The sequence below is a fragment of the Populus alba genome, chromosome 7 (genome assembly GCF_005239225.2).
Source record: "Populus alba chromosome 7, ASM523922v2, whole genome shotgun sequence".
In the NCBI taxonomy this organism is placed as follows: Eukaryota; Viridiplantae; Streptophyta; class Magnoliopsida; order Malpighiales; family Salicaceae; genus Populus; species Populus alba.
Window position 1 is genome coordinate 7,456,276 of NC_133290.1, and position 72,089 is coordinate 7,528,364.

The 72,089-nt window shown below is 34.2% G+C and overlaps 1 protein-coding gene and 1 pseudogene across 1 annotated transcript; both read right to left on the minus strand.

Annotated features, from left to right (window-relative positions):
- Window positions 1–14,323: 14,323 nt before the first annotated feature.
- LOC118030556 (LOB domain-containing protein 37) lies at window positions 14,324–15,717 on the minus strand. The gene is made up of 2 exons (XM_035034710.2): window positions 15,317–15,717; window positions 14,324–15,214 (listed from the first exon to the last, which is right to left on the minus strand). Exons 1-2 carry the CDS (start codon window positions 15,498–15,500, stop codon window positions 14,682–14,684), a joined length of 717 nt encoding a protein of 238 aa, XP_034890601.1. The 5' UTR covers window positions 15,501–15,717; the 3' UTR covers window positions 14,324–14,681.
- A 17,000-nt stretch (window positions 15,718–32,717) lies between these two features.
- Window positions 32,718–42,430, minus strand: LOC140955814 (uncharacterized; annotated as a pseudogene).
- Window positions 42,431–72,089: the final 29,659 nt, after the last annotated feature.

Below are 72,089 nucleotides of genomic sequence, written 5' to 3' on the forward strand. Positions count from 1 at the left end.
TTTATTTGTTACCAACTTTTAAATACAAGTTTGTCCTCCAAACCAATTTTCATTAATATTGGAGCTGACTCTAAGGCCTTTTGTTATCTTTGGAATTCCCCACTTTTCGTTGGTCTTCATCTCTTGTTGAAGACATGTACAACATTTTTCTTCCTTTTTAGAAACACACAATGGCCTCCATACAAAAACAACAACACAATGGTTTTCTAGTAATTTGAAACAACACAACGATTTCCATAGAATCGGAAGCAATAGTACAAGGGTTTCCAGGAAATTGAAAACAACAACATAATGGTTTTCTTCCATTTGGAAACAACAACATAATTGTTCCCACGTAATTGGAACAACAACAAAATGAATCTTCATTCACTAATGAAGACCACCACAACAATTTCCATTCATTGAGAAATAATAATCATAAAATAATCTTCATCACTCATAATTTAATTCAAATAAATTTGTCAACTTAAATAAGAGTGTAGGGAAAAGGAAACCTACATGCTCTTCCAACGGCGTGATCTCCTCCAACCGATGATTCGGTCCCTAGTGTCTCTCTGGTTCACAAGGAGAACATATGTCAACTGACACGACCAAAAAATTAATGTCTTCTCCCAAATGTAAGAGTGTCAAAGTAATAAATAACCTGGCAAGGCTGGGGTCAAACCACATGGAGATTAATTGTTAATAGACAACAATAATACAACAACAACAACAATAACAACAATAATAATAATAAAGAAGAAGAAGAAGTTGATGAGAACTTTGAGATGGAAGATTAATGTAAGGATTAAACAATGATAAAAACAAATGTCAAGGTTAGAAAATCCACCAATGACATTTCAAATAAGTATAGTATAAACTATTATTATTTAATTGGAAACCACACACAAAGGAGGTTCCAATCGGATGATTTGTCATTAATAGCTCGTTATAAAATGTTAACATGATCATATTAATTATCTTATTTAAATAACACCAAACTTTTAAATATTGTCAGGAATTTATGATGCTAACTTATGTTAACAACAAATCAAGTTCCTTTCATAACACAGGTGTAGGTAATACCATACGGTTGGGCTATGAGAGTGCCAAGTATTTGTTGTACCAAGTGTTATACAACACAAATCTAGATTAACCATTTAACAAGTAAGGTATTAAGAATTAGTAAGATAAAAATATAAGACATGTTAATATTAAACATTAAGGTCCATCTCGAGTTTACACTATACTTATTCTTACACCATTAATGTAACCTTTTCACCTTGACATAATAAACTTAGCTAAACATAATGAAGAAGAGAAACATAAATAAACAAAATAAGAACATAAATAAGATACAAGTTAACTAAGTATAGGAAAGGAAATGAAAAGTAAAACAATATATTAATGAAAGCAAAACTTAAGAATTACAATATATATATATATATATATATATATATAGAGAGAGAGAGAGAGAGCAAGAGCAAGTTCTTGATCTGAACAACAAAGCTCTCAAATTCATTGCAAATGCCTCCTTTTATAAGCCAAAATTTGAAACTATTGATTTGATGACAAATTGTTGAGTAGGTGGCCAACTCTTGACTTGGTGAAAACTCTTATCTTCTTGTTTAAACAAAACATCATTACTAATATCAGAACTAGAACCAAATATACCATGACAGTTATAGGAAATTATCTTATCTTTCAAGGAAAAAAAAATTAAGGTCATTTGGACTTCTAGAACTCGAGATATAGGCTAAACACTAAACAGTGTCTAGGCTGCATAACAGATTCGGACTTCTCTGTTGTTGCTATAATTTGAACTTGAAAACAGCCTTTTTAAATCTTGGACTCCACATGAAAGTTGGAAGCCTATGTCTTACCTTTCCATCCATATAAAGAAGACCTAAATCCAAGATCTACAGCTCCAGATATGACATAATTACCAAACAGTGTTCCGGTTTGAACTGCACCAACATCTCTTTTCTAAGTTTGGCCCTCTCTTTGTCCTTTCAATTTCAGTACTTAAACTCATCAATCAATCCTTTTATTTATGTGATAAGCCTGCATTTAAGATGAACATTTACCATAAATTAAAGGTTCTTATATTATTAGATATGTTATTATAAAACATGCTTTAGTTAACGAGTTATTAATACTTCAAGTGCAAAATAATGATATAAAAACCTTGATAAAAATACACTTTTAAATACTGATCATCAACACATCATTTAGAACCATTTTTATGATATATTCATGTTTGTACCAAAGCATATAATAATACATTTTCATCAACCATTCATTTATACCAATTTGTACTTGTTGAAATATTTTCCCTCCATATTTTCCCATTTGGATGAAATAAACACACATTCATCCTTCTAGGTATTTTCTTAAAAATTTTCATGCATTCATGTTGGTATGATACCTACCATAATACTTTATTTACTATGTTATTTTTCAACTCTCTTTATATTCACCATTCTCTAAATGAACTTGACTCATCCATTAATGTTCACTTTTTCCTAACTATATGCACGTGTAACATTTAATACATCATGAAAGGTTATTTTTCCCACCATCTTCTTGATTGGCCGAATTATATGCCATGTTTTCTAGGTATCCATTTCAACATTTTTCAAACAAGTACGCACAAATCCACATCTTCATATTACTACACATTATTCAACTTGATTATGTACAAGTAAAATCTATGCTTTTCAAGTGATGATTTCTAAGATTAAAACCCATATTCATAAATGATAGTCTAAATTACACACATGTGTTTTAGTTCTACTATTGTGAAGAGTATCTTCCTCACCGATATGCATCATAATTTTGATATTCTGTTTTGTACTTGTAATTGTGTTTATAATAATATGAATATCATTTACTTGTATTTCTTTGTTAATTTTATGAACCAACATTGAAATCTATATTAATTAAGATAAAATTCTATAGAAGCGCATGTTCTAAATTTTAAAGTTTCTTTGAATTGTTAAACTAAGCATGCTATGTAACTATGTAAATCTTGAGTTAATTATTTCTTGTCTGCATTGTTTATATTTAATGGAAATAAATATATGTCATTCTTGTGTTGTGTTGATGTGAGAAAAGTTCAAGGATGGACCATGATTGTGGTATTGATGTGTGATATGAATGAAGACGTCGATAACTTGGTACAATCCAAGTATAAGGGAAACTCTATTGAAAATTCAGTAAAGTGTATATTAAAAAAAATTACCTTGGTTTTTGCATTACCCTAAAATGCAATATTGTGGAATTGTATCCTAACAATTAGGGTTGTTACAAGTGTTATTAAGCTTCTTAGTTTGTTCATATTGAATAAATTTCAGTATTTTCCATAGAATGTTTTGTAAATAAAAATCAAGTGAATAAATTAAAAAATATTGTACGCACACAAAAGTGTCATAGAGTTGTGTATCATTGTATTTATTAATGAAGTTGTTAGATTTTGAGTTTAAGGTAGTTCTTATGGTTTGTGTGTGTGTGTATAAATACCCCTAAATTTCATGTACAAGATAATTAGAAAGATGATAATTATATAAAAGGTTTGGGGTGTTGATATAAGAGCTTATTGTTATGATTCAGTAGACTATATAAACATGAAGGGTATGACTAATGCATAATATATATCTTATGATAGTATGAACTAGAAGTTAAAAGTAGACTGGCCCACTCTAAATAATAAATTTTAGGAAATTGTTTAATGATATGCCAAATGGTAGTAGAGGTTCATGAAAAGAAATAATTTTTTAATATTAAAAAACATTGATAGAACATAAGTATTGGATGTCTAAATAAGATTGGGTGAGATGAAAATATATATGGATTGGAATTGAAATTGTTTTTATGTTTAATGCCTTGACATATCTATGCCAAGTTGGTAGTTTAGGGCCGTACACAGAAGGTTTTTAATCAAATGGTAGTATAAAAGGTGTTGTATCTTAGAATACAATGATTTATATTATGATACAAAATACAATTAATAATAAAGGTTTGATACTTGTATTATAGTTATGGGGGTAAGGGTTTGGAATTGATTGTGTAATAAACGATTATTCTACCTTCTGAAGCATCTAACTTAGAATCAAGAAATTAGAGATCAGGCCCATGATTATCTTCTTAGATGTGGAATTCACTTTGAAAGAATAAATGGTTAACTTATAAACATGTATATAAAGTATGATGATTCGATAATATATGTTATGAGATGGCATAGGCTACAGGTGAAATACAAATTTACCTATTTTTAAATAGTAAATGTTAAGAAATTATCAATGAAGTACTATTTTGGAAGATAGATTAAGAGAATAAGTGATTCCTATTCATTGAACAAATAAAAATATTATAGAAGTATGTGGTATAATACATGTAATAGGTTGAAGGAAATAAAGATGATTTGAATGTATATTTTTGTGTATAATCCTTTTTAGGATTGAATTATGATGTATGGAATCATTAAGAGTGTGTATTGCAGGGTTAAGTATATATGAGTAAATGAATTGAATATGTAAATTTGAGTAGGATCATTGTAAGATTGATGTAGGATATATGGAACCCTTATGGATGTGTTTTGGAATATTGAGCATGTGAAATTAGAGTTGAAATTATATGGCGGAATTTGTATAAATTATGTGATGTGATGATGAAATTAATATGTAATTTTCACTATAAAGTGATTCATGATGTGAGGGATCATTGTTATGTTTTGAGAGAATACACACACACACCTTAATTAAGGATAGTTTAAAAGTCAAATGCATACATCATAAGTTGAATTATGATGGTTGAACCATTGTTGTTATGTCTTAGAAAGTTGAAAATGCAAAATCTCTAAGTAAAGAATGGTTAAATGCAAATTGTATACGTGGTGTTGAAAATACTTGGAAGAGATTAATTAATTAGAGGTTAAGGTATTAATAAAAGGATTTAATCAATGATTATATATAGTATATGGATTAGTAACCAAAGCGACTTAATGATGGATTGGCAACCAAAATGACTTGATGAAAGCTAGAGTAAGAATATTATAAAAATGAGTTGAAATTGATTTGAAAGGTCGAGAATGGGTTGCCTTGATTTTTTACTTGTATGGCTAAAACAATTATATTTGGAAGATGGAGGAAATGAAATATTTGGGTTGATGGTATAATTTTCCTGAAAATAGATGGTATGTGAGAGTAACGTATTAAGACTGGGATGAAATTAGAGTTATTATACCATTGGATAGTTGTAGCAAGAACAGAGAATTAAGGATTAAATCCATGCTTATCTATTTAGGCAAGAAGAAATTGTGAAATAAATGTTTCTCTCTAGTAAGAATGATAAGGGAAAATTTCAATATTGAGAAAGAAATATGAAAAAGAGTGTTTAATGTTTCTTTCATACCTAAGTACGAATCTAAATTTTGATGATGAAATTTTATAAAGATGAGAGAATATAAACCCCTAGTCTAAAACTAATAAATTAATGCTAGATATGGAAAATTTCAATTGAGAAATGATAATTAAAAAGGAAATTTTGTATAGTTGGGAATAATTTTTCTAGTAATTTAACTTAAATTTCAGATGAAATAAAGTTATAAAATTGATATGTGAAATATTAATTAATGATAAATCATGTAAACTTCTCGATTGGGTAAGATAATTATTTTAAAGGAAGAATTTTTATAAATTTGGAGTGAAAGTATTTAGAGAAAAGATATAAGGGAATTCCAAATAAATTAATGTATGACTTTACACACAAATAACATTATTCACCGGTATAAGTCTCATGTACAATCACATCGTTTTTAACTGAAAGAGGAGAAAAACTAGAAGGAAATTTTTTTATTGTTAATAGGGAAGAAAGTCCTCAATTAATTAGTTTGAAAATCTTGATTATTTGAGTAAATAAAATAGTACACAAAAATTCAGATTTTAGTGTTATTGACTGTCTAGTTTTATGGTATTAAGCATATCTTTCAATCCAACTATTGAATCAAGCTAACATTTTATGAAAAGTCTCATAACATATTTTTCTATCTTATGTTAAAAGCTTTAGGTCAATAAGAGTTCAATAAGGCCTTATAAAGGTACTAGTGGTCAAACAAAAATATAGACAATGACACATGGACTAAGTAGTGATATTTTTGTAAATAAATGCAAACATCTCTTTATGATCCGGCTGAATATACAGTAGATGGAAAAGAGACAAAGAGGGGGGGCTCAAAACTTCTTTCATGCTTCTTCCTCCTCCTTCTTCTACCTAAACATAGATTAGAGTTTGTGTTAGAAACACAAAAAGTGAAGTTTTGTAGAGGAATGTACACTAAAAAGGAGTAAGATGGGAAGAGCAATGGGGGATTAGAACCTAGAAAGAGAAACAAGAACTAATTGAGGGGGGAAAAAGACTTGAGGGAAAAATTACAAAGTAACTCACAAATTGAGTTCAAAATTCATGGACAAGTTGATTTATATGTTGTATTGTCTTGTTTTTCTTGTGTTATAGATGGGAGGATGAAAGTCCCCAATATGCATGTCTAGAGCTCATGTAAAAATTTTAGAGGAGTGATTGTTTTTATGCATTTTTAGTTTATCTGCATGATAATGGTTATGATAACAATAAATAGAAGGAACAAAATTAGATGGAAACTATGAATTGTTGATGGTATAGACTTGACCATATAAGAAAATGGTGGGAGATGAAAATTTAATTTAATTTGTTAAGGAAAAATTATGTCATTTGAACATTGAAATTTGTTGATGAAAAGTTAAGTCATTTAAATATTGAAATTCATTAATGAAAAAATAAGTTATTTGGACATTAAAGTTCGCTAACAAAAAACTAAGTATTTGGACATTAAGATGACTTACAAAAATAAATAACAAAACATTCATATATTAAGTGTTATGGTAAAGAAATGAGATGATATAAAGGAATATGTGTGTTTGAGCATTGGATAAAAATTGTGGAAAAATATAAAATCCTATGTTAAAACCCTAAACTAATATTGTAAACAATAATTATTGGGTTGTGATGTATTAAATCTTAAATTGCAATTCAGAAATATAAAAGTTTTAAGTGAGAATTTAACTTAATGGCATGAATATTGACTTAGGGATTGTAATTTTAATTGATGTTTGAAATATGGTTGGATATTAATTGGAATGCTGAAATAAATAGAAATTTTTATGGTTGAATTTTTTATTGGTGGTGTTAACATTTATAAATACATTAATTATGAGCATGTGATGATCAAACGAGGCATTGGATTTATACTATTAAGGTGTGTAGAAAATACAACTAGAAAAGGACATGTTGTGGTAAGAGATGTGCATTAAGAGTTTCATGTAAGAGTTGCCCAGTTGTTTCTTTAATTGTTTAATATTTTTTTTTTAATTTTAGAATGCAATAGAAATTATATGTATTATGTTCAACTATGTATCATGAGATAATATTGTCTATGGATATGAGAAATATTGTTATGTGAATATTATCTACTGGCAGGAGAAATATTATTATTATATGAATGTTGCCTACAGGTAGGAAAATAATTTTTATGTGAATATGCCTACAAGAGTGGAAACCAGTTTATATATATATGATTTGTGATCAAGCACAATAATAGAAATCCATATGCAAATTAAAATTGACTGTGTGTGTGTGTAACACTCATAATGATGATAGTTAATATATCAATTGTAATCGACCTTAATGGTGGATCATAAAGATAATAAATTTATTAATCAGCTGCAATATCAAAAACTAGAAAGTTAATTGACACTTAGTCGATTGTGTTGACGGGATTAAGGTTATGAAATTGATACTTGCCAACCGCGTTGATAGGACTAAGGTTATGGAATTGATACTTAGTCAATTTGATAAAAGGTGACTAATGTAGTTGATATGATGCTTGATCAACCGGGTGAACAATAACTAAGGTGATTGAAATGTTATTTAAATGTTTGTTTGGACAAAGACTATAAAACCCGAGATAAAATTAAGAATAATATAATAGAAATTATAGTGTAATAAAATGAAACAAGAAAATGAATAAAATAAATGGGGAAATAAAAGTTAAGAAAAAGAAAGGTTTATGATTGAATATGTACATTTTAACAAAAGCATAAACGGTCTCGCAATTTTGAGAAATAACTAAACCACTTTAAGAAAAATGGTTAGATTGTTTTGACTACTGTCTCTGTTATAACTTGATGGTGTAGTAAAAGAGAAAAGAACATTTTGTTTCTTCATCCTTCCTTTCACTTTGTAGGGCTAGAGAGTAAGGTTTTGGAGTGAAAAGAGAGAATTTTAAGAGAAAGAAACACATCTATACTAGAAATTAGAAAGATTAAAGAGAGGGAAGATTGAATTAGAGAGAAAAGGTGAAGAAATATAAGGAAGAAAGATAAGCCTTGGAAAATTTTAACTGGTTGATTTTCAAAATATATTTTGTAACCAGGTAAGATGTTTGGAACCCTTTTATGTCAATTTGAACAAGAGTTAGTTGATTTGAGAAAATCTTAACAAAATCAAATTAGGGTTCTTAATATGCAAGTTGGGAGAAAAATAAATTTCTTAGAAATTAGTTTCTAAGACTTTTGTAAGTAGTTATGGGAGTGTAATCATGGAAGAATAATGAAGAAAATTGATAGGTAAGAAGGGACTATAGGGCTAGCCATAAAGAGAACATAAAAGAAAAATTATGCATTTATGATACTAAATATTAATTGTGTTATAAATGAGTGTAGGATCATGCGAATAATGATTTAATTGAGTTGAATTAATGAAATAATAAAATATTGAGTAATTAAATGGTTGGGCCTAGAAGGAAGAAATTGTAAATTGTATGGAATTGTACAAAATTGAATATAAATAGAATGATGAGCTATTTTATTATGTTTGATTTATGTTAAGTAACATCTTAGATAAATGGGTAACATTTGGATTAATTGAAGAACTGAGAATTAAATTGCTTGAAATAAGATGACTATAATTGAATCTAAAAAATATGATTGGTAATGATGACACAGACAAGGCCACAGGAGGTGTGTACGTAGTAGGGACTATTGCGCGCCAAAGAGTAGCAGGTAGGTGCCCTACTCCTTGACTTTTCATTTGTGCATTTTCATTCAATTTATGAATTCCATAAATATAAAAGTACATGGTAATACCATTGAACATATGTAAGATGAAAGGTTTTGATTAAATGATGAACTAAGATTTCTTAAGAGAATGTCATAGTTGATTTGGTATCATGATGAATGAATTTGTCATGTGGTGTGGAATTCTGTTGAAGGAATTGTCGTGTAACGTGGAATTTTGTTGAAGGAATGGTTGTATCGTGTGAAATTTCATTGAAGGAATTGTTGTGTACTGTGGAATTTCTTTGAAGGAATTATCATAATGAATAGCTTCTAATAAGGAAAGAAAAATTGTAGGTCCTCCAATATGGATTGGCAAATTTAAATCGAAAATACTAGATGGTTGGCATATTGTAACATGAAAATGGAGTATGAATCACATGTAAATGATATTATATTTGATAATTACATTTATTTGATGTAGTACCAAAATTAAGTTACTTAGATTAAATGGCGGAAATTAATTATGAAGTATTCATAATTATTTTCGTGTGGGTATTTAAGGTAAATCTCAAGATCTGCACAGTTAGTTACTTTCATACCTTTGTGTTGATCTATATTCTATACTAGAGACCCATTTATATGATGTATTTTGGTGATTTATGTAATTTTGTTATTTATGTAAGTGACAAATTCATAGACTATTAAAATATATAATCGTAACTAATATCGAATAATTTTAAAGTATGAACATTTTGTAAACATGCATGATATGATATTTATGGGTAATCTCTCCATAAATATTATGTAATGCACATATAAACTTCATGTTATTATAATGTATAAATTAAGTTGTAGTCATAAACTCTTAGTCATTGTGACAAGTATTATAATTGTTCATTTTTTTTATTGAAAATATGATAAAGTATTATTGTTAATGACTATTGTGGAAATGATCCAGTTGAAGGGATCTTGAATGGATTGAACAATGATTGAGACATGATGTTTTGATAGAGATAATAAAAAAAATTTCTTCAACCATGACATAATATTAGACTTGGTATTGTTTGAAAATTTAGGGATGTTATAGTTGGTACGAGAGCTTTGGTTGAGATTAAGTGGAATTGAGAAGGATAATAAATGATGAATGGATGTTTATTTGATTTTAGGATGGTTCGTACAAGACAAAATACAAGGACAAACCCTTCTTATGATAGGAGGGGGCTACATATTGTGAGCAAGAGTGAGACTTGTAGATGGTAACGAGATAGGATCTAGGGTAGGGTCTATCACATGACCTCAAAAGAAATCAAGGCCAATCCAAAGATGGTAGCAGGTAAAAATATAAAAAAAATCGAGTCTTATTTGATTTACACCAAAAATACTTCTAGTATTATTAAAAACCCATATGCAATTCTAGTGTTTGTAACATTCATATTAACATGATAAAATGAATGATGGCAGGAGAAACTATTTGATAAATGAGCTCCTTTAAGAACGAATTCCAAATATATTTTAATGAGTAATCCTGCAATTTAAATAATTTATGAATTTACAAAATTTTCAAACATAAAGTAAATTTTGATCAAAAAAATTTCCATAAATGTTAATTTTACAAATTGATACCATCACAAAGAGGATTTTGTGATTTTTTCCAATGTTAGTGATTAAAATTTGGTTATAAAATATATTTGGGTGCTCAGCCACCGTACTATAGAGACTTGGTGCCTCACAAGGCGAAACAAGCAAAGCCCCACAACAAGTTGAAGGATGGTAGAGTGGGGAGTGGGAGAACCTAAAATTGAAGTGGAGGAGAAGGTTCCGTGGGGTCCAATCCCAAATGCGGCGAGACGCAGCATTGGAGAAAGCCAAATTTTTCTCCACTATAATACACACTAATTCCTGTCTTTTATATTTCTTTTTTTATTTTTAGTTTTTTTATGTGCTGACGTGGATCCCACCACTTCCCAAGATAGGAGGAGATAATGGCCTCAAGTGGAGGAATGAAAAAGAAAAGAAAAGAAAAGGAAGAAAAAAAAAAAAATCTGAAACCGTTCGGACAAAGAGAAAGAAAGTAAAGGAAGGACAGCCATACCCGAAGCTGACATGGCCCGTACTACCTGCTCCCCTTTGGCCAAGGAAAAGACGTAGAAAATACATCTCCTGTAGACGTAACTCTAGCAAACTAATAAGTCGGGGTTGTGTTTCGAGTTAATTTTTTAACATAAAAAATACACAGGTGTTGTTACATCGCCATGAGAAATTTAAATTGAAAATTGAGAAATTAATGTTGCATTTAATAGAATAAATATAAAATTATATAAACCAATAAAGTATAGAAAGAATTGTTAACACAGACAAAACTAAAATTAAAAGCTAAAAACATTAATGCGAATAAAGATATATAATCTCATATTTACATGACAATAAAAATGAGTTTTTCATTAAAAAAAGTAATAATTTCAATTTTCTAGAAAAAATATATTTTCTTAATATAAATGCTCTTTTCTCTAATTAATGTATTTTTTATAAATAAATATATTTATTTAGCTAAGTTGTTTATTGCTTAAAAACAATCTATATCCAATTTAATGATTTTAAATAAGGATAGAAAAAGAATCTCTTTAATCAAACCCCTTTCCCTTATTAATGCATTTTTTTATAAATTATTTTTATGAAAAATATTATTTTTATATAAAAACTTATCATAATTATAAAATTAAATTTTAATAAAAAAACAAAATTGATAATTTTGACGCCAATATATTAAGAGAATATAAGAGTAATAAATTTGAGAAAAAAGTATATAAATTTGCATAATAAAAAAAATAAAAAAATAGATGTTGTGCATTGAATATTTAAGAAACCAATTGTTAATATTTCCATAAAAAGCTAATATTATTTAAAAAGAATCTAATTATAAAATGTACAAAATAAAAAAAGCCTATATGATTGAGTGTTTTTTTCCTTGACTTTTTGTTTCTTTACAACCTTTTTGGTCACCAAAAATAGCTTTGATGATAAAAAAAAATTAAAGGCTCATAAATTCAAATTTCAACTATTTTTCACATAAAAACACATCTAATAAAATTATAATTTTTTTTACAACAAAACATATTTTAATTAGTCTAAAAATTCAAAATCAAATCACATTAAAAGATTTCTTGAAATCTAATCTTATTTTTTCAGTATAAATAAAGGTGAAAACCACATCCACTAGTTTTCTCTAACAAAAGAATCAAATTTAAAAAAGTTCAAAATGGAGAATTAAAGTGTAGTTTCTATGTACCTCTTGAATCATATACATTGGAAAAAGATAGTTTTGATCTTAAAAACTTATTTTCAAATTCATTTAATACATTAAAAGAAAATAAATTAATATTTTGGAATAAATTAATAGGTTCATCTAATGCATTTATGAGGCAAACTTTTTGAGTAAAGAAGAAAGATACAAAAACTAGTTACCATTCTTGAAACGCTATCCGAGCGAGTCCTTGATGCCTTCTCCATTTCTATACGCCTCTTTCGTTCTCCAAAAGCCGCCTCTCTCTCACTCAGAAAATCTCTATTATAAGATATAGCTTAGCTGTATAAAAGCCGAAAAGGGCCTCCAAACTACACACACAATTACTACCACAGCGCATAAGGGAACACCAGGTGACCCCAACTGCTTGTCAAATATTTTAAAAATACTTGTGGATAACTATTGAGAAAAAAAACTGAAACATTGTTAGGTGGTCAATGTTTTAACACAAACCCATGATCTCTGCATACATTTGTATAACATTCTATTTGTTTTTTATTTTAAAAATATTTTAAAAAAGAATTTAATTTTTTTGTTCAAATTAATATTTTTTTTTGTTTTTAGATCATTTTGATGCGCTGATATAAAAAATTAATTTAAAAAAACAAAAAAAAAACATTATTTTAATACATTTCTAAATAAAAAGTACTTCACCGAATCATATTCTAGAATAGACTTCAAAATAAAAAAGAATTATTAAAATAAAGTATGACAAAAACTTTGCCTAAAAAAAGTTATTAAAAAACATTGAAACTCTGAAGACAGTTTTGCCCCAAATTCAAGCACACAGCAACCCCCTGATAAACAAACACCAGCCTCCCTTGTCTCCTTCTCTACCAAGTCGACCGACCACTCAATTACCCCAGCCACACCAAATCCAATCCGGCAGCCACCACCCCCTCAACTTCGAGCTAATGGAATTGATGCTGCAGAGTTCGCCACGCCGAGACGACCAAGAACAGACGAAATTCTCATGTTGTCAATGATTTTAGAATTGATGCAAGGATTAATGCTATGGAAGCTGGTTTTGACGGAACTGCTTATCAAACATTTTAAAAATCGTTGTGGATATCTACTGAGACAACAAAACTGAAACACTGTTAGGTCCATTACCAGCCAATGCTATTATTTTCTCCGCTAGCTCAAACATTGCATTTTTTTATGCATCTTACCCTCTTTGCCACGTATTGGTTACGTCATTGTTTGAACACAAACCCATGATCTATACATACAATTACCTATGTTTATGTTGTGTCCTTTTCAACCGCAAAGAATAGTGTCATGTAAGCTAATAATAAGTCAATAATTAAATTCAAGAGTTCATTTCATAATAATTTAATATATTCAAGAAAAATTTAATTAATTATTTGGGTAATGTCTCTAAGGTTTTAACAAAAAAAAAATACAAACAATCTTCGGCTCTTCGCCATCAAGCCAACCACTTCCATTCTATTTCAAGTCCGTTATAATAATTACTGCACATTAGTAATTATTTATCCATTATTAAAGTTGTTTCTGGTGTGCCAGGATTTCAGCTAATTCGCTGATCTGCAGAGCGTGGGAGTTCCATGCTTCTAGAGTGAATGAAACCATTCTCACTGTTGTTGCTGCTGTTAAAGAAAAAGGACTCGATTGAACATCAGCAGATTCGACCAAAGCAGAAACCATGAAAGTGTCTCATCAATTACCCGCACGTTATCCTATCTTTTAAGGGCTACAGTCTAGTGTGATCTAGCTACCCTCTTGATTCTCAAAAGAAAAATGAGAAAAATTGACGACTACTGCTAAAGAAAGATCAAATTATGATGGGCTTTGGTTGCCGTGCATGTTTAACAAGTGGATCATGCTTTAGGTCAAGAAATTACGTCCAACCACTTCTCAACCTACAAAATTCTCTGCATTTACAGATGCTTGCTCAAAGATTCATTCAGAAACACAAAAGGCAAGAAAAGAAAAGGAAAATACTAAATTGGTTTTATTCATAGTCACAGTACAGTCATTGATTGGTAGACACAAAACAAAAAAAAAAAGAAAACAGATCACCGGCAAATTCATTTTTTTGCTCTTGAATCACAGAGAGAAAATCCTCAGCCGATAATTTACAAAATGCTCTCAGGAATCCAATTCCGTGGAAAAGAAAAATAAAAAGGGAACCTTCATCAAAACTAACCCAGAAGAAGAAGAAATAAGGATTACACCAAATTATATCTTCTCTTCTGTTCTCTTCTCCCATCAAGTGAACTTATGATTCACAAAATTAAACAGAACGGAGACCTTACCCACCACCTCCTCCCCCTCTCTCTACAAATCTAAAGAAACAAGTTCAATAACTTTGTTTCTCCTCCTTCATCTCCCAATCCAGCACTATCAAAGCAAGCTGTATTTGTAGTCACCGACTCCGCCGAATTCATTGAAGGGGTTCCCGGTCGACGGATTTCCTGCTTATAAGCAAACCCTTTTAGAGAAAAGCTTGGGGTTAACCCAAGATCAAGATCGTTATGCTGCACCTTCACTGCCACCGGCTCTTCAGTTCTTTTTCTTTTCGGGGAGAGTCTAGATCTCGAAATCGAGAATCTAGGATGGTGATTTGGATTCGGATCCTGTAGCTTCCATATGTCCGTACAGGCTACTTCAACCTCCGATGCTTCGTCTGATGAAGGAGATGGAGATCCTCCGCCGCCAGTAACTAACTCAGGCATCGGCAGTAAAGCACCTCCTCGCAGGACTGTTTCCACTGCAGCTTGGCAGACGTGCCAATTTCCAGTCCATAAAAGGCCGGCAGCACCATTTACTGGATTCACCGTTCGACCACAAGCCTCGAATAACAAAGATTGAAACAAAGCTGAAACAAACATACGAGAAGACAAATTAAAAAAAAAAAAACATCAGAAAACCTGGAACAAATTATAAGAATAGAAACAAAACAAATCGGTAGATTACTAACAAGGACGTTGGTTTTCAGGGACAGCAGAAATGAAGGACATAAGACCAGCACGGCCAAAAAACTTGGCAACGAAAACAGTAGCATGGCCTTGAGCTTCAGGGCTTTCAATCCACTGTAAACACGGACGTAAAATACAGTTCTCACTGCATCCCTTTCGAAGAACTCTGCACCCGTTGCAACTCATCCTTGTTCTTGGTTATTAATCATGTAGGTGTACATAAACCCAATACCAAAATTATAATTGCGAAAGATTCAAACACCTCACAAGTTAGTTAGTTGCTTTGAATGCAATAAAAGAATTGTCTTGGAGATCGAGAAGGGGAGGAATAATAGAGAAGAAAAGGGAGAAATTAAGGTTGCGAGAGGATGAAGAAGGGTGTATATATATAATGGTGAAGATTGGAGAAGGGAGTTTGGGCTTAAAGAGGTTTTAATTTTAACTAGGGTTGAGGTTGAGTTAGCTTGATAGTTGGGTAAAATGTCTTGTAGGGGCTTGGTTAGATTAGATTCCAAATACTTGGGCGCGAGCGGCTCCGTGTTTCCGCGGATGCTTCTACCTGCACCGTCGGATTCTCGTTTTCTTTTGGGTAGTGGTGATCACAGTGGATATTGATGGGCTTTCCTTTTCATCATCATTTTTTTTTTGTTAATTATATAGATAAAGTTTTAAATATACGTTAAGTATTTTTAGGTGATTACATTTTATTATTTTATGGAATAAAAATAAGAAGATACAGGATCCATATAACCATCACTTGACAAAAAAAAAAAAACACTTAAAATTTGCATTGATTGTCCAATTTTTTAAAATTTAAAAACATATTTAAATATTTAAGCACTACATTGTAAAATAGCTCAAATTTGAGACATTGATTATATAATTTTTTTTATTCAAAAGACTTAATTATACTTTATAAATTCTTACAATCAAATGTGTCTAAATTTATTATCTTTATATTAATGCGTGAGATCTTTTGTAATAATCATGCGGAATTTGAATGTTTATTAATAAAGACTTGATGTAATAATTAAATGATGACATGATAGTAATGATATAGTTTATTTGAACTTGTAATATTAGAGTTGACACGTAACATCACTGAAGGAAATTTCCTCTATTTGTTTAATTGTAAAAAAACATTACTACATTAAATAATTAATAGAGTATTTTAGGAAATACCCAAGTTATTAAAAATTGTGTTTACAATATCAATATTTGAACAACTTAACCCTAGCCTATTGAGTTGTTAAATAAAACAAAAACACATTTTCTAATTATTTAGATCCACCACCACCAAGATACAAGATGTAAACCATTAAAACTCATGACAGAATAAGCATAACTTATTTTCCTTGCAAACTTTTCCCCTTGCTTTAACTCATCCTCTAGCTTAATACTTAAAAAAAGTATATTAAACAAGATTAGTGAGCAATTTAAACAAATTAGATGTACAAGAAAAATATAGTGTTTATGCATTTTGAAACTACAAGCAAGTTTAGATTATATATTTAGTTTATCACAATATAAGTATTATAAATAAATTAAATATTCAAGTTAAAACTAGATAGAAAAACATGCAAAACATACCTATATTATGTCAAACTTGCAAATAAACATAAAACATATAAAGATCTTAGCATGCACACTAAGTATAAATTCAAAGAAGCATAAAAGATCCATGCATACTAATATATTTGATTAAACAAATCCATGAAAGGTACTTACTTATTGAAGCATTTTAAAGTTGATGAAATTTTATTGTTGTCAAGAATTAATTATTTATTTTTAAAACTTTATTGCTCCTCACTTAGCGTAGATGATTGTTTGCAGTAAGCCTACCAATATTTCAACAATACCATCTTGTTTAGATGCACTTTTAAATAAGATCAACGAACAAATAAAATATGAGTCAAATATCCCTCAACAACATTGAATCTAAGCTCTAGATTTAATAGGAAAATGAGTCTCAAAACAAAAGATAAAACACTAAAAATAAAAATTAAGGTTGAGGAATAGTATAAAAACTTGAAAAAAAATGTTGAAAACTCTTTCTATAACCCTCTTTTTATAGTAAAATTTGAAACCAAAATTGATAAGAATTAATTCTTATTAATACTAGAATAAATTCACTCAATGATCAACTTTTATTACTCATCATAATATCAGAATTAATCTTGATAGTTTTGGTTTTAAAAATCTATAAAAACTATCCAAAACTATTGAGGTTTACAAAGAATCAGTTTTGGAAAAATAAAACTGAAGAAGCTAATCAGATTTAGTCCATGGACTGGACAAGATAATGAGCTGAAGAAAAATACTTCATGGACTAAGCCCAAGCCCAAAATTAAGCAGGAAAAAAAATATTTTGTAACTCAAAAAATTATTTTACAATAAACATAAATCTAGACTCAAGCCTAACCTAATGCTCGAACACAAGCTAGGCTAGGCCAAGCCTAGGCCTAATCTTGGGCCGTGTGTGTGTGTGTTTAGGGGGGGCATTTTTGTTTTAACTCCCCCTCTCTAAAAGCTTGGGTTTCCTTTAAACCCAATTTTAACTTTCCACCTTCCCTTTTTATAAACAACAAGTAAAGCTTGTTTCTTTTCTATTTAGGATACAAGTTTTTAAACAGTTTTGGTTTTCTCCAAAATATTCTAACCAAAAGTTCTTTGAGATCAATTTCTCATTCACCTATAAATTATTTAAATTATGTTAATGTTTCATGTTAAAAATTTTATGTTAGAGATTAAATTCTAACAAAGTTTTAACCCCAAAAATGAGTGCACCTCACTTGTAATTTTGCATCAAATATTTCCATTAACTATGTATTTTAACATTTTTTAATAATCCTCTCATGAATGCAATTTGTCTAATCAATTTAAAAATGACTCAAAGATTTGTAGAGAGAAACTGATTTAGTGAATCACTACATCGGTGTAAGTAGCTTTTGACTTTGAACATTTCTTAGTGAAATACTATCATATTTGCTCAACTAACTAGTGAATGCGATGCCTTAAGACGTTCATCTTTTTTTATAAACCAAGACATTAATATTTATATAGTTCTGTACCTAGTGACTTCCCTTGGTTTTCATTATTCTATTCATTTTGTCTTTGAACAATTATTGGATTCACAAGTGCTTTAAAGAATTCAACCTTTTTTGATATTCTAAAAAAATAACCACATTCTCACTCATATATATGATCTTTAATTAAGAGTATTATGCTATACTCGGATTACTAGTAAATCTACTTAGTTTAATAACCGAGTATGCAATATCAAGTCTTGTATGTTTTTAAATATACACCAAACTCCTAATTATCTAAGAATATTACAATCGGTCTATTCCATTACCTTTATTTTTTGATAGATGAACACTTATATTCATTGATATTTTCACAATACTATTGTCACTTATAAAAAATTTATCGAAAATTTTCTCAATATAATGAGATTGAGACAATATCAATCCATCAAATGACTTAATCATTTTAAATTCTAGTATGACATCTGCAACACTCAAGTCTTTTGTGAAAAATTTATTAGTTAACATTTTCTTAGTAGACTTCAACATATAATCATTACTACCCAAAATAAGCATGTTTTCCACATTTGGATATATAATGACATAACCTTTATCTTTTTTTTTTACATAAACACATTTATTAACTTCGTTGATTTTGAACTCATTTGACTACATAGTTTTGTTAAGTTCTTCATGTTAGGTGTTAGTCTTAATCATATAATGATTCAGTAAGAGTACACACTTTATTTCTTATCCATTAACAATGAACCCTTTAAATTGTTCCATATACATCTCTTTATTAAGGTCACCATTCAAGAAAGCTATTTTTTTCTTACATCCATTTAATGTATTTCAAGTTTTTTAATAGTTGTGATGCCTATTTATGTTTGTATGAAAGTTATTTTTGACACAAGTGAATAAATGTTAAAATATCCACACCTTATTGTTGTTTAATTCCTTTAACAATAGGTTTTTCTTTGTATTTGTTAATAGTTCCATAAGCTCTCATCTTCCTTTTAAAGATCCTTTTATGGCATAATAGTTTACTTTCAAATGAAAGATCCACTAATTTCTATGCATAATTATTCATAATGGATTCAAAAGTTAACTTATAGAGGTGGGGTTTTTATTGTCAACAAAAAAGCCAACTAATCCTATTTGGTAAAACAAAAGTTGATTGTGAGATATGCACGGTTCCAAGTTAAAAACTCAACAACTAACCTTTTTTAAAAAGCTCTATTTTGTAAGTTTTCAGGATTTTCTATTTTTTTCTTCAAATTATGCAGAATTTTTAAATCATCCCATCTTTTACCCAAACATATTTTATTTCTAACCACCACCACATCACAATTAAAGCTATAACTACCATCAAAACTACAATCATGGCCTAACCTTTAAGCCAAATAGACCATAAAAAAGGAGGGGAGGTTTCTATTCAATTCTAACATGTAATAAGTTGAATACTTTACCTAGGCTTGGTGTGAGTTTGTAATAGTCCTAAATACCGGGAAAAAATGAACACAATCATAATTATTACAACACGAGAATTTTTTTTTATCTACTGAAATTTCTATAAAGTCTCTCCTATAATGGGAGATCATAAGTTATCGACAGTGACCTATTACATTTCTAATTCAAATTTTTCATCCAACATCCAATCATCCTGGATCTTAATCACATCAATGGTACTCATTATTTCACCCAAAACCTCAAAAAAGCTTTTGTAATCAATTATGTATTTTAAGGAAAATATAAATCAAACATATGCATAAGATTATGAAAACATCTTAATAATAGGGTTTGTTTATATTCATGTATCAAAAGTAAAGTTTTGACATAGTTATTACATAATTAAGTACATTACAAGCAATTCCAAAATTATACATGTCACTTCTAATTTACGATAACAAAAATGGATTAAGATATGGCTAATCTTGCCGTAAATGAGATGGCCCTGAAAATGCAATATAAATATTGCACTAAATGAAGTAATCATAAAAAATAATAAATACATTTGAAAAAAATATCGACAAATCTAATTCTTTGATTACAACCCAATATTAAAAACATTAGTCTTTAATAATGATTCCTTTATTTTATACATTTCTCCCTAATTCCCATATCACGTTTGATTCTATAGGGTTAAGAAAATTCTATTCATAACTTCCCTATTAATCATTCATCATTTAATGATATATTTAATGTCATTAACCATCTTCATTTGGTATAATAATTCATTGCCTGAGGATGGGTTTTCAAGAAGATGTTGACACCAACTCACTGGTATTATTATGAGTTATCACCTTCCTGGATAACTAATTAGTATCTTTAGTGTACATGTCGATATCAAGATGACCACATTGATATCATTAGCTTATCTCCTTTTTTCAGAAATTGCCAATCAAGTACTCTCTCCTCCTTAACTTTAGGGGAGGGTGATGCTGATACTAATGGACCTCATAGTATCATTAATCTTCCTTACCGGGATTGACTAATAAATTTCATTACAATTGCCAATATCAATACAATCCACTATTATTATTATTATTTCCAATCCAGAATAGCTAATGATTAGTACTTAAAAGTGCATGTTTATCAAGGTTTTATATCATCATTTTGCACTTGAAGTATCAATAACTCCTTAACTAAAGCATGTTTTATAATAACAAGTTTGATACTATAAGATACCTTAATTTATGGTAAATGTTCATCTTAAATGCAGGTCTATCATATAAATAAAAGGATTGAATGATGAGTTTAAGTATTGAAAGTGAAAGGACAAAGAGATGGCCAAACTTAGAAAAGAGATGTTGGTGCAGTCTAAACCGGAACATTGCTTGGTAATTGGATCATATCTAGAGCTCTAGATCTCGAATTTAGGTCCATTTTATATTGATGGAAAGGTAAGACAAAGGCCTACAACTTTCATTGGGAGCCCAAGATTTAGAAAGGCCGTTTTGAAGTCCAAATTGAAGGAACAACAAAGAAGTCCGAAGCTGTCCTGCAGCCCAGACACTATTTAGTGTTCAGCCTATATCTTGAGTTCTAGAAGTCCAAATGACCTCATCTTTTTTTTGTTGGAAAGCTGAGACAATTTCCTAGAACATTCCTGAGGATTCTGGGCAAATTATGATGTTAGCAATGACGTCTTGTTCAAACAAGAAGATAAGGATTGTCACCAAGTCAAGATGTGGCCACCCACTCATCAATTAGTCAACAAATCAATAGTTCCAAATTTTGGCCTATAAAAGGAGGCACTTACCATGTATTGAGGCATCTTGGTTTCCAGATCAAGATCATGCTCTTGCTTTCTCTCTTTGTATTGCTTATGTTTTGCTTTCATTAATATCAAGTTTATGCACTTCATTTCCTTTCCTTTACTTAGTTAACTTCTTTCTCATTTATGTTCTTATCTTGTTCATTTATGTTTCTTTCTTTCATTATGTTTAGCTAAGTTAATTATGTCAAGGTGAAAAGGGTACACTAATGGTGTAAGAACAAGTATAATATAAACTTAACATGGACCTTAACGTTGGATACTAACATGTTTTATATTTGTTATCTTGTTCACTTTTAATACTTTGCTTGTTAAATGGTTAATCTAGATTTATGTTGTATAACACTTGGTACAACAAATACTTGGTACTTTTATAGCCCATATTGTATGGTATAACCGACACCTGAGCTATGAAAGGAACTTGATTTGTTGTTAACATAAGTTATAATCATGAATGCCTGCCAACATTTACAAGTATTAGCTTTATTTGAATAAGATAACTAATGTAATCATGTTAACAATTTATAATCTGATTGGAACCTCCTTTATGTGTGGTTTTCAATTGAATAATAAGAGTTTATACTATACTTGTTTGAAGTACCATTAGTGGATCCTCTAACCTTGACATTTATTTTTATCGTTGTTTAATCCTTATATTAATCTTTCATCTCAAAGTTCTCATTAATTTCTTCATCTACTTCTTCTTTTATTACTACTATTACTACTACTACTACTACTACTACGACTATTATTATTATTATTATTATTATTATTATTATTATTATTATTATTATTTACATCCTGTAATATATCTCTTTGATCTTTTCATAAACTCAGTATATAGGCTGGAAACCTGTGACTCGATCTTTTAGATCATTCTCAAGTATAACAACGCCACATACTAAGTATTATTATTATTATTATTATTATTAGTACTACTATTACTATTACTATTACTATTATTGTTATTATTGTTGTTGTTTGTTATTGTTGTTGTTATTGTTGTTGTCTTGTTATTTATAATTTATACAATTAGCCTCTCTGTGGTTCGACCCCGGTCTTGCTGGGTTATTTATTACTTCGACACTCCTGCACTTGTGAGAAGACATCAAGCTTTTGGTCGTGTCAGCTAATCAAGTCATCATGATATTTAAATTCATCTCTTAGAAATGTTGATGTCAAGGTCCCATTGACATCATTAGCCTTCATACTAGGAGTAACTAATCAAATTCAAGTATCAATTTAATCATATTGATATCATTAACTATTCCCAACCTAAATTAGCTAATCAAGTCCGTTATAAGATCTTAATTTATCACTTGGAAATGTCGATGTCAAGGACCGTTTGATATCATTAGCCTTCATAACCAAAGTAACTAATCAAATTTAAATGTAAATTCTGATATCAATATAATCTCATTGATATCATTAACTATTCTAATATGGAATAGCTAATCAAGTATGTCTAGATATTTCCTTTCATTTTGTTATTCATTATCATCTTTGCAAGTAATATGAAATCACAAGGAACTAACATTTCTAATAATGAAATGAATTAAAATTACATGTTGTTGACACTCCACTAATATCTCTCTAATGCTGCATAACTCCCGTGGCTCCTCCTGTATCAACAAGAATACCATATTATTTCTCACTCAATGCACATTCTACATAGTAATAATAATAAAAATCTATGTTGCTTTCTTTCAACTAATCCATCCTTTACAATTTAAGTTTCATTGAATTTCCATTTCAATTTCTCATTCAATCCTTTTTCTTAGTTTACTCCTAAAATTTTTAAAAACTTTTAAAATCCCCATACACATACATGTGTCGATATGAACTTCATTCTTACAACCTCTACCTAAAAATTTGGTCTTACTTAAGAACAATTTATAAACAGAGTAAAAACTAGCCAATTTCCAGTCAACTTAATTTAATCATTCAAGAACATTGTTCTTTATTTAAATCATAACTGAGGTTATAAAGTTTTTTTTTGAACATAGCTTGTTTGCTAAAAAAGCTAAGATATAGAATAACTTTTTTAATGAAATGAGGGAAGCCAAATTCCACCATTTATACACCTAAACTACCTATTATCGTAACTCACTGAAACTGTCAAGTATAGTTCCTAGCCTGACCTCCCCTTAGATGTTTACCCATATATGAAGTTTTAGAACTCTAAATTAAACAAGTTTAGTTTTTGTTGGAAAGATAACATCTTTGGCTATAACTTATATGAAGAAACCTATCCCAAATTTTATTATTTTCATGCTCTAATCTCATTTGGAATTTAAGTGACAAAACTATCCAGTTTTTATCTACGGGTTTAATGAACACCCAAACATTTCTAGTTGATTTATCATAACTCAAAACAACCATTGTCGTGATATATATCATGTAACATCACTAAATGTAACTCCTTAAAACCAATCCACCCAATTCACAAGTCATACTAACATTAGCATAATTAAGATAAAATGTACATCTTCCATTATAAACCTTCATTTATACATTAACACATATCAATTTCTTTAAAATCATCATGTTCATTAAATTAACCAAACTCCCTTTTCCTAAGCATAATACGGTTGGCACCTTATACCACCCAACAATTCAAAAATTTCCCTAATTATTCATGGTTTTAGGTTATTTCAACTCTACACTAACTCAAATTTATCATTTCACAACAATTTCTCAATATCCCTAAAATCCACCTAAGAACTCTAGCACAAAATTCATGTTTAAAGCATCAATTCTTGATCGAATTCAATTAGACTTGCATATTCAAGTCTAAGCCTTTTACCTAGTGATAAAGTGAATCTAGCCAATTCTTAACCAATTAAAAATTTTCAACACATCTCCCTTCTTCCTAGCCGACCTCTTTCTCTCTCTAACTCTCACAATTCTTTCATTTAATCTTGTTAATTTATTCCCTAGATGAAGTTTCCCCTACTTGGTAACCTTAATATCATATAAACCTTGTTAATTTTAGTGATTTCCCTCTAAATTAGATGAAGTGAAATGAAGATTTCCCTCCCCTTTCTTTCTCTATGTACTTCCAGCCATAGAGAGGAAGGAATGAGGTTTTTATATCTCTAGTTTTCTTATTTACATATTGACCTTATATGGTTCAATTGTTTTGTTTTTATCCCCACTTCTTTTCTCTTCTAAAAATTTATTTTATATCCTTTTATCACTTTTACTTTCACTCCTTATCATTTAATTTAATTTAAATTTTCTTAGAATTAGCCTAACCCTTTTATCTCCGGGTTAAATTTTAACATTTCAAAATATTTTAACAAGGGTTTACGGAGTTCATGATGTTAATATTTTATTCAATTTAAAGTTTCAAAGTTTCTTGAGAAGGAGAAAGATGGTTAAAAAACAAAGATGTTTATATCTTTATTAATAGAAGTAGTACCATGGGGATTTGGTTATTGGGGGTGACTTACAAATGGTATGAAGAAATGAAAACTATTTGTTTGGTTTGTTATGGGGTTAATATGATAGTATTTTTCTACTAGAGAGAAAGTTGATAGTATTTCTAGTGACTAATCATTGAGGAGAAGTTGTGCACATGGTTAGGAAACAAACCTATTTTATCGACAGTGCAGTTTGTATATATATCAAAAACAAATTTAGGTTATTTAGAACTATTCATGTGCATGATGCTATTATTATTATTATTATTATTTTAGTTTGTTGATTAGTACTTAAAAATGCATTTTTATCTAGGTTTTATATCATCATTTTGCACTTGAAGTATCAATAACTCCTTAACTAAAGCATGTTTTATAATAAAATATCTAATACTATAAGATATCTTTAATTTATGGTAAATGTTCATCTTAAATGCAGGCCTATCACATAAATGAAAGGATTGATTGATGAGTTTAAGTACTGAAATTGAAAGGACAAAGAGAGGGCCAAACTTAGAAAAGAAATGTTGGTGCAGTCCAAACTGGAACATTGTTCGGTAATTGGGTTATATCTGGAGTTGTAGATCTTGGATTTAGGTTTGATTTATATGGATGGAAAGGTAAGATATAGGCATATAACTTTCATGTGGAGTCCAAGATTTAAAAAGGCTATTTTCAAGTCCAAATTATAGCAACAACGGAGAAGTCTGAATTTGTTTTGCAGCCTAGACACTCTTCAGTGTTCAACCCATATCTTGAGTTCTAGAAGTCCAAATGATCTCAATTTTTTTTTTTTCTAGAAAGATAAGATAATTTTCTAGAACTTTCATGCATATAGTTGGTTTCAATTCTAATGTTAACAATGACGTTTTGTTCAGATAAGAAGATAAGGATTTTCACCAAGTCAAGAGTTGGCCACCCACTCAACAATTAGTCATCAAATCAATATTTTCAAATTTTGGCCTATAAAAGGAGGCATTTGCCATGCATTTAAGGGCTTGGTTGTTCAGATCAAGAACTTGCTCTTGCTCTCTCTCTTTATATTTTTTTTGTAATTCTTAAGTTTTGCTTTCATTAATATCTTGTTTATGCTTTTCATTTCCTTTCCTTTCCTTTCCTTTACTTAGTTAACTTGTATCTTTTTTATGTTCTTATTTTGTTTATTTATGTTTCTCTTCTTCATTATGTTTAGCTAAGTTTATTATGTCAAGGTGAAAAGGTTACACTAATGGTGTAAGAATAAGTATAGTGTAAACTCGATATGGACCTTAATATTTAATATTAATATGTCTTATCTTTTTATCTTACTAATTCTTAATACTTTGCTTGTTAAATGATTAATCTAGATTTGTGTTGTATAACACTTGGTACAACAAATACTTGGCACTCTCATAACCCAACCGTATAGTATAACCTACACCTGTGCTATGAAAGGAACTTGATTTGTTGTTAACATAAGTTAGCATCATGAATTCTTGAAAATATCTAAAAGTTTGGTGTTACTTAAATAAGATAATTAATATGATCATGTTAATAATTTGTAATGAGCTATTAATGACAAGTCATCTAATTAGAACCTTCTTTATGTGTGGTTTCCAGTTGAATAATAAAAGTTTATATTATACTTATTTGAAATACCATTAATGGATCCTCTAACCTTGACATTTGTTTTTATCATTGTTTCATCTTTACATTAATCTTCCATCTCAAAGTTCTCATCAACTTCTTCTTCTTCTTCTTCTTCTTCTTTATTATTATTATTATTATTATTACTATTATTATTATTATTAATACTACTACTACTACTACTACTACTAGTATTATTGTTATTACTATTATTATTAATACTACTACTACTACTACTATTAGTATTACTATTACTATTACTATTATTGTTATTATTGTATTATTGTTATTTATAATTTATACAATTAACCTCCTTGTGGTTCAACCCCGATCTTGCCGGGTTATTTATTACTTCGACACTCCTACACTTGGGAGAAGGCATCAGTCTTTTGGTCGTGTCAAGTTTTTGACGTTGTTGACAGAGAGGTTAATTCTTGTATAAATTATAGTATTTATTTTATTTTCTCTTTTCACTTTTCTTGTATCTAACTTTTGTTTCTTTTTGTTTTCTTTTCTTCTTCCTTTTATTCTCTTTCTACATGTGCATGAGTGTTTGGTCATGTACATTAAGTGGTAGACTTTATAGGATATCCTCATCATTTTCAAAAAATATGGCCGAAGAAGATAATTAGTCACTTCATAATGAAAATAACCGAGTTAGAACACTTAGAGACCACATGAATTCTACAAGAACAAGTGCACCCTCATGTATAGTTTTCCCTCCTGATGCATCTCACTTTAATTTTAAGCCAGACATTATTCAATTGTTACCTTCTTTTCATGGCTTAGATCTAGAAAATCCATACTTGCATCTGAGAGAATTTAAAGAAGTCTGTAACACCTATAATGACTTAAATTATAGCATGAATACCATCAGACTAAAGCTTTTTCCTTTTTCATTAAAAGATAAAGCTAAAACATGGCTACAAAATCTTAGGTCGGGATCCATTCGTGCTTGGGATGAAATGCAATAACAATGTTTAAAGAAGTTTTTACCATCTCACAGAACTAACTCTTTCAAAAGATAGATCCCCACTTTCACTAAAAAACTAGGTAAAACATTTTACCAATATTGGGATAGGTATTGAGACTTGCTTAATACTTGTCCTCATCATGGTTTTGAAATATGAAGATTCGTTTCACAATTTTATGAAGGGTTAACACCTAAAGATAGGTAAATGGTTGAATTGATGTGCAATGGAACTTTTGAAGATAAACACCCTAATGAAGTAATGAAGTACCTAGACTTGCTAGCTAAAAATGCGGAAAACTGAAACACTAGAGGCACTTATGAGGCACCAAGTAAAACCCAACCTCATACATCTAGTTGAGGTATGTATAACCTTAAGGAAGATCATGACCTCCAAGCCAAGTTTGCATCTTTAGCTAGAAAATCAAGGCACTAGAATTGAAAAAGAGTGGTAAAATAAAATCTGCTCAAGACATTGTGTGTCAAATCTATGAAACAAATGAACATGCAACTAATGATTGTCCAACTTCGTCTTCTTTCAAGGAATGCCTCTATGAACAAGCCCATGCTTTAAACAGTTTCCAAAGGCTCAATCATAACCTATACTCACAAACATACAATCCTGGTTGGAGAAACCACCTAAATTTAAGTTGGAAGAGTGATAATAATAATGCACAAACTTCATAGCTACCGTTTTAAGCACACTACAATTTTCAAAATTCTCATGGATATGCACCTCCTTATGCTCCACCTCCTAGAAGAAATCTTGAGGAAACATTGCATGCATTCATTGAAAAGCAAGAGGCAATCAACACTGACACGACTAAAAGCTTGATGTCTTCTCCCAAGTGCAAGAGTGTCGAAGTAATAAATAACTCGGCAAGACCGGGGTCGAACCACAGAGAGGTTAATTGTATAAATTATAAATAACAACATAACAACAACAACAACAACAATAATAACAGTAATAGTAATAGTAATAGTAATAATAATAATAATAATAATAATAATAATAATAATACTCAGTACGTGGCGTTGTTACACCTGAGAATGATCTAAAAGATCGGGTCACAGGTTTCCAGCCTATATACTGAGTTTATGAAAAGATCAAAGAGATATATTATATAATATAAACAGATTTCAGATGCGAATGAACAAGGCAAGACCAACAATGTCAGGATCCTTGATCAAACACAGAGCATGCTTAACGTATATATAATATAACAAGAATATAAATAATAATAATAGTAGTAGTAGTAATAAAGAGAGCTTTGAGAGGTAAGATTGATGTAAGGATTAAACAATAATAAAAACAAATGTCAAGGTTAGAGGATCCACTAATGGTACTTCAAACAAGTATAGTATAAACTCTTATTATTCAATTAGAAATCACACATAAAGGAGGTTCCAATCAGATTATAAATTGTTAACATGATTACATTAGTTATCTTATTCGAATAAAGCTAATACTTGTAAATATTGGCAGGCATTCATGATTATAACTTATGTTAACAACAAATCAAGTTCCTTTCATAGCTCAGGTGTCGGTTATACCATACAGTATGGGCTATGAAAGTACCAAGTATTTGTTGTACCAAGTGTTATACAACATAAATCTAGATTAACCATTTAACAAGCAAAGTATTAAAAGTGAACAAGATAACAAATATAAAACATGTTAGTATCCAACGTTAAGGTCCATGTTAAGTTTATATTATACTTGTTCTTACACCATTAGTGTACCCTTTTCACCTTGACATAATTAACTTAGCTAAACATAATGAAAGAAAGAAACATAAATGAACAAGATAAGAACATAAATGAGAAAGAAGTTAACTAAGTAAAGGAAAGGAAATGAAGTGCATAAACTTGATATTAATGAAAGCAAAACATAAGCAATACAAAGAGAGAAAGCAAGAGCATGATCTTGATCTGGAAACCAAGATGCCTCAATACATGGTAAGTGCCTCCTTTTATAGGCCAAAATTTGGAACTATTGATTTGTTGACTAATTGATGAGTGGGTGGCCATATCTTGACTTGGTGACAATCCTTATCTTCTTGTCTGAACAAGACGTCATTGCTAACATCATAATTTGCCCAGAATCCTCAGGAATGTTCTAGGAAATTTTCTCAGCTTTCCAACAAAAAAAAGATGAGGTCATTTGGACTTCTAGAACTCAAGATATGGGCTGAACACTAAATAGTGTCTGGGCTGCAGGACAACTTCGGACTTCTTTGTTGTTCCTTCAATTTGGACTTCAAAACAGCCTTTTTAAATCTTGGGCTCCTCATGAAAGTTGTAGGCCTTTGTCTTACCTTTCCATCCATATAAAATGGACCTATATCTGAGATCTAGAGCTCTAGATATGATCCAATTACCGAGCAATGTTCCGGTTTGGACTGCACCAGCATCTCTTTTTTAAGTTTGGCCATCTCTTTGTCCTTTCACTTTCAATACTTAAACTCATCATTCAATCCTTTTATTTATGTGATAGACCTGCATTTAAGATGACCATTTACCATAAATTAAGGTATCTTATAGTATCAAACTTGTTATTATAAAACATGCTTTAGTTAAGGAGTTATTGATACTTCAAGTGCAAAATGATGATATAAAACCTTGATAAACATGCACTTTTAAGTACTAATCAAACACTCAACTTGCTCAAAGCATGACAGATTTTAAAGATACTCTTGCAAAATTAACATTTGCTCTCAATTTCCAAGAGAAAGGTAAGTTTCCATCTCAACCATAGCAAAATCCAAAAGGGCAATACAATGCAAATGCAAGTAGTTCTGGAAGGCAACACATGGATCAAGTCAAATCAGTCATCACTCTTCGCAATGGTAAAGTTATTGAAAAACCCACTGTTGAACCTTATGAGAAAGATGATGAGTGAATCTCTAAGGGTAAGGAAGGGGTTGAATCTGAACATTGTAATGAAAAAATTGATTCTCCGCCAGCACTTCCATTTTCTCATACCATGACCAAATAAAGAAAAGTTAATCATAATTTTGAAATCCTTGAAACTTTCAAATAGGTAAGGATCAATATATCTTTGTTGGATGCTATTAAACATGTACCTTCCTATGCTAATTTTTTGAAAGATTTGTGCACTATGAAGAGAAAACTAAATGTGAAAAAGAAAGCATTTTTTGCCGAACAAGTAAGTGTTATTCTTCATAAGAATAATGCTTTGAAATATAAAGACGCTAGTTGTCCTACAATTTCTTTCTTTATTGGAGAACATAAAATTAAAAGAGCTTTACTTGATCTTGAAGCTAGTGTGAATTTACTTCCATATTTGGTTTCGGACATGTTAGTACAAGTTGATAAATTCATTTACCCTGTAGATTTTGTTGTCTTGGATACACAACCTGTTGAAGCATGTAATTCAGTTCCTGTTATTTTAGGACGTCCATTTCTTGCAACTTCTAATGCATTGATTAATTGTAGGAATGAACCGATGAAGCTATCATTTGGAAACATGACATTGGAGATGTATACTTTCAACATTTGCAAGCAACTTGGAGATGATAATGATTTACAGGAAGTGGACTTTATTGAAAAATTAGTTCATGATCTATTTCAAACCACTTCTAGGGAAACTGAGATTGATGAATCTGATGATTTGCAAATGGTCTGTTTTCAAGAAGAATCAAAGGCATGTAATTGGAGACCATAAATTGAAGAATTGCCACCACGACCAATTAAGTACATACCTTTAAGTGTTCAACCACCAAAACCTGATTTGAAGCTGTTACCATTCAATCTCAAATACTTATTTTTGGGAGAAAATGAGACTTTTCCGGTAATAATCTCTTTAAAACTTAATGCACATCAAGAAGGTAAGTTATTACAAACTCTAAAAATGCATTAGGATAGACCATAACTGACATAAAAGGAATTAGTCCTTTGATTTGCGCACACAGGATTTATTTAAATGGACTAAACAATGTGAAAAAGCCTTTGTTAAACTTAAAAGCTTGCTTAGTTCTGCTCATGTCATTCAACCTCCTAATTGGTCATTACCTTTTGAAATAATGTGTAACGCTAGTAATTATGTTATAGGTGTTGTCTTTGGACAAAGAAAAGATAAGAAACCTTATGTGATTTACTATGCAAGTAAAATTTTAAATAGTACTCAAATGAATTACACTACCACTAAAAAGGAATACTTGCAGTAGTATTTGCGTGTGACAAGTTCAGATCTTATCTTGTTGGCTCACCTATTATTGTTTTTAGTGATCATGCAACTTTGAAATATCTTCTTTCAAAAAAGGATTATAAGGCTAGATTGGTATGATGGATTTTATTACTTCAAGAATTTGATATCACAATTAAAGACAATAAAGGCATCGAAAATTTTGTCGCAGATCATTTGTCAAGATTGACAACAGATTCGAGATCTAATATCACACCAATCGATGACTACTTTCCGGATGAATCTTTATTTTTTGTCTCTATAATGCCTTTGCTAATATTGTTAATTTTCTTGTTTCAGGACATTTTCCAGCTCATTGGAGTACCTAAGACAAAAGAAAGTTCTTCAATGAAGTGAAGATTTTTATTGGGATGACCCTTATTTATTTAAATACTGTCCTGATCAGGCTCCCTTAGATAAAAAGGAACAGACTCCCTTGGATAAAAGGGAATAGACTCCCTTGAAAACTAATAGAGGCAAACAACCAAACAAACATGCCTAACAAAAGATCAAGGGAACAAACGCCCTTGAACAGACTAAAACTAGTAAACATAACATTGCCAGCAAGGAGCCAAAAACTGCATAAGCCATGTTACAAAATCCAATCACACAAAACAGCAACAACTGAAGGATCAGAACTTGAACTCAAAGCCTATAGACAAAAATTAAGCAACCATGAGCCTGCAAAATCCAAAACCAGCAGCTACTTCCAGAGGAGTAACAGTTAGTAAATTCTAAGAAGGTTGACTGTAGCAAAACAAGACAAGCAAGCCATTGATGACCATTTTGGTTATCAACCATCCCCTGCAGGTGGAGATGTAAGGGGAGGGGAGGCCCTTCTACTATCAACAATAGATGATGAATTGCGATGTTTTTTATTTCACGTGACCAATTCCTCCCAATGGAGGGGCATCGTTAGGAGTACCTTCCCCCAAGTTTAAGGGTGCCAACTGAGAGGTAGTCCTTGAATCCACATCCGCACCAGCTAATGCCCATGCACCTAGGGAACCAACCATATCAGCACAGACAGAGGGAGCTAGTTTTGTACATGGATTCACATCAGGCACTGCTTCGACTGCAATGACTTCCTTCCCTTTAGGGGTGCCACAAATTTGTTTATTTGATTTTCTTCTAGGCTCTACTGTAATCCAACCTTCAAAAGCAACACAAGGGGCCAATTCATTATCCAAAATAACTGTTTCTGTGAGATCCGTAGAAGGATCTGGAGCTAATGGAGAACTAGTTTGCTCCTGCACCCCAGTGGGAGTAGGCAATATTTGAGGACCCGGACATCCAAAAACACTCCCTTTCCCAGCTTGCACAGTCGGAGCGTTGACCATAGTGGCTTGAGCTGCATTAGCAGCAGCTTTGGGGCAAAGAAGCCGAGCATGTCCAAGGACATTACATAAGTTACAGAATTTGGGCAGAGCTTTATAATCAGCTTTCTGATGGAGGATAGGGCCAGACGGTAGAGACACTGCAACAGAGTGTTAAAGGTCCTCATGAAGGTCATTGTCAACCAACACACGGGCATAGGACAAACAAGAAAGTGTAGAAGTCATATGGTCACTTTGAATAGGCTTCCCCAGAACACTAGCCATCTTGGGCAAGCAAGAGGGAGACCAGCAACAGAGAGGGAGGTTTGGGAATCTGACCCACACCGGGACCCTTGACATCTCTTCACTAGAAGAATAAAAAAATCTAGTCATTGGTCTCAAGATGAGAGGCCTCCCATATACCAGGTATGGAACACCATGAAGAACATAGAGCTTGTCCTCCTTACGGCTGAATCTATAAATCAGCCACCTAGAATCATGAATAGTAAGTGAAGTTTCACACTTCCAAACAGAGGAGATAATTCCATTGAGAGCCCTGTAGCCCGGGATTTTACTAAAGACATAACCTATTGCACACAAGTTCCAGAATTCAAACTGAGGTTGGAAATCCTTACGAGAGATGGCACAGGACTTGGTGAGGTGATTAAGTGAGAAATTTTGAAGCTTAGTACATGGAGCAGTCGGTTTACTAGCAGAAAAAAGATCCTTCCATACTCTACTACCACAATAAAGGCAAGAGAAGTACCTGTAACAGCATTGGTAGGAGATGTACAGCCTCCTACAACCACAATAGAAGAAGGAGGATGACCTTCAAAAGCAGAAGAAGGAACAAAGCCAGCAGAAGGTGAAAGTAGGGGGGAAGAGGTAAGTAGGTCTTCACCGTCATCATCAGTGAAAGAGAAATCGAACTGTTCCTCTTCCAAGAGAGCTTTATCCAACCCTTCATCTACTGAGCAATCTTCTACAATAACAGTCTCCAAGGGGTTAGGAACGGGAGCAACCTCAGGAATAGGCAGCAGAATAGCAAGACACAAAGCACAAGCCGATGGTGGGGGAGCAAGTTGAAGAACAGTGGAAGATGAGCAGGGAAGAACAGTTGAGGGTGCTTGGAGTGCGAGAACAGTAGATCAGTCATGGTCATGATCATGATCATCGGTAACATAAGAACACAGGATGACTTTTCCACGCATTGTAGTAGCTGTAACCTTCCTCTTGTTTTTAGCCATTTGAAATTAAGCATAGGCGGGAAAAATAAAAAGAGAGGGAAAACCGAGAAATTGAAAAAGTTGAAAAATAAGGAAGGAGGGAACGAGGAAGGAGGATCAGAGCAAGGAAACAAGACAAAGTAGCTAAATGAAAGTCAAATCTCTAGACCTCACTAGCACAACCAGTGGAATCATCTCCATGAAGGAGGAGATCATCTCTCTCTAGATTCTCTCGGCTGACTGACCCCATCATTTGGTTTCTTATACATATTAGTCGCAGTAGATTATGTTTCAAAATGTATAAAGGCAATTCCAAGCTGAAACAATGATCACAAAACATTGATAAAGTTTTTGAAAGAAAATATTTTAAGTCGATTTAGAGTCCCTTGAGCCATGATAAGTGATGGTGGAACACATTTCTCCAACAAGCCATTTGACTCTTTAATGAAGAAATATGGAATCACACACAAAGTTGCCACCCTTTATCACCCTCAGATGAGTGGACATGTAGAAATTGCTAATAGGGAGATCAAACAGATCTTGGAGAAAACAGTGAACCTTAATAAAAAAGACTGGTCTTTAAGACTTAATGATGCACTTTGGGCTTATCGAACTGCTTATAAAACATCATTAGGTATGTCACCTTACAGACTAGTCTATGGAAAACCTTGTCACTTGCTTGTGGAACTTGAACATAAAGCTTATTAGGCTATTAAAGCTTTCAATTCAAACCATGATGATGCTAGCCAATTGTGGAAATTACAAATAAATGAGCTTGAGGAAATAAGAAATGATGCATATGAAAATTCAAGAATTCATAAAGTAAGAATCAAAGAGTTTCATGACAAGAAAATACTGAGAAAAAATTCAATGTTGGTCAAAAAGTCTTGCTTTATAATTCTCGACTCCATTTATTTCCTGAAAAACTAAGATCAACATGGAGTGGTCCTTTTATTGTGAAACATGTGTATCCATATGGAGCCTGTGATGTCGAGAATCCAAAGAATGGCAATGTGACCTGACCAAAAGATTGATGTCTTCTCCCAAGTTCAGGAGTGTCGAAGTAATAAATAACCCGACAAGACTGGAGTCGAACCACAAGGAGGTTAATTGTATAAATTATAAATAACAATAATACAACAACAACAATAATAACAATAATAATAATAATACTACTACTAGTAGTAGTAGTAGTAGTAATATAATAATAATAATAATAATAATAATAATAATAATAATAACAATAATAACAATAAAGAAGAAGAAGAAGAAGTTGATGAAAATTTTGAGATGGAAGATCAATGTGAGAATTAAACAATGATAAAAACAAGTGTCAAGGTTAGAAAATCCACTAATGGTATTTAAAACAAGTATAATATAAACTCTTATTACTTAACTGGAAACCACACACAAAGAAGGTTCCAATCAGATTATAAGTTGTTAAAATGATTACATTAGTTATCTTATTCGAATAATGCTAATACTTGTAAATATTGTCAAGTATTCATGATTATAACTTATGATAACAACAAATCAAGTTCCTTTCATAGCACAGGTGTAGATTATACCATACGGTTGGGCTATGAAAGTGCCAAACATTTGTTGTACCAAGTGTTATATAACACAAATCTAGATTAACCATTTAACAAGTAGAGTATTAAGAGTGAACAAGATAACAAATATAAAAAAAATATTAGTATCAAACATTAAAGTCCATCTTAAGTTTAAACTATACTTATTCTTACACCATTAGTGTAACATTTTCACCTTGACATAATAAACTTAGCTAAACATAATGAAATAGAGAAACATAAACAAACAAGATAAGTTCATAAATAAGATACAAGTTAATTAAGTAAAGGAAAGAAAATGAAAAGAATAAACAAGATATTAATGAAAGCAAAACTTAAGAATTATAAAAAATAAAGAGAGAGCAAGAGCAAGTTCTTGATCTGAACAACCAAGCTCCTAAATGCATGAAAATGCCTCCTTTTATAGGCCAAAATTTAGAGCTATTGATTTGATGACTAATTGTTGAGTGGGTGACCAACTCTTGACTTGGTGAAAATCCTTATCTTCTTGTCTGAATAAAACGTCATTGCTAACATCAGAATTGAAACCAACTACATGCATGAAAGTTCTAGAAAATTGTCTTATCTTTCCAAGAAAAAAAATTAAGGTCATTTGAATTTCTAGAACTCGATATATAAGCTGAACAGTGTTTGGGCTACAGGACATATTTGGATTTAACAGTGTTTGCGCTACAGGATATATTCGGATTTCTCCGTTGTTGCTATAATTTGGACTTGAAAATGACCTTTCTAAATCTTGGACTTCACATGAAAGTTATAGGCATATGTCTTACCTTTCCATTCATATAAAACAGACCTAAATCCAATATCTACAACTCTAGATATGACCTAATTACCGAACAGTGTTCCAGTTTGGACTGCACCAACATCTCTTTTCTATGTTTGGCCCTCTCTTTGTCCTTTCAATTTCAGTACTTAAACTCATCAATAAATCCTTTCATTTATGTGATAGGCCTGCGTTTAAGATGAACATTTACCATAAATTAAAGGTATCTTATATTATTAGATATGTTATTATAAAACATGTTTTTAGTTGAGTTATTAATACTTCAAGTGCAAAATGATGATATAAAACTTTGATAAAAATGCACTTTCAAGTACTAATCACACCCGTTAACTAGCTTATTACTAGTCTCTAGTAATCAAAGCGTTAAAATAGAAAAACAATTTGCAAATTCCACAAAGCAAGGTATTCATCATTCTACTTCCATTAATATATCCAGATAAACAAACTCTCATTAAATTCATATATTTTCTCAATACCTCTTAAACAAGATATTAATAAACCTTCCTTTTGTGCTCAATTTATCAACATATAGTTATGGGGCTTTACTTGGAAGAAAACATAATTTTTGTTCTAATGTCTAAGGTTAACTTCCTTGGGTTAGGATTATTATCTTTTTTTTTTTTAAATATATATATACATATAAACTTAAAACATAATGCATCTTTAACCCATGTATCGAGCTTTCGGCTAATGACTCCCAGACCAGTTGGTTTTAAGGCATTAGGTGTTGAGATACCCTATGATCTTAGTAACCTGGGTTGCAGATACTGATATATAGATAGTGCAATGTTTGATTTCCTTAAGGTTTTCTCCTTAACCCATGTAACAAGCGTTGGGCCAATAGCTCCCAAGTCAATTGACTTTAGGGTATTAAGTGTTCAAACACCCCTTCGGGCTTAATTGCTTAGGTTAGGGAGGCTACGAAACCAAACTTATCTACGTATTTATTATCATTATTTTTTTGTTTTTTTTTTGTTTTTTTTTTCAAATTATATACTATCCCTTTCCCTTAGTTGTTACCTTTCATAAAAGAACATAAATAATGTAATAATCCAATATGCAACACATAATCATATGTTAAAGTGTGTGCGTGAAAATGAAGATTTAAGAATACTTGTTAAATGAGCATATGATCATAATCAAATTATAACAATATGAGAGTTTGTAAACCTGAATATTTCAAGAAATATTGAGGACACACCCGATAATCGAACCTTTGCTTCAATCAGCCAACGAATATCTTAAGGAATTCCATGATTCATTAACAACCTCAATCTTGCACATCTAATATGGTAAATTTTTGTAATCGTATTTTGAGGCAGAGCGGAAAAATACTTTTTAAATTTTTCAAGAGTGGTGTCCATTTTCAAATGAGAATTGGAGGAGAGATTCAAAGAAAGGGGAAAGAGCAAAGAATTGCACAAATATATACACAAATATCAGTTATCATAGGAAATTGAAAGAACTGGCTCAAGAGTCATGGAGTATCGTTATTTGCCATTTAACCGGGGTAAGAGGGACTTGAAAACATTGTCATTCTTTGGATTCTCGATATCACAAGCTCTATATGGATACACATGTTTCACATTAAAAGGACCTCTCCATCTTGATCTTAGTTTTCCGGGAAATAAATGGAGTCGAGAATTATAAAGTAAGACTTTTTTACCAACATTGAATGTTTTTCTTACTATTTTCTTGTCATGAAACTCTTTGATTCTTGCTTTATGAATTCTTAAATTTTCATATGCATCATTTCTTATTTCCTCAAGCTCATTTATTTGTAATTTTCGTAGCTGACTATCATCATCAAGGTTTGAATTGAAAGCTTTAATAGCCCAATAAGCTTTATGTTCAAGTTCTATAGGCAAGTGACAAGGTTTTCCATAGACTAGTCTATAAGGTGACATACCTTGATGCGAACCAGCCTAGAAACACCAGCAAGGACCCATTACATGTTCCAAATGGACCAATGACTCGGTCCAAGACAAAGACATTGAAAGACGCATTGAATGCATTGGTTTTGAAGGTTTCCACCAAGTCAGAATTGGAAGGTCCATTGGAGTATCAAGAGGAGATCCTAGTACATCTTATCCATGTGCAAGAGGGGTCCAATACAACCTTATTTGGGCCATGAGATAAGGGCTTTATTTTATTTTGTTAGCTACAGCCCAAGGCTTGTTTGGGCTTAATTCATACTTTGTTTTAAGCTAGGATCCAAGGCTTATTTGGATGAAGTTATGGGCTTTTCATTTTAGGGTTTTGGGCCAGTTTTGAGTGGACCTCATATAAGTCCACATAAAGGGTCCATTAGGGTTAACTTTTCAAGAACTATTTAAACTCATGTAGGCCAAAATTTCGGCAGCTTTGATGATTATTATTCTGAATTTTTCAGTTTTAACGTGTGAGAGTGATTCTTGCATTCTTCAATTCTTGAACGAACTGAATCTGACTTATCGAAGATTAACTGGCTTCGTGGCGTCATTCTACTCATTCCAATAGTGTTGGTGCCTTAGGGCAGGTTTCCATTGTGTCACACTCATATCAGACCTATTTCGGCTTTCCGGGATCAGATCTCAATCTTGATTGTGGGTTGCGTGATCACGAGGTTTGCATCATACCTAATGATGTTTTATAAGCAGTTTAATAAGCCCAAAGTGCATCATTAAGTCTTAAAGACCAGTCTTTTCGATTAGGGTTCACTATTTTCTCCAAGATTTGTTTGATCTCCCTATTAACAAGTTCTACATGTCTATTTGTCTGAGGGTGATAAAGGGTGGCAACTTTGTGTGTGATTCCATATTTCTTCATTAAAGACTCAAATGACTTGTTGTATAAATGTGTTCAACCATCACTTATCATGTCTCGAGGGATTCCAAATCGACTTAAAATATTTTCTTTTAAAAACTTTATCATTGTTTTGGCTTGGAATTGCCTCTATCCATTTTGAAACATAATCTACTGCGACTAATATGTATAAGAAACCAAATGATGGAGGAAATGGAGACATGAAATCTATACCCTAATAGTCAATGATCTCAATGACAAGATTAGGATTTAAAGGCATCATATGATGTTTTGAAATAGATCACAACTATTGCCAATTTTCACAAGTCTTGTAGAATGCATGTGAGTCCTTGAACATGGTGGGCTAGTAAAATCCACTTTGTAAGATTTTTGCAGTTGTCTTTCTTGATGAGAAATGACCTCCACATGCCTTAGAAAGACAAAATTTAAAGATATAACTTACCTCATTGTTAGGAATGCATCTTCAAAATATTTTATCAGGACAATATTTGAATAAATAAGGGTCATTCCAATAAAAGTTCTTCACTTCGTTGAAGAACTTTCTTTTGTCTTGGGTACTCTAATGAGTCGGCAAATGTCCTGAAACAAGAAAATTAACAATATTAGCAAACCAAGGCATTATAGAGACAAAAAATAAAGATTCATCCGGAAAGTAGTCATCGATTGGTGTGATGTTAGATCTCGAATCTGTTATCAATCTTGACAAATGATCTGCGACAACATTTTTGGTGCCTTTCTTGTCTTTGATTGTGATATCAAATTCTTGAAGTAACAAAATCCATCGTACCAATCTATCCATATAATCCTTTTTTGAAAGAAGATATTTCAAAACTGCATGATCACTAAAAACGATAATAGGTGAGCCAACAAGATAAGATCTGAACTTGTCACATGCAAATACTACTGCAAATAATTTCTTTTTAGTGGTAGTATAATTCATTTGAGCACTACTTAAAATTTTACTTGCATAATAAATCACATAAGGTTTCTTATCTTTTCTTTGTCCCAAAACAGCACCCACGACATAATCACTAGCGTCACACATTATTTCAAAAGGTAATGATCAATCAGGAGGTTGAATGATAGAAGCAGAACTAAGCAAGCTTTTAATTTTAACAAAGGTTTTTTCACATTGTTCAATCCATTCAAATAAATCCTGTGTGTGCAAATCAAAGGACTAATTCCTTTTATGTCAGCTATGGTCCATCCTAATGCATTTTTGTGCATTTTTAGAGTTTGTAATAACTTACATTCTTGATGTGCATTAAGTTTTGAAGAGATTATTATCGGAAAAGTTTCATTTTCTCCCAAAAATGAGTATTTGAGATTGAATGGTAACAACTTCAAATCATGTTTTGGTGGTTGAACACTTAAAGGTATGGACTCAATTGATTGTGGTGGCAATTCTTCAATTTTTGGTCTCCAATTACATGCTTTTGATTCTTCTTGAAAACATACCATTTTTAAATCGTCAAATTCATCAATCTTAGTTTCACTGGAAGTGGTTTGAAATTGATCGTGAACTAATTTTTCAATAAAGTCCACTTCCTATAAATCATTATCATCTCCAGGTTGCTTGCAAATGTTGAAAGTATGCATCTCTAATGTCATGTTTCCAAATGATAGCTTCATCGATCCATTCCTACAATTAATCAATGCATTAGAAGTTGCAAGAAATGGACGTCCTAAAATAACAGGAATTGAATTACATGCTTCAACAGGTTGTGTATCCAAGACAACAAAATCTACAGGGTAAATGAATTTATCAACTTGTACTAACACGTTCTAAACCGAATATGGAAGTAAATTCACACAGGCTCCAAGATCAAGTAAAGCTCTTTTAATTTTATGTTCTTCAATAAAGAAAGAAATTGTAGGACAACCAGGGTCTTTATATTTCAAAACATTATTGTTATGAAGAATAGCACTTACTTGTTCGGCAAAAAATGCTTTCTTTTTCACATTCAGTTTTCTCTCCACAGTGCACAGATCTTTTAAAAATTTAGCATAGGAAGGTACTTGTTTAATAGCATCCAACAAAGGTATATTGATCCTTACCTATTTGAAAGTTTCAAGGATTTTAGAATTGTGATTAACTTTCCTTTGTTTGGTCATAGCATGATGAAATGGAAGTACTGGTGGAGAATCAGTTTTTTCTTTACAATGTTCAGATTCAACCCCTTCCTTACCCTCTTAGATTGACTCATCATCTTTATTATAAGGTTCAAGAGTGGGTTTTTCAATAACTTTACCACTGCGAAGAGTGATGACTAATTTGACTTGATCCATGTGTTGCCTTCCAAAACTACTTGCATTTGCATTGTATTGCCCTTTTGGATTTTGGTGTGGTTAAGATGGAAACTTACCTTTCTCTTGGAAATTAGGAGCAGATGTTAACTTTGCAAGATTATCTGTAAAATCTATCATGCTTTGAGCAAGTTGAGTGTTGATTGCCTCTTACTTTTCAATGAATGCATGTAATGTTTCCTCAAGATTTCTTTTAGGAGGTGGAGCATGAGGAGGTGTAAATCCTCCTTATATTTGCATCGTTTTTAACATTTTCAGCATCGTCCCAAAAGAATTTAAATTTTCAAAGGTTTTTTAGAACGCGTTTGACTTTTAACATGTTGTTTTAAAAATCACTAATTTTCCTCATTTCAAGGCGATGTTGATAAGAAAAATACAAAAACATAAGAAAAAAATTAAAATTTACAAAAAAGAAGTTGAGGGACCAATTTTAAGGCCCAAACAACATTTTGCCTATAAATAGTAGCCTTTAACAGACACAAAAAGGAAGGGGGGCAATTTTGAAACATTAGAAAAAAAAATACAAAAACAAGATAACCCTAACTCTAAACCCATCTTTTCCAAGGAGCTTGGTGAGGACAGTCTAGACAGGGAGTCAAAACTATTAAATGGTCTACAAAGCAAAAGGGACCAGGATATCCATTTTGTTAGAGGTGTGAGCAATGACACCCTAGAGATTGCTCTGTGATGCCTGGGAGATGTTATATTTTTAGAGGTGAGGGGCATCGATGGAGAGAGTGCCCGCATGTAAATAAAGGTTGTTACTATTGTGGGGAAATGAGTCACAAGAAGAAGGATTGTCCTTGTAAAACTACCAAGGGAGTCTATGGTTAGAGGATTGAGGTTCAGAGCCAACAACAATCAGTGACAATTGATCGTCCTATTAGGCCTACCTAGTCAGGGACAAGTGCTACTCGTGGGAGGCCCATAAATTAGGAAGGGAGGACTCAGGGTTGGGTATTTCACATGACCTAGAAAGATGTGGGAGTTCTACTTGATGTGGTAGCAGGTACTTTACATTAGATACAATGTAAATTTATGCTTTAATTGATCCTGGAGCTAGTTATTCCTTTGTATCTTATAAAATTGTGAATAACTTGCATATGTTATCTAGTAACTTGGGTGTAGGGGTGACGGTTAGTACATCTCTGAGAGAGAATACACAACAAGAATTCACAATTTTACCGACGGAAATATTCCGTTGGTCTGTGATTGAGAGTATGTCGGTAAAATATTTACCGACTAACTTACCAACGAAAGGCTTACCTTTCGTTGGTGATTCCCCATTCCGTTGCTATATCGGTCGGCAAAACAAAAAAACCATTTATCGACGGTTTTACAGATGGAATTTGCGCGCAAAAAAAAAATTCCCGCTTCAATAATACCGACGGATTGTTATTCCATCGGTGATATCACAATTCACTGACGGTTACTTTCCGTCGGTAACTTAGTCGGTGAATTGTTGAAACACCAACAGAATATACCGTCTGTCAATTCGTTGGTATTATATCTTACCGATGGAATTAATCCGTCGGTAAATCTGTTGGTGAGTCATGAAAACACCGACCGAATTTATCCGTCTGGAAATTTGTCGGTGATGGTCGCGGCTACTATCTAATGCCGATGGATGTATTCCGTCAGTAAATCCCTTTGTAATTGTTTTTTATAATTATTTAGAATACATAATATAAAATGATATAAATTAATGGTAATAAAAACCAATTATGCAAATAAAATTTATATTAAGCATCAAAAAAAAAAAAATGAAAGATAAATAATATTCATTACAAAATGAAATGTTTCAAAAAAACATTAAATGAAATTTTAAATGTAAATAATGTTTATCAAAAATTAATATAAAGGAGGATGAGGAGGATCAGGAGGAGGAGGAAGCTGGCTGTTATGCGGCCAACTTAGATTGGGTGCACATGTTCCACCTTGTGACATGTTTATGACCATTTGACAAAGCTCTTCATAGGCCGCTCTTTGTTGTGTAGATTCTGCTGTGTATTGTTCTTTGAGTTTTGTGTACGCCTCTGATAGGTGGTCGCACCTTTGCTGCAAGGCCACAAACTCCTTAGATTGGGAGCTCCCGACGGTTGAGGCAGTACGGGTCGTCTGCAAGTTATTGGCTCTAGTGTTGGAGAGCCCGTAAACCCGATTCTTATCGGGTCCACCTGACGATCCAGCCTCCATGCACAAATCCAGATCGAATTCCGGATGGGTCGAAGGATCGTCCCCGTATGTCTCCCTCAACCGATTATTATAGGTCTCTTGAAAATAAAAAAAGTAATCATCATATTCAATTCAATAAACATAATAATAACTTACAAAATAAAATGGATGAATAAACATACCATAAAATGTTGAGCGCGGCTGTCAACGAACTGTTGCACCCCTTTTTGGCAGTCTTGACTCCACAGGTGCGTCTCCACAAACAGCTCCATAAGGCTCGGCTCATGTCCAAGAGACGTAGCCTATAATGAAAAAAAATTATTAACAATAAATTAATTGAACGATATATTTCATTTAAATTAATCTTACCATCTGTTTCGCATGTGCAGCAAATGGAACGGAGCCGCTGGTGTGCGTTGTCACCGAGCCATGAATTGGCCGATTCTGGTTGCCAGCACTGGACTGTGAGCGTCGTGTGAACCACTTAGACGTCACGTGCTCAAGATAGTGCGGCCATATATCCTCCAGGATATATATCGATTTGAAATCCCTCCAAATTGCAACATCGTTCCAGCCTTGGAACCCCCTATCCCTCGCAGTTTTTTTTGCCTTTTTTTGGGCTTCGTACCAAAAATCACGCAACCTACTTAACGCAATCAAAAATTACATTTTGAAACATAATTTTTTTTGTAAAAAAAAGTTGTATTGTTTTCGATGTTACCTAGTTGCCGCGTGATTTTCCCACACCCTGCTCACAACATTGTTATGTTCGTCGTTCCAGCATAATCGATTCTGTGTATAAAAAATAATTTATTTACAATTATATTAAGAATTTATTAGAAATAAGCTGAAAATTATATATTAACACGAACCTCAAATCTGGAAAACCATGCATTGATTTGAGACATCCATTCAGGATGCCTGGATATCTGACTCCATTGAAACAATGGAATCTCCATCGACGCTTTAAACGCCGATGATATTACTCGGGCGGCCTCAATGTTTGTGAACCTGAAAAGAATTGAAATTAATTAAATAGTGACTTCATAAATTTGTTTTAAAAAAAAAAAAATTAAAACCTTAACAAACTTACATTGAAAGATTGTCCTTCCATTGTGCCTCGTACTTGCGGGTCCATCGATTTCGTTGCGAAGGCATGCCGTTGCTGCGATGTGAAACATCGCTGGAAGAGGCAACATCAGTTGACGGCGCAAGTGGTGTAGGTGCCTCTTCTTGAGAGGCACCTAAGGAAATGTCTTTGTCGCTGCTAGACGAACTAGATGCGACCGTACGTGCAACTCTAGTGTTCATTCTCTGCATCTAACCAATTTTATATAAATAATTATATAATTCAATTGAAATGTTAAAAAAAATTCGGCAGCACCTCCCCTATACTTGGATACTACCCAAATCCACAAACCTGCAAATATTAACAATAGCCACAACAAATTGACCCAATCTATACTAATTATTCAACATATTCAATTACTAATCCTAAGGTAAATTCTACATTAACAATTACAATTCAACAAATTATTTCAATAATTATGTCAATACAACAAAACTATAAATTAATAATAAATAGAAACAATTAAACACAAATCATCAAGTTAGAGTAAAATTAATAATTCTTCCAACATATTCAATTACTAAATCTAAGATAAATTCAACATTAACAATATTAATTCAAAAAATTATTAAATATTCATTATGGCAATACAACAATAAAATATATTCAATAAATTTTAAAAAAAATATAAACTAACAATTAAAAACATATGCAATTACTACTTATTCCAACAAATGCAATTACTAATTCTAAGGTAAATTCAACATTAACAATATTAATTCAACAAATTAATCAATAATTATATATGACAATACAACAATAAATTATATTCAATAAATTAAAAAAAAAATATAGACTAACAATTAAAATCAATGGAAATAATTACATACAAATCATGCAATAATAGAGTAAAATTACTAATTATTCTAACATAGTCAATTACTAATTCTAAGTTAAATTCAACTTTAACAACAAATATCCAATAAATTAACTAATACCAATTATAACAACACAACAACAAAAAATATTCAAAAAATTCAAAAAAAAAAAACCTAAATCAAGAAAAGGAACGAAATATACATACCTTAATAATATGTCCAATTCAAAACTTTATCTACATTACAAAAAAATACACTAAAACAACAAAATAACAAAAATAAAAACAACTGCAACTAAAATAAAGAAAATAAAATAAAATAGAAAAAACCACATACCTTTATTCAAATCTTGCAAGAGATTCAAGGTGAAAGCCTTGAAGGATTGAGAGCAAAAAACTGAAAATTATAGGGCAGCGGAGGAGAAGAAAAAATGAGGGGAAGCGGCGGGCGCTGGAAATTATAGGTCATATGGCAGATTTACCGACGGATATTAAAAAAATATTATTAATTTTTTAAATCCGTCGGTAAAAGGTCAACAATCCGTCGGTAATTTTTGAATTTCGCACCGAATTTTTTAATTTCCCTCCAAATTTTTCGCGGTCCGTCGGTGATTCCGTCAGTAACATGACACGGTCAGAGGTGCATTCAATTCACACCCTTTGGAATTCGTGCATTTCGTCGATATTTTTATCGGTAAAATTTGCCTACGGACAACTTACCGATGAATTAATTCCATCGATATAAACGTCGATAAAGGAGTCGGTATGGACGTCGGTGATTGTGGCATTTCGGTGTAATTATTTTCGAACTCTCTGTGAGATGCCGACGGACTAAGTTCCTTCCGCATGGACGTCGGTGATTGTGGCATTTCGATGTAATTATTTTTGAACTCTCTATGAGATGCCGACGGACTAAGTTCCGTCGGCATGGACGTCGGTGATTGTGGCATTTCGGTGTAATTATTTTCAAACTCTCTATGAGATGCCGACGAACTAAGTTCCGTCAGCATGGACGTCGGTGATTGTGGCATTTTGATGTAATTATTTTCAAACTCTCTGTGAGATGCCGATGGACTAATTTCCTTTGGTATGGACGTCGCTAAAGTCGTCGATATAAACATCGGTAATTGTGGCATTTCGGTGTAATTATTCTCGAACTCTGTGTGAGATGCCGACGGACTAATTTCTGTCGGCATGGACGTTGGTGATGGTGGCATTTCGGTGTAATTATTTTCAAACTCTCTGTGAGATGCTGACGGATGTCTGTCCGTCGGTATGGACGTCGGTGATTGTTCAATGTACAATAGGTGTTGTGTTTGTATTTTCTGTTTACCTTCCTGCAAAAAAATTCAATGATAAACTGTTCATCGCACAAAACAATAGCAACAGTGCTTAAACAATAAATATATATTTCATGTTTCAAAATATATCATCCATAATATAAATTACATTAAGAAAAGGGTTTTACACAGGGCTTCAGAATTATCTTCTTCTTCGTCATCAATTGAATAGCCATCACCTTCATCGCAATCTTCAATATGGATATCATCATCTTCATCGACATTTGCTTGTCCGCTAGAGCTCAAAACAACGTTCAACTCCTCTATGTCAACATCAACAAGACTATCATCGGAAACACGAAAATTTGAATTTTCTTCCAATTCAATCGAAGGAGCAACTCGATATGGTTCAATCAACTCACTAACTTGAAAGACTTCATCCCGCACACTTGTTTCTTCGTTCTCATCCTGAACAACCTCGACACGACCTCGTGGTTTCGTTCTTAAAACGGACAACCAATCAACTCTTGATCGATCCTTTCTAAATGAAGGGGTGTATGTGTAATAAACTTGTTGACGTTGCTTTGCGAAAACAAAGACATCGTTTATGTTGTGGAGTCTAGCTTTTGAGTTGATTTCGACCAGACCATGGTGCGTATCAACTCTGATTCCTCTGTCCGTCGTGTCATACCAATAGCATTTGAATAAAAATACTGTATTCTGCTCGCTATGATATTATAGTTCGACAACCTCTTCTAATCTACCATAGTAGTCAACTTCTAACTCACTACTTGTGGATCCTTTATCACAAACACCGCAGTTGTATGTCTTTCTTCCTTGCCCGTATTCTTCAGTATGGAAAACATATCCATTAAAAAAATACCCGTTGTAGCACTTAACTTTTCTTTCAGGCCCGAGGCTTAGCGAAGACAATGACTTAGACGCACTTCTTCCCATTTGATAAACCTTGTATACATGTAATGTACATCAATAAACGGTAAATGAACAAGAATCTCGTAATGGCATGCATACGTACAGTAATTTTGCAAGTTAGAATGAGTTTATGATAGTGCTTACATGTGTTCTGAACCATGTGGCAAATTGTTCATCTTATAATTGAAAGATCTGGGAGTCGGTTAGCTGCGAGTTATTGGAGAGCAAATATTGTCGATGTTGCTTGCAAGTGATAATGAGTGTATGATTTCACAATATATAATTACCAATATTTGACTGACAAAGTTTAATTAGTATTACACATATATAAACTTACTGAATAAATGGTATCAGCTCATCACAGTTAAATAGAACATAGTTGTGTGCTTGTTTGAATTCTATTTCCGACAAATATCTTCCTCGTACGGCATTTTTAGGTGTGGGTCGTCCAATATTGGAGAATATTGATAAGTTCCCACTGGAAGGCACTTTACCACCATCGTCATGCCGTGGAACGCGATTGATTCTTGTTCTCAGATGAGGTTCGAAATAGTACGAGATAAATGTTGATATCTCTTCAACAATATAGGCCTCACATATCGAAACCTCAATATGCGCCTTGTTCTTAATCTTTTTCTTGAGATTAAACAAGTACCTGCATTGAATTACAATTCAAGTATTTCCAATTAAGAAAAACATATAAAAAACTTTTAGATATGAATTCTATTGCAGCTTTTGCCTCGAACGGTAGATGTATAGGGAGATGCTCCATTGAGTCAAAAAAATGAAGGAGGGAATATCATCTCAAGTTTGCATAGCGTCTCGATGATATTCGTTTGAAGCCTCTCAATGTGCTCAACATTCAACTTGCTGGAGCATATATCTCTGAAGAAATGACTGATCTCCGTTAGTGCATCCTATATTCCCTTTGGCAACAAATCACGAAAAGCTAATGGGATGAGTGTTTGCATAAACACGTGGCAGTCATGACTCTTTATTACATACAATCTGCAGTCCTCTATGTTAACAAGCCTTGATATGTTCGATGCATGTCCATTCGGAAAACGCAGACTCGTAAGCCATTTGTAGACTAGCAGTTGTGCGTTTTTCTCTAACACGAAGCTTGCCCTTGGTTTTGCGACCCGTGACTCCTCATAAACCAACTCCATATTTTTACGGTTATAGTATAAAGCTATATCCAATCTAGACTTGATGTTGTCCTTGGTCTTCCCCTTCACATCCATGACGGTGTTGAAAATATTCTCAGACACGTTCTTTTTTATGTGCATAACATCAAGGTTATGGCGGAGAAGATTGGTCTTCCAATAAGGAAGCTCCCAAAAGATACTTCGCTTTACCCAATTATGGGTCAAACCAAAACCAAGAAACTTTTGCTTACCTGATTGAAGGCCAAACACAATGTCACCGTACTCTGATACAACATGATGCAATTCTTCACCAGAAAGACGCGAGGATGCAACATCTTTTTCAACTCTGCCAATAAAGAAATCTTTTCTGTTCTTTCTGAACCTGTGATTAAGTGGCAAGAAGCGACGGTGACAGTAAAAAAAAAAAGCTTTACCTCCGTTTGCTAGCGTGAATGCCTTGATGTTTTCCATGTAGTATGGACATGCGAGTTTCCCATGCGTGCTCCAACCAGAAAGCATTCCATTAGTTGGAAAATCATTGATAGTCCACATCAAAGCCGCCCTCATAAGGAAATTTTGTTTCCTCGATATATCATAAGTCAGAGCTCCAAAGGACCACAACTACGCCAGCTCATCTATCAACGGTCGAAGATAAACATCTATATTCCACCTCGGGCTGCTTGGACCGGCTATGATAGTAGATAGAAACATGAACTTCGACCTCATATACATTCCTAGTGGCAAGTTATAAACTGTGAGTATGACCGGCCAACAAGAATTGGGAGCAACAAATGACCCAAATGGGTTGAATCTGTCTGTACACAACCCAAGACGGACATTCCTTGATTCAGCTGAAAAGTCAGGATGCACACTGTTAAAGCGTTCCCACGCTTCGCCATCAGAAGGATGCACCATCACACCATCAACCGCATCATGTGTTTGGTACCATGTCATGTGCTCAGCAATCCTTCGTGACATGAATAACCTCTGCAGTCTAGGTGTGATCGGGAAATATCTAAGTTTTTTATACACCACTAGAGTCTTTCCCCTACCAGTTCTGGGTTTGTAACGCGAATGCCCGCATGTAATGCACTCGGTCATCTCAGCATTTTCAAGGTAGTATAACATGCAAAAGTTAGGGCACATGTCAATTTTCTGGTATCCTAAACCGAGGGGTTTCATCATGGACTTCGCAGCATAGAAGTTCTCTTTGAGCCTGTTCCCTTCAGGTAAAATGCTTCTTGCCCAATCAATAATTTTGTCATACTCGGCCTCACTCAGCCCGTGATCTGACTTGATGGTGAACACCTGTGCCACGGCCGACAATTTACTGTGGTTTGTGCAGCCATCCCATAATGGTTTGTCAGAATCTTTCAACAAATCAAAAAACCTAGTTGCCTCTGCATTAGGTTCTTCTTCTGCGATTAGACATTGACTGACATTACCTTGATTCATTCTCATTGCATCCATAACCATGTTTCTGTAAGGATTAGTGTTGTCATTTGCCACTTCATGCACGTTGCTAGCACTAGAAGTTGATCCAACCACCGTTTCTCCCATTCTCCTATTACTAACAAATACCTCTCCATGCGCATACCAACACTCATAATCCTCCACAAACCCTTTGTGTAGAAGATGCATCATTACAACATCTGAATGTAGATACTTTTTATTTTGACACTTCCTGCATGGACACCTAATACCGCCTACAGTAAAATTTTTGGGAATGGATGTTGCGAAATTAATAAAACCCTGAACCCCGTTACAATAATCCATCCTCTGAAATCCTTGGGGTGAATCTAGATACATCCATGAACGATCATCCATGACTTCTATCGAACCTCTATAAAATTATGATGACATCATGTATATATTAATTAACTAAGTTAGGTAAATAAACTTGTAAATATATTACTTTACCTCGAAATTATCCAACAAACCAATCACAACTTCTCATAAATATTAAATATTCATTATCATTTATCAACGTCCATACAAATTAATATATATATATATATATATATAAATTAACAGAAATTACCACTCTGCAATACCATCGATAAAACTTAAAAAGAACCCATTAAGCAAGCTATTAATTATTTCAAAACATAACATGTAATTCGGTAATTCCACAAAGTTTTAACAATTTACAAACAAATACAATCTTACAAAATTTAAAACAAACCATAACAGGTATAAAATTATACATTCATAAACTACAAGTTTGTTTGAGAAATAACAATAAAACATGTACATCTACTAATAAAAATACATATACTAAAAAAACAATAAAATTGACATTTAAATGTTAAAATTTAAAAAGATAGAATTACTTATAAAAATTGAAAAAATCCATCGGTAAATCAGAACACGGATGCTGTGACCACAAAACTTCAAGAAATACAATTGCTGAGATGAGAAAGATTTTTGTTTGGGGGTGAGGGTGGCTAGTTATTTGCAGATGGGGAGACTTAGGATTAGGAAGAAGAAGGAGAAATGAGGGAGGAGAGTGTCGGCAGGGCGGCCATATATTCACTTTTTCCGACGGACTCACCGACAGAATAACACCGTCGGTGACTCCGTCGCTAATTATGACGGGGAATCGACACATCACCGCACGGACCTGTTTTTTTAAATCCCTCAGTGATTCCGTCGGTATTTTTTGACGGTGCACCTGTCACATCACCCGTATGGATCTGTCATTCAAATCCGTCGGTGATTCCATCAGTATTGTTGATGGTGAACCAGTCACGTCACCTGTACGGGTCCCAGGTTTTGAATCCATCGATGATTCTGTCGGAAAAATCACCCGTCAAAACCTTCGCCTCAAGTACCCGCCCTTTTTTCATTAATTCTGAACTTTCCGTCCGTAATTCGGTCGGTAATTACCAATGGAATCTAACTGTTGGTAATTACCGACTGAATTACGGACGAAAATATTATGTCGGTAATGTCGACCGTAAAATACTGACAGAAATATGCCGTCGGGGATTCCGTTGGTATTTAGCGAGTTTCTGGTAGTGATATACATATTGATGATATTTATAAAGGGGTAAAACTATATATTGGAGGATTAGAGTTGAGGGTAGATCTTATGCCGTTAGAGTTGTATGATTTTGATGTGATTTTGGGCATGGATTGGCTAAGTAAAATTAAGGCATAAGTGGATTGTTTCACCAAAACGGTGACAATCCAAGGAATAAGTGATAAAAGAGTAGTGTTTAAAAGGGAAAGAAAAGTAATTCCAAGTTGTGTAATCTTAGTCTGGGTGGCTAGAAAATTACTGAGGAAAGGTTGTTTTGCTTGGTTAGCCCATATAAGAGAGTTGGAGAAGGGTGACATAGATTTGGCTAGTATTCCTGTTGTGAGGGAGTTTCAAGATGTTTTTCCAGAAGAGTTGCCTAGATTACCTCCAGTTAGAGAAATTGAAGTTTCCATAGGAACTATTCTAAGAGTTTCTCCTATAGCCCAGTCTCCTTATAGGATGGCACCTATGGAATTGGCAGAACTGAAGGTCCAGCTTTAGGAATTATTAGATAAAGGCTTCATTTGGCTTAGTAACTCGCCTTGGGGAGCTCCGGTATTGTTTGTAAAGAAGAAGGATGGCACCCTTTGTTTGTGCATTGATTATTGTCAATTTAATAAAGTGACGGTGAATAACAAATACCCACTCCCACGAATAGATGACTTGTTTGATTAGTTGTGGGGTGCTAGAGTGTTCTCTAAGATAGATTTGAGATCTGAAAACCACCAGTTGAGAATCAAGGAACAAGACATACAAAAGACGGCTTTCTGAACCCATTATAGGCATCATGAGTTTTTGGTGATGCCTTTCGGGTTAACCAATGCTCTGGCCATGTTTATGGACTTGATGAATCGAGTGTTTTGGCCTTACTTGGACCAATATGTGGTTGTATTTATTGATGATATTCTGGTATATTCAAACTCTCACTTGGAGCATGAAAAACATCTAAGGGTTGTGCTATAGACTTTAAAGGAGAATCAATTATATGCAAAGCTGGATAAGTGTGAGTTTTGGCTCAAGAAAGTAGTATTTTTAGGCCATGTAATATCCACAGAAGGAATAATTGTGGATCTAAGAAAGGTTAAGGCCATGTTACAATGGGAAATGCCTACCAACGTGATAGAAATCTAGAGTTTCTTAGGTCTTGCTGGATATTACCGCAGGTTTATTGAGGGCTTCTCCACTATAGCATCACCTTTAACTAAGCTGATCCATAAGGAAGTCAGGTTTGTTTGATTGGAAGAGTGTGAAACGAGCATTCGAAAACTAAAGGAGAGGCTCACTTCTGCTCCTATACCGGCCCTTCCATCGGGGACAGAAGGGTTTGTGGTATATAGTGATGCCTCAAAAAGGGGTCTGGGATATGTATTGATGCAACACGGGCTTGTGATTGCTTATGCATCAAGACAATTAAAGTGGCATGAGGTGAATTACCCGGTTCATGACCTAGAACTTGCAGCAGTGGTGTTTGCCTTAAGAGTATGGAGACATTATTTGTATGGGAACAAGTTCAAATCTTTACAGACCATAAAATTTGAAGTATTTGATGTCACAGAAGGAGTTGAACATGCAGTAGAGAAGATGGGTAGGGTTAATAAAAGATTACAATTGTGTTATTGACTACCATCCTAATAAGGCTAATGTAGTAGCTGATGCCTTAAGTAGGAAGGGAAAAATAGTGATGAATGATATAAAGCTTAAGGAACAGGAAAGTATAATGAAGTTAAAGAAAATAGGCTTGCAGCTAAGTGTTGGGCTCGAGGGATCACTGTTAGCTCAGTTAAAGATCTGATCTGTGCTTTGAGACAAGGTCTTGGTGGCTCAACAGGCAGATGGGAAAGTAAAAGAGATCAAGGAGAGGGTAAACAGGGGTATAGAGACATAATTTCAAATGTTATCCGATGGGCTAATAGCTATGGGTAGATGAATTTATTTACCTAAGGATAAGATTTTGAAAGATGAAATATTAAGAGAAGCTCATGAATCTCGATTTGCTACTCATCCTGGGAGTATAAAGATGTATAGGAATTTAAAGGAATACTATTGGTGGCCAAGTATGAAGAGGGAAATAGCAGAATTTGTGTCGAACTGTGGGATCTGTTAACAAGTAAAGATAGAACACTAGAAACCTGCAGGGGAATTACAGTCATTATCAATTCCAGAATGGAAATGGGAGGATATTTCTATGGATTTTATGATGGGATTACCTAGGGGAAAGAAGGGGAATGATGTCATATGGGTGGTCGTGGATCGACTAACAAAATCTGCTTTGTTTTTGCCTATGAAGATGACTAATTCAGTGGATAAACTGGCAAAATTGTATGTAAATGAAGTAATCAAACTTCATGGAGTGCTAGTTTCAATTATATCAGATCTGGATCCAAGGTTCACCTCGAGATTATAGCCTAGCTTACAACGAGTATTAGGGACAAAATTGAATCTAAGCACGGCATTTCATCCTCAAACGGATGGTCAATCCAAAAGGACCATTCAAACTCTTGAGGATCTCCTGAGGTCCAGTGTGTTGGAGTTTGGAGGGAATTGTGAGGATCTCCTGCCATTGGTGGAGTTTACTTATAATAATAGTCATCAAACTACCATTGGTATGGCTCCTTATGAAACATTGTATAAGAGGAAATGTCGTACCCCAATTTATTGGGAGGAAGTAGGAGAAAGGAAGCTTTTGGGACCTGAAATGGTGCAACTAACAACTGACAAGGTGAGGGTGATCAAAAAGAGGATGAAGGAAGCCCAGGATAGACAAAAAAGTTACACAAATAGCCGAAGAAGGCCCTTGGAATTCCAAGTGAGGGATACAGTATTTCTAAAGGTGGCTCCTTGAAAAGGCATCATTTGATTTGGAGTAAAAGGGAAATTAGCCCTAAGATATATTGGCCCTTTTGAGATTAAGGAAAGAATCGGGCCAATTACACATCGATTAGAATTGCCTGTATATTTGGATAAGATTCACAATGTATTCTATATGTCATTGCTGCGAAAGGCCAAAATAGACCCCTCACGAGTATTGCCACAAGTTCCTATGAAGATTGAAGGGGATCTAACCATGAAAACTAAGCTCGTCAAGATCTTAGATCGAGATGAGAAGTTGTTGAGGAATAAAAGAGTTCCCTTAATGAGAGTATTGTGGAGAAGCTCTCGAATAGAAGAACAAACATGGGAAAGAGAATCCTAGATGGAGAAGTTTCCGCACTTATTCTCCAACTTAGGTACGTAACTAGAATTTCGAGGATGAAATTAAAGGCTGGATTAAATTAAAAGAAATAAACTAAACTAAAAAGAACTGAAGGCAAAATGATACACTAAAACTTTGATTTTCTTGTGATTTGACACTTGATTTGAACCCATTGATTTTGAAAAAAATTAAATTTAGTCTTTTAAAATTCTAATAAATTTAGTCTCCTAAAACTTTGATTTTCTTGTGATTTGACACTTGATTTGAACCAATTGATTTCTATATTTTTTTTTAATCAAAAGGTAGATGAGCATCTAGACAAGTTTCTGAAGGTGAAATCCATTTGACAAGTGATGTACCCATATGAATGGCTCACCAACATGTTCATAATGAAAAATAGACAAAGAAAAATGGTAGATGTGTAAACTTCACCAACTTCAATAAAGTCTATATAAAAAGACAACATTTTACTCTCTAAAATCACATGTTAGTGTATTCCATAACTAGTTTTGAATTTCTACACTATTTAGGTGTAAACACTTGACACCACCATATCCCAATGCACTTAGATAGGCAAGAGAAAACCTTATTTATCGTGCATTACTATAAACCAATATGCTAAAAAATGTATGCTATGTTCAAAAATAAAAAGATATATACTAAAAAAATAGTTGATTAGTTATTCAAAAATAAGCTAGGTAAGAGCATGAAAGCATATATAAATGATATGTTGATAAAAAATCATAACTTTTGAAGTTTTTTCTATTCTTCATAAATATTAAATGCAATTGAGACTCTTTAAATGTTCATTTGTTGTAACATCCCCATATCTGGGATAAACCAACGATCCCATGTTAACTGATAAACAGAGTGATTATTTTACATTCACACACGCACACACATGTATATGGTGTTCATATTAAAATTTATCAAAATTTTCACTAAAATTTCGGCAGAGTCTCCCCTATATCGGGAGGTCCCAAGTTATCGACATACGACCTATTTACACTTCTAATATCTCACATCTCCTAGCTCAATTCAACCTAATTATCCTGAGTCTCAATCCCATAAACATCATCATTCATGTCAATCACAATGTTTATGATATACATTGAACAACAATTATCATTATGGATGGATAAAAGATATAAACATTCATACATGGAACATGGTTATACAAAATACAGAATTAAATTTATCTATTCAAGTTTAAACATCAATATTTCCATGTTTACAAATACAAGGGTATACTCCATAGAACCTAGATTACAAGAAGTGAACATAAACTAGGATCTACTCCTATCGTGCATGTGATTAGTACTTAAAAGTGCATTTTTATCAAGGTTTTATATCATTATTTTGCCCTTGAAGTATCAATAATTCCTTCACTAAAGCATGTTTTATAATAACATATCTAATAATATAAGATACCTTAAATTTATGGTAAATGTTCATCTTAAATGCATACCTATCACATAAATGAAAGGATTGATTAATGAGTTTAAGTACTGAAATTGAAAGGACAAAAAGAAGGCCAAACTTAGAAAAGAGATGCTGGTTTAGTCCAAACTGGAACACTATTTAGTAATTAGGTCATATCTGGAGCTGTAAATCTTGGATTTAGGTATTCTTTATATGGATGGAAAGATAAGGCATAGGCCTAAAACTTTCATGTGGAGTCCAAGATTTAAAAAGGCCATTCTCAAGTCCAAATTATAGCAACAACGGAGAAATCCGAATCTGTCTTGCAGCCCAGACAATGTTCAGTGTTCAACCCATATCTCAAGTTCTAGAAGTCCAAATGACCTCAATTGTTTTTTCCTGGAAAGTTGAGACAATTTTGTAGAACTTTCATGAGTATAGTTGGTTCAAATTCAGATGTTATCAATGACGTTTTGTTCAGACAATAAAATAAGGATTGTCACCAAGTCAAGATGTGGCCACCCACTCAACAATTAGTCATCAAATCAATAGTTTCAAATTTTAGCCTATAAAAGGAGGCATTTGCCATGCATTTAGGCATCTTGGTTTTTTTTATCAAGATCATGCTCTTTATTTCTTTCTTTATATTTTTGTAATGTTTATGTTTTATTTCATGTAATATTTTTCTTAATCTCCTGTTTATGCTTTTCATTTCCTTTACTATACTTATGTTCTTATGTTGTTTATTTATGTATCTTCTTCATTATGTTTAGCTAAGTTTATTATGTTAAGGTGAAAAGGTTTCAGTAATGGTGTTAGAATAGTTATAATATAAACTCAACATGGACTTCATTGTTTATATCCAAGAAAGTTTGTTATTAACATGTCTTATCTTTTTATCTTACTAATTATTATTACCTTGCTTCTTAAATGGTTAATCTAGATTTGTGTTGTATAACACTTGGTACAACAAATGCTTGGCACTTTCATAGCCGACCGTATGGTATAACCTACACCTGTGCTATGAAAGGAACTTGATTTGTTGTTAACATAAGTTAGCATCATGAATTCCTGACAATATTTAAAAGTACGATGTTACTTAAATAAGATAATTGATATGATCATGTTAAAAATTTATAATAAATTATTAAGGATAAATCATCCGATTGGAACCTCCTTTGTGTGTGGTTTCTAGTTAATTGATTAAAAGAGTTTATACTATACTTATTTCTAATACTATTAGTGGATTCTCTAACATTGACATTTGTTTTTATCATTGCTGAATTCTCACATTAATCTAACATCTCAAAGTCCTCTTTAACTTATTATTATTATTATTATTATTTATATAGTTAACCTCCTTATGGTTCGACCTCGATCTTGTTGGGTTATTTATTACTTTGACACTCCTACACTTGGGATAAGACATCAATCTTTTGGTCGTTTCAGTGATCCCCTTACCCGGGATCCGAACATACATTAAATGTATGCTAGTTAATACATAGTGATCTCTTGCCCAGGATCTTAACATATACTTAATGTACGCTAGTCAATATATGTTGATCCTCTTACCCGAGATCCTAACATACACTAAATGTATGCTAGTCAATACATGTTGATCCCCTTACCCGGGATCCTAGCATATACTAAATGTATGCTAGTCCACACCCCATATCACACTTCTCATATTTCCTTTGTCAATGATGATTTCATCACCTAGCAATTCACACAACATTCTTTCACCTTGAATATTATTCAAAATGTCAACATCATTACGAAAAATTTCCTCCTTTCCCATAATATCCAAACATTCGGTAATTCACATATCACATCAATAACATATTGAATCATGGAATTTAATTAGAAAGTATAGGTGTGGAACACCTATCTGCAGTAGAAGCTCTACTTGTGCTCCCTTGTTGCTGTTGCACGACATTAGTGTTCCTTCTTGCAATCACAGGCTCATCTTATAATTTTTTCTCATTCAATGATATGTTTTATATTAATCATATCAACAACTAATAGGTCTATCTTTCAATCATTTCTTTCTTTATATTTTACATTTTTCTCATTACACCCATTAATGTTGTCATTCTTTACCCATCCATAGTTATCATTTTTTTTCTTTATATTTGAACTGTTACTATCCAACTGTTACTGTCTAGACCTTGGACTGTTATTGTCTAGACCTTAAACTGTTACTGTCTAGACATTGAACTGTTATTGTATAAACTCTTCTCAGATTTTAAACTATACCAGAGTTCTAGAACTCTGTTCAAGCAAGATTCAAAATTACTCATGAACAAATTAATCCTACTGCCCTATATAGTCAATCATGACTCAATCTCAGGTGGTGACCCATAACTGTTCTATAGCTCCAAATTAAACAGGACCAATTTTCTTAGTTAGCTAACATCCAAAACTACAATTGCTATGAAGGAACCTGGTCCTAATTCCCTTATCCTCCTATCCAAAATCTTATCGAAAGTTAGGAGATGAGTCTGTCTAGATTCGTCACCCCCTCCCTTCACACATAACTTTCACAAACTACATTTTCTGGTTAAATTATCATGGTTTCACGTCCCCAGTCACATACCACACATGAATTAACTTAATTTTAAAAATAATTACTTTTTTCTCTAATTCAAGTCTAAGAACCATAATCTATAATTCAACATCAAGGCATTAATTCATTATTGAATTTGAAATGAATTATAAGATCATGTTTAGAACACCTTACCCGATATGAATTATGGTTTTGATCTTCAACCAGTTGAAGATTTTTAACCCCCTCTTTTCTTTTCTAATGACAGTTGGCCCTTCTTCTTCTCTTCTTGTTTAATTTTCTTGTTAATCCTTTCCCACAAGTGTTTATTCCATTTATAAACCCTTAATCTTGGGTGGGTTCTTGAAATTTTGGTGTTTCTCTCTTGATTTTACAAGAATGGATACAAAACTCCCTCTCTCTCTTTTTATTCTTATGGTTGTTGCATATGCTTGGTGAGGAGATGAGTATTTATACTCTAATCTTTTTTTATTTGCACTTAGGCCTCATCTCCTTTAAGTGTATTATTCTCTTCAATTAAATCTAACCCTCAATATTATCGGGTTTATTTATAATGTCTCGAATTATTTCGCTGGAAATTTATATTAAAAAAATTCCAAATTCCTGTTTTTATTTAACCATATGCATGAATTTCTTCACTTTTATCTTCCATGTAGTTAGTTTGCAATTTAAGCAACCTTTATTTTTTCTAGGGTTTACATTTGTCATCTAAGAGGTAGTTCACAAGTTTTCTTATAAGCAATCAGGGAAGTAAGTCTAGCCTCAGAAAGGTATATCCCATCTAGGACATAGCATCACCTATCTAGTTAAAAATGTTCAAAGATTAACTTGCAAGATTAACATCAAACATATTTAATCTTTAAATAGGGGAACATTGCATACCCTTCTCTTAAATCATCAAGAACATCAAAAATTCCCAATATACCCTTGAGTTTTAAAAGATCTTTGAGGAACTAACGATATTCTTATCCTTTTTAAAAATCTTAACCCAACCAAAGGATTGGGAGACTTTTTTCCTATAAAAGCTGACAAAATTTTTGGTGAAAAGTCAGTAAATGCTAAGCAAGAATTAAGGGGAACAAACTGGCCTAGTCTAGGAAGGATTTGGGAAAAGGGGGGAATCAGTTCTAGGTTAACCAAAAACAAAATAAGAACAAGGTAAACCAGCCCCCAAACACCCCCATTACATTTATGAGTGATATAAATGTAAGGGGGAGAAAAAGAGATGACTTTTCCTCTCCCCTATAATTGGCAATAGTTATTGCTATAACACACATTCCTTCCCAAGGACAAAATTGAACCCAACCAACTTGCATGTCAACTTCCTTGAGTGTTGAGTGAGAGGGAGATAGAAAAAAGAGAGAAAACCAAAAACATGCAAGAAGAAAGAGCCTAAAGGGCGGCTGAAACAAACAAAAATAAAAAGAAAGAAACCGAAAGTAAAAAGGAAGAAGAAACTACTAAAACCTTTCCTAAGAGTACTTAAAATCATAAGTAAAGAAAAACATCACCTTCTTATTCATTTCCTTGAGACTTCAGGAAAAAAAGGAGAAGGAAACCTTAAGGGAATGGTTTAGGGTTCTTACACTAATGACTAAAGAGGGATTAGATAGAAAGATTAATAAGTATGAGGTTGAATGGGGAACATAGATCTCAAACCTTTAACAAAAGAAATAAATGATTTTGAATACACAAACTTAGAGGGAGGGCCCACCAGATTGAAGGGGGCTAGACAAAATGCAAATTGATGTGATGAAATGCTTGAATTATGACCAAATTAGAGTCTTACAACATGCTTGAGCCAAAACATAATTCATGTGTATGTTAATGTCATGATTTTTACATATATGATTGAATAAGATGAAATGATTGTATGTGCATAATTGTGATGTTGTTAACCCTTTAGAGGCATGCTGGAGCTAAAACAGAAATCATACCATGTTAATGCCTTAAATTTTTTTTATGTGATGGATGAACTTGTATAATTATGAATCAAGTGATTGAATACATGAATATGACTTTTTGTTGGGAATATAATTGTGTTAGAAGTGATAAAATAGATGTGAAAACTTGAAAGGAATGGGCTACCATGTTCAGCTAAGAAGGTGAAACATGGAGGGAGCCTTATATGATGAGCACCCTTAGAGAAACAACACATAGGTTGGAAATGGAACTCTTGTTTGATCTGAATTTAATATGAAATTGTGTTTTTCATGACGAAATTAAAAAACAATGCAAGATTATGGCAACATTAGGTTTCGACTTTGAAATGATGGTATTGTTTGATAGCCTTGTGATAAATTTGAATGTGATTAGTTATGGTATATGTCCAAATTCATTTGGGGTGTGTTATAAAGGGGGAAAGCCTAGCGTAAACCTTATGTTTAGCTGAGGGAAAGAGTAAAACTAGAAATAACTCAATCGTCACAGTTGATTTCTGAATCGATAGCAACATAAATTCGTTGATGAATCCTAGGTCGGTAGTGACTTAGATCTTGTTTATGACTTTCGAGTCAACAATAGATTGTATTCATTGACAATTCCATGCATTAGTGTTACGATGTCGCAGTCGCACAAATTAATTACCCTAGCTTAAAACACAACATGCAAGATAGTATAGAGCAAGCAAGCGGTCGATCCCACGAAGAAGGTTCAAGTCAGTTTTTATGCTTTTTATGTTATCTAGGCTAAAGCAAAAGAAAATAGAAAAATATCAAGCACAATTAAATAAAATCAGAAAATTATAAAGAGAACAAACCTTGATCGTAAGCACAAATCCACCTATAGAAATCAAAACTGATCATGAAAACGAAGCATCAATTTATATTCTGAATATTTATCTCTTCTTAACATCGATTAGTCAACGGATCCGCCGTATAACTAACCCTAACCATTAAACAATCACAGTGTCCGCACTAGTAATTTAATTCAATGGCAGCTTTAAGAACTAAATAATTTGATTAATCAAGAAAACATAATTGTCTGCAGTCTATGTTTGATTTGATTGAATGTTCTCCCTACGATTAATAATGTAGATCCACCACAATTATTAAACTCAGTTGCTTCACAAGTTCATATACCACAACTCCGATTTTGATATCAAACTTAGTAATAGATTGTCTATAATAATAACTTAAAGTCTACTCTAGCTATTAAAATAAAAAATCATAGGAAAAATAAGCATAGGAGAACAAACATATTCATCATATAAACTGAAAAGAAAAGGCAAAATAAATCTCATAGTTCTTGAAATATGAAGGTTTCCGTGTCCTTGTAACCAAGAAAAAGAGTTTAGCCTTGTATGTTTGTTAAACAACTAATCAAAACGAAGGAGGAGTGCATGATTTCGGGTTTCTTAAAGAAGGGGGGAGTTTTTCTTCTCTTGGCTAGCTGCCCCCCCTCTCTTCTCTCATTCTTTTTATATCCTAGGAAAACCTAGTCTCTATTTTAAAAAAGAGTCCTCCCTTAAGTAGATTGTTTACATTTAAGTACTTTAATAACTATTTTCCTAAAAAAAAAGAAATAGCCTTGCATGAAATCTTCAAGATTTGACTTAGAGAAGCTAAATTGCTGAAATAAAAACTTGGATATCAGTTTAGATGCTTTGGAATGTAATTTCAGCTCGTTTCTTTATGAAACCTGTTTGTTGGCACAATTCAGTTCATCTTTGAAACACCATATCTCCCTCATATGACATCATTTTTTGTTGACATTTGGAGCATTGATATGCCTTGGAGTCAAGAATCCGAACAATTGAGTTTGAATTAATTGGACTTTTGTTGTAACAACCCGGCTTTCCAAGCCCAACACAAACAGTAATTTTTTTTTTATATATATATATATTTAATCAACATGGTGCCGGAAATCAAAGAACTTGAATTCTCACATCATCAAAATACAATCCATACAATCACCATTTCATTTAAGAGCGAATCTTACACAAGCACATAATATTAAGTTGCATGATTTGAAGTTCGTATTAAAATATATACATGGACATGAGTTTGCATTCTTATCCTACTAATAGTCATCACAATTTTAAACAAAAAGGATCTAATAAAAGTTATACATTTAGTACATTGATCCATACAAAATACATTGTGATTTAAGATACATCTACATAGTTCCTTGCAAAAGTAGGTTCCCGTGTATCGGGTTTCCTAGACATCTCGTTGGTGTGAAGTCCCTGCAGCAGTACAAACATTTAAGAGAATGCAAATATTTAATAATAATAAGAATGGTAACTCACGGTTTGGCAATTAAATAAAACATTAACAATTATAATTTCTTCATGTATTTGCTACAACAACTAGTAGTACATATAGATACACAAGTTTTCGGATGCCATTCGCCAAAACTAGTCATTCATTTGTGTCGGCCATCCATGGCGAAAGCTGCGTCGCTGCCGATCCAGAATCGGCAGCGGAATCTGCGTCGCTGCCGATCCAGAATCGGCAGCGGAAATCTGCGTCGCTGCCGATTTCTGTATCGGCAGCGGAATCTGCGTCGCTGCCGATCCAGAATCGGCAGCAGAATCTGCGTCGCTGCCGATTTCTGTATCGGCAGCGGAATCTGCGTCGCTGCCGATCCAGAATCGGCAGCCGGAATCTGCGTCGCTGCCGATCCAGAATCGGCAGCGGAATCTGTGTCGCTGCCGATTTCTGTATCGGCAGCAGAATCACTCTTTTATCCCGGCCATCCATCCGTTTGGATGCCATTAGCCGAAGCTAATCAGTCCTTCATCTCGGCCATCCATTCGGACGCCATTAGCCAAAGCTAATCATTCTTTGTCCCGGCCATCCGTTTGGATGCCATTAGCCGAAGCTAATCACTCCTTTTTCCCGGCCATCCTTTCGGATGCCATTAGCCGAAGCTAATCATTCTTTTGTCCCGGCCATCCCTTCGGACGCCATTAGCCAAAGCTAATCATTTTTTTGTCCCGGCCATCCGTTTGGATGCCATTAGCCGAAGCTAATCACTCTTTTGTCCTGGCCATCCCTTCGGACGCCATTAGCCGAAGCTAATCATTCTTTGTCCCGGCCATCCGTTTGGATGCCATTAGCCGAAGCTAATCACTCTTTTGTCCCGGCCATCCATTCGGATGCCATTAGCCGAAGCTAATCAATCTTTAATCAACATTTAAGCGTTCATCAATCTAATATCGGTTCTAACAATATGATAGTACTCAAGTTAAAATATTTCAAGATTCAACGTAAGAAAAAGGAAGGTGCAAGTCACCTACCTGCTCCACCTGTGGGTCGATCCTGTCTTGATGATGGTCCAATCCCGACCGCACCACCTAAGACATCAATAGTCACAAATCAGCACAGTTGCATTTATTTTATTTTTGAATCATACTCATCATCACACTTATTTCAAGAGTTCATATGTTCACATTCAAGTGTTCCATATTTTACACTATCATAACATGAGATTGTTACTAGCATTTAAGTCATTCCTGCCTAGGAGGCTTATTGTAGGAATTCGGCAGCGAGAACTGGTTCGCTGCGGGCTGCCAGTTCGGCAGCGACCACTGTTTCGCTGGCGGCAGCCAGTTCGGCAGCGAAAACTGCATCGCTGTTGATGCCGCAGTTTCGCTGCACAACGCACAACTTGGCAGCGAATATCAATTCGCTGCAGGAGGTTCAGTTGCGGCAGCGAAAACAGAATTTCGCTGCGCAACACACAAATCGGCAGCGAATATCAATTCGCTGCAGGAGGTTCAGTTGCGGCAGCGAAACAGAATTTCGCTGCGCAACACACAAATCGGCAGCGAATATCAATTCGCTGCAGCAGGTTCAGTTGCGGCAGCGAAACAGAATTTCGCTGCGCAACACACAAATCGGCAGCGAATATCAATTCGCTGCAGGAGGTTCAGTTGCAGCAGCGAAACAGAATTTCGCTGCGCAACACACAAATCGGCAGCGAATGTCAATTCGCTGTAGCAGGTTCAGTTGCGGCAGCGAAACAGAATTTCGCTGCGCAACACACAAATCGGCAGCGAATATCAATTCGCTGCAGCAGGTTCAGTTGCGGCAGCGAAACAGAATTTCGCTGCGCAACACACAAATCGGCAGCGAATATCAATTCGCTGCAGCAGGTTCAGTTGCGGCAGCGAAACAGAATTTCGCTGCGCAACACACAAATCGGCAGCGAATATCAAGTCGCTGCAGCAGGTTCAGTTGCGGCAGCGAAACAGAATTTCGCTGCGCAACACACAAATCGGCAGCGAATATCAATTCGCTGCAGCAGGTTCAGTTGCGGCAGCGAAACAGAATTTCGCTGCGCAACACACAAATCGGCAGCGAATATCAATTCGCTGCAGGAGGTTCCGTTGCGGCAACGAAACAGAATTTCGCAACTCGGAACCATCAATTTCAGCACATAGTTCTTCAACAAAATTCCAGCAATAACATCACAGCAGAACACATTAAATTCCAGCACTAACATCACAGCAGAACACATTAAATTCCAGCAAGAACTTCACAGCAGAACACATTAAATTCCAGCACTAACATCACAGCAGAACACATTAAATTCCAGCAAGAACATCACAGCAGAACACATTAATTCCAGCAGCAACATCTCAACAGAACACATTTAATTTCAGCACCAACATCACAGCAGAAACACATTCATTCCAGCAGAACACACACACATGCATGCTGGCTTACCCCATAGTTAAAGCCAGCTTCTACCATAATTGTTAGATGTTCTGAAATTGACTTTATTTCACTTTTGTTTGCTAGATCTCCTAGTTAATTTCAGTTTCCCCCATAGTTGGCTTAAGTCTTAGATTAATTTTTCTTAGGGCTTTTCTTCTTCATTTTCGTTTTTGATCTTAAGGGGGAGAGGAAAGGGAGTTCCATGACCCATACCTTCTTATTTTAACCAAGTTTGAGGAAGGTTTGACACTATTCTTTTCTCTTCAGCTGCTAGTTCTCCTCCTTCTTCTTCCTCTCACGTTTTCCAGCTCTCTTTTTCCTCTCCTCTATGCAGCTGCCCACTCCTCTCTCAAGTTCTCATCTCTCCCTCACAAGCTCACAAGACACTCTACTAGTTTGATTCACGTTTTTGATGTGAAAGGGGAAGGGAAGAATGACATGCAGCTGCTGGTTTGGGAAGAAGATGGGTCCTTCTCTCTCCCCTCTTTGTATTTATACTACCCATCAAATGAATTGGGTTGTTTGGGGGTGGGTTTAGGTGTGTCCTTATCCTTGTTTGGTTTATCTAAAACCAGTTTTTACCCCTCCCTCCCAGCTGTGCATCACTGTTGATTGAGAATTCGGCAGCCCAAAACTGCGTCGCTGCCGATTTCTGCATCGGCAGCGAAAACTGCGTCGCTGCCGAATCCAGAATCGGCAGCGAAAACTGCGTCGCTGCCGATTTCTGCATCGGCAGCGAAATCTGCGTCGCTGCCGATTTCTGCATCGGCAGCGAAAACTGCGTCGCTGCCCAATCCAGAATCGGCAGCAAAAACTGCGTCGCTGCCGATTTCTGCATCGGCAGCGAAAACTGCGTTCATCACCATCTTTCTCTCTCTCTTTCTCTTTATATATATAATATATATATATAGACATATATATATTTTCGTTTGGGTGTTTACATTCTCCCCTCCTAAATATGAATTTCGTCCTCGAAATTTAAAAAGTTTCACACTCCATACCTGGTAGTTCAAATATATTGGGGTACTTTTTCCTCATCTCAGCCTCCCTCTCCCAAGTTTCCTCTTCTACATGAGCATTTCGCCATAAGATTCTGACGATGGGGATCTTTTTGCTCCGTAACTCCTTCACTTCTTGATCTAGTATCCTTATGGGTCTCAATTCCAGTGTTAAGTCTTCCTTGACTTCTATTGGCACCTGGGGTAGAACTCGGGCGGGGTCTACGTCAGCCTTCCTTAACAAGGAGACATGGAACACATCATGGACCCTGGCTAACTGTGGGGGCAAATCCACCTTGTAGGCTACTGGTCCAACTCGTTGTAAGATTTTGAAGGGTCCGATGAAACGGGGAGTTAACTTCCCTTTCAACCCAAACCGTAACATGTTCTTCCATGGGGCTACCTTCAGGAACACCTGGTCCCCCATACTGAACTCGAGAGGTCTTCTCCTCACATCGGCATACTTCTTCTGTCTATCCTGCGCGGCTTTGATGCGATCCCTGATAGTTCTCACTTTCTCCGTGGTAACTTGGACCAACTCTGCGCCATATAACTTCCGGTCCCCAATTTCCTCCCAACACAAAGGAGTTCTGCACCTCCTACCATACAAGGCTTCATACGGGGCCATCCCTATTGTGGCTTGATGACTATTGTTATACGTGAACTCCACCAATGCCATGTGTTCCTCCCAGTTTCCTCCAAATTCTAGCACACAGGCCCGTAATAGGTCTTCCAAGACTTGGATGACTCTTTCTGATTGGCCATCCGTTTGAGGGTGAAACGCAGTGCTCATGTCCAACCTTGTCCCCAAGGCATGTTGTATGCTCGGCCAAAGTCGAGAGGTGAACCTGGGATCTCGATCCGATACAATGGACATCGGAATCCCATGAAGTCGTACCACCTCATTTATGTAGATCTTGGCAAGCTTGTCCACCGAGTCGGTCATCTTTACGGGCAAGAATAGTGCGGATTTCGTCAACCGATCTACAATGACCCATATCGCATCATTTCCTTTTCTCCCTTTGGGAAATCCTGACACGAAATCCATGGTGATCATCTCCCACTTCCATTCTGGAATTTGTAATGGTTGTAATGGTCCCGCAGGCCTTTGGTGTTCAACCTTGACTTGTTGACATAACCCACACTTTGACACATACTCAGCTATTTCCCTTTTCATATTTGGCCACCAATAGAGGTGTTTCAGGTCTCGATACATCTTAGTGCTGCCAGGATGTATGGAGAATTTGGACTCATGTGCTTCTTGTAGAACCATTCGTTTGACTGTTTCGTCATCAGGCACGTACAACCGTTGTCCCATCATCAAGGATCCATCATCCGCTACTCGGAATTTCATTTCTATCCCGGCCTCCACATTCTTCCTAATCTTGGACCCCACCTTGTCATGGAATTGAGCATGTAGTATTTGTTCTCGATACGTTGGTCGCACCACTAATTGAGCTACTAACCCACCTCTTGCATCAATTCCCAATTCCGCACCCAACTCTTTTAATTCTGTCAATTGCCGCTCCTTTCCCACTGTTAAGCTTCCCAAGGAGGTTTTACCTTTGCGACTGAGGGCATCTGCCACCACGTTTGCTTTCCCCGGGTGGTATTCTATGGTGCAATCATAATCCTTAATGAGCTCTATCCACCTTCTTTGCCTCATGTTCAACTCCTTTTGCGACATCAGATACTTCAGGCTCTTATGATCAGTAAAAATTTGGGTTCGAGACCCATACAAATAGTGTCTCCATATCCTCAAGGCAAATACTACAGCTGCCAACTCCAGGTCGTGCACCGGGTAGTTCACCTCATGAGTCTTTAATTGCCTTGATGCATAGGCGATCACCTTCCCATGTTGCATCAAAACACACCCCAATCCCTTCCCCGAGGCATCACTATATACCACAAAACCCTCGGTCCCTGAGGGAAGAGTTAAGACTGGAGCAGTGGTGAGCCTCCTCTTCAATTCTTGGAAGCTTGCCTCACATTCTTCTGACCACACCCATTTCTTATCCTTCCTAGTTAGCTGGGTCAAAGGGGTTGCAATCAGGGAAAAACCTTCGATAAATATCCGATAGTATCCTGCAAGTCCCAGGAAACTACGTATTTCAGTGACCGAAGTCAGTCTTTCCCATTTCACGACTGCTTCGACTTTTTGAGGGTCGACAAAAACACCTTCGGCTGATATGACATGTCCCAAAAACATCACTCTTTTCAGCCAAAATTCACATTTACTCAGTTTTGCATAAAGCTGGTGATCTCTCAAGGTTTGTAAGGTTTGTCTCAAGTGTTCTTCGTGCTCCTTGAAAGAATTCGAGTACACCAGTATATCATCAATGAATACCACCACAAACTTATCCAGGTATGGTTGGAAAACCCGATTCATCAAATCCATGAAGAGGGCTGGGGCGTTCGTCAACCCGAACGGTAACACCAAAAATTCATAGTGTCCGTAACGAGTTCTAAATGCGGTCTTTGCTACATCCGCTTCTTTAATCTTCATCTGATAGTACCCTGATCTCAGATCTATCTTCGAGAATGCCCTCGCTCCCTTTAATTGGTCGAACAAATCATCTATCCGAGGTAACGGATACTTGTTTTTCATTGTTACTTTGTTCAACTGTCGATAGTCAATACAAAGCCTATGGGTTCCATCTTTCTTTCTTACAAATAGGACCGGTGCTCCCCAAGGAGAATTACTGGGCCGTATGAACCCTTTGTCTAATAATTCCTGTAATTGAGTCTTTAACTCGTTCAGTTCTGCTGGAGCCATCCGATACGGTTGTTGGGCTATAGGTGGAACTCCAGGAAAAGTGTCTATAGACACCTCTACCTCTCGCTCCAGGGGTAGTCCTGGTAGTTCTTCTGGAAACACATCTGGGAAATCCTTCACCACAGGAATATCCTTCAATCGTGGACCTTCATCATTAGAGTTTAAGATGTATGCGAGGTAACCCATACATCCCTTTCTTAAAAGTTTTTGGGCTGTCACCACCGATATTAAAGCATTCAGTTTGGGAAGTCTCTCTCCTTCAAAAGTTATTTTCTCGCCCTTAGGTGTTTGGAAAGTGACAGTTTTCGCATAATAATCTATTAGTGCTTTGTATTTACTCAACCAATCCATGCCTAGTATTATGTCAAAATCATGTAGCTCTAAGGGAATCAAATCTACTTTTGTTTCATACCCGGATAAACTAACCCCCACATCCACATATACAATATTTGTTTCAACCATGTTTCCCATTGGAGTTCCAATTACAAACCCCTTCTCTACCATTTTTACTTCCTTTCTCAATTTAGTGACAATTCTCTTAGCAATGAATGAGTGGGTGGCACCCGGATCAAACAACACATGCACATTAAAACCATTCAATAGAAGTGTACCTGCCACCACATCTGATGCAGCCCTGGCCTCCTCCTGTGTCAGGTGGAAGACCCTCCCCGAGGTCCGATCATTTTGTGCCCTCGTCTTCCCTCGACTGGAGTTTGCCCCTGATTGAGAAGATCTCACTGGCCTATTAACGGTGACTGACTGCTAGTGGCTCTGACTCGGCTGTCTGTAGCTCTGTACTTGTCCGGTGTTCCTCTTGGGGCAATCCCTCTTGTAATGACCTCTTCCACCACAGTAATGACACCCCTGATTAAGATACTGACAATTCCTCCACCTATGGCCCTCTCCTTTGCACACAAAACATCGCCCGGGGGAAACTGAGCAATCCCCAGGGTGTTTTTGTCCACACTTTACACATAAAGGATAGTCAACACCCTTGCGGTCACCGATCCCAGTAGAAGAGTTTGCCCTCGAGTGCGACTGTCCAAGCATTACTCTCCCACTTGATTGCTGGTGAGGTGGTAATGTCAAACTCCCCTTTTTTCCGTGCTGCTCAAACACTCCACTTTTTCCTTTCTTCGGGTGCGGTGGTCTGCCGCTGAAATAGTCCCCATCTCTCTTTTTGCTTATACTCTGATACCCCCCTTGGCTTTCTCCAATACATGCCTCCAGAGCTTGTGCAGCCTCAATCAACTCCCTCACCGATTTAAATCGCAAGGCGATCAATCCTTGTCTCAAATCCTGTCGTAACCCATCTCTCAACTTTTCAATCATATGTTCCTCTGTCGGCACATAATGTGGGGCGAACAATGAAAGGTCATGAAATCTCCTTTCATACTCCAATACAGACATATCACCCTGTCTCAATGCCAAGAACTCTTGTTCTTTCACCTTGCGATGATACTTGGAATAAAATTGATTCTCAAACTCTGTCTTGAAATCACTCCAAGTTAGTGTCTCAGTCGCACGCCTCAACTGAACTGTTTCCCACCATGTCATGGCCCTATCAGACAGTAACTGGGATGCACAATTTACCCTCAAACCCTCGGGTATGCTTATTTGAATCATTGTCTTTTCTACCTTCCTGATCCATCTTCCAGCTATTTCTGCATCTTGTTCCCCCATGTACGGTTCACAGCCCATTTCCCTCATACTCTTAACTAGTCGCACCAGTGGTACCACATTATCCATGGTCATGCTAGTCGTAGGGGCTGCTGGTGGAATCTGCGTGGTGGGAGTTGTTTGTGCCGCTGAACTAGCCATGCCCTCCATCACTGCTTTAACTATTTGTACAAGGAATCCCGCATCTACATATTGTGGGGGCACACCAGTTGGAACAGCAGATGGTTGTGCTTCAGTTCTTTCTCGCTGCTCTGTTGCCACGGGGGGTGTTCCCTCTGTTTGATTAGGCCTCGAGCCTTCCCCCGCCACCGTATCTTCCCCCTGCAGGGTTTCGGGTGGTATAATCGGAGCATGAGATGCCGTATCATCTAAGGGGTCTTCGTCTTGCCAACCTTGGGCACCTCGGT

Coding starts and splice junctions, on each gene's coding strand:
- LOC118030556 (XM_035034710.2), bottom strand. CDS start 15,500: ATGAGTTGCAACGGGTGCAGAGTTCTTCGAAAGGGATGCAGTGAGAAC. Junction 15,215..15,316: donor CCCTGAAAACCAACGTCCTT/GTTAGTAATCTA, acceptor TGTTTGTTTCAG/CTTTGTTTCAATCTTTGTTA.